At 47.4% G+C, this 72,089-nt stretch overlaps 1 protein-coding gene across 3 annotated transcripts; it reads right to left on the reverse strand.

Annotated features, from left to right (window-relative positions):
• Window positions 1-7,423: 7,423 nt before the first annotated feature.
• On the reverse strand, window positions 7,424-45,395 carry OCRL (OCRL inositol polyphosphate-5-phosphatase). 3 transcript variants are annotated; one of them, XM_069985700.1, is made up of 24 exons: window positions 45,223-45,395; window positions 42,932-43,013; window positions 42,242-42,321; window positions 39,249-39,287; window positions 32,201-32,314; window positions 30,467-30,583; window positions 29,305-29,425; window positions 26,486-26,647; window positions 26,062-26,163; window positions 22,706-22,820; window positions 22,478-22,594; window positions 21,962-22,149; window positions 21,276-21,387; window positions 20,980-21,089; window positions 20,264-20,399; window positions 19,115-19,225; window positions 18,800-18,965; window positions 18,468-18,703; window positions 18,189-18,212; window positions 14,701-14,817; window positions 13,857-13,941; window positions 11,219-11,346; window positions 11,020-11,131; window positions 7,424-10,440 (listed from the first exon to the last, which is right to left on the reverse strand). In XM_069985700.1, the coding sequence occupies exons 1-24, from the start codon at window positions 45,254-45,256 to the stop codon at window positions 10,316-10,318; spliced, it is 2,733 nt and encodes a 910-aa protein (XP_069841801.1). In that variant the 5' UTR covers window positions 45,257-45,395; the 3' UTR covers window positions 7,424-10,315. The 3 variants fall into 3 exon arrangements, with proteins under 3 accessions (XP_069841801.1, XP_069841803.1, XP_069841802.1); XM_069985702.1 differs by lacking the exon at window positions 39,249-39,287; XM_069985701.1 differs by lacking the exon at window positions 18,189-18,212 and having other exon boundaries at window positions 45,223-45,394.
• Window positions 45,396-72,089: the final 26,694 nt, after the last annotated feature.

A 72,089-nucleotide genomic window follows, 5' to 3' on the forward strand; every position in this document is an offset into this window, starting at 1 on the left:
AGATGGGAGGTCACTCATATAGTGTAATAATGTCTCACAGTCTCTATGGAGGTATACAGCAGGACACTCATATACTGATAATGTCTCACAGTCTCTATGATGTAGATGTAAGGCCACTCATATACTGATAGTAATGTCACAGTCTCTATGATGTAGATGGGAGGACACTAATATACTGATAGTAATAAGGTCACAGTCTCTATAGAGGTATACAGCAGGACACTCATATACTGTAATAATGTCACAGTCTCTATGATGTATACAGTAGGACACTCATATACTGTAATAATGTCACAGTCTCTATGATGTAGATGGGAGGACACTCATATACTGTAATAATGTCACAGTCTCTATGATGTATACAGTAGGACACTCATATACTGATAGTAATAATGCCTCACAGTCTCTATGACATAGACAGCCGGTTGTGGGATCTGTCGCCATCTCTTCCGCTGCGTCTGATGTTGGACGGATCCGGCCCAAGTTACAAGTTTCCAGCCTCGGTCTCTACTAAAAGGGGAAACAACAAGAAATTATATAATGCGACATCACCGCAGACTGAAACTACTAGAAAACCTCTCTCCTATTTACTATATACATCTAAAAACGTGTTTGATCCCCTAGAATAAACGCTGGAGTTTGGTCCCGACCTCTTCCGTCCTCCCCATACACAAGGCCGAGCATTCCTGGGTTCTCTGTGGGGAGAGGAGGGGTAGACAGTTCTGGCTGCAGCTTATCTCTCTGAGAACAAAAGGGGTGGGGCAGTGATGTTCCATCACCTCAAACCCCTATATCCACCAACATTATCTGTCAGGAGAGACCCATATACTCCATACTGACACAAAAGAGAGATTTAAGCGACAGACGTACAGTACATGGGGTCTTTTACATCTTCTGATCACTTTTGGCAGATAGCAATGAGAAGATACAAGAAATGTGATTTCCAGGCTGAAGCTACAAAACTACAAGTCTCATCATCCCCTGAGAGCTGAAGGTCAATCTGCAACTCTCTGGCTAATCAACAGATGGAGACAGATAAAAATGTAAGTCTCCAGAGTACCCCTTTAAGTCTCCAGCACCTGAATAAACACAAAGGGCCATCTATATTATATTATATTATATATATATATATATATATATATATATATATATACCCCCCTCATCCTCCACTTACTAATAATCTCTGACTAAGGATGAACAATAAACGACAGGACACCCACCTGTATGATGGCGACGGCCCATAGGGATACTGTCTGTCAATGGGCAAAAAGAGCCGCTGGTAAGAGGAGACCCGGCGGAGACTCATAATCCCGGTAATAATCCACCAAAATCCTGTGCAGAGAAATTATATCTATACATGATATAAGCGACAGGGAATGTAACAGAAAGGTGAGAAAACTCTCACTACATTACAAGGAGGAGGTAGGAATGTGTACAGGGACATACTCCCATCATCTTACATCATAATGTCTACATAATATATATAACTACTACAATACTGCTCCTATATACAGGGATATAACTACTATAATACTGCTCCTATATACAGGAATATAACTACTATAATACTGCCCCTATATACAAGGATATAACTACTATAATACTGCTCCTATATACAGGGATATAACTACTATAATACTGCCCCTATATACAGGAATATAACTACTATAATACTGCCCCTATATACAGGAATATAACTACTATAATACTGCCTCTATATACAGGAATATAACTACTATAATACTGCCCCCTATATACAGGAATATAACTACTATAATACTGCTCCTATATACAGGAATATAACTACTATAATACTGCCCCTATATACAAGGATATAACTACTATAATACTGCTCCTATATACAGGGATATAACTACTATAATACTGCCCCTATATACAGGAATATAACTACTATAATACTGCCCCTATATACAGGAATATAACTACTATAATACTGCCTCTATATACAGGAATATAACTACTATAATACTGCCCCCTATATACAGGAATATAACTACTATAATACTGCTCCTATATACAGGAATATAACTACTATAATACTGCTCCTATATACAGGAATATAACTACTATAATACTGCCCCTATATACAGGAATATAACTACTATAATACTGCTCCTATATACAGGGATATAACTACTATAATACTGCTCCTATATACAGGAATATAACTACAATAATACTGCTCCTATATACAGGGATATAACTACTATAATACTGCTCCTATATACAGGAATATAACTACTATAATACTGCTCCTATATACAGGAATATAACTACTATAATACTGCTCCTATATACAGGAATATAACTACTATAATACTGCCCCTATATACAGGAATATAACTACTATAATACTGCTCCTATATACAGGGATATAACTACTATAATACTGCTCCTATATACAGGGATATACTACTATAATACTGCTCCTATATACAGGAATATAACTACTATAATACTGCTCCTATATACAGGAATATAATTACTATAATACTGCTCCTATATACAGGGATATAACTACTATAATACTGCTCCTATATACAGGAATATAACTACTATAATACTGCTCCTATATACAGGAATATACTACTATAATACTGCTCCTATATACAGGAATATAACTACTATAATACTGCTCCAATATACAGGAATATAACTGCTATAATACTGCTCCATATATAGAGGAATATACTACTATAAAACTGCTCCCTATATACAGGAATATACTACTATAATACTGCTCCTATATACAGGGATATAACTACAATAATACTGCTCCTATATACAGGAATATAACTACTATAATACTGCCCCTATATACAGGAATATAACTACTATAATACTGCTCCCTATATACAGGAATATAACTACTATAATACTGCCCCCTATATACAGGGATATACCTACTATAATCCTGCTCCTATATACAGGAATATAACTACTATAATACTGCTCCTATATACAGGAATATAACTACTATAATACTGCCCCCTATATACAGGAATATAACTACTATAATACTGCTCCTATATACAGGAATATAACTACTATAATACTGCTCCCTAAATACAGGAATATAACTACTATAATACTGCTCCTATATACAGGAATATAACTACTATAATACTGCTCCTATATACAGGAATATAACTACTATAATACTGCTCCTATATACAGGGATATAACTACTATAATACTGCTCCTATATACAGGAATATAACTACTATAATACTGCTCCTATATACAGGAATATAACTACTATAATACTGCTCCAATATACAGGAATATAGCTGCTATAATACTGCTCCCTATATACAGGAATATACTACTATAAAACTGTTCCCTATATACAGGAATATACTACTATAATACTGCTCCTATATACAGGGATATAACTACTATAATACTGCTCCTATATACAGGAATATAACTACTATAATACTGCCCCTATATACAGGAATATAACTACTATAATACTGCTCCCTATATACAGGGATATAACTACTATAATACTGCCTCCTATATACAGGAATATAACTACTATAATACTGCTCCTATATACAGGGATATACTACTATAATACTGCTCCTATATACAGGGATATAACTACTATAATACTGCTCCTATATACAGGAATATAACTACTATAATATGGCTCCTGTATACAGGAATATAACTACTATAATTCTGCTCCTATATACAGGAATATAACTACTATAATCCTGCTCCTATATACAGGGATATAACTACTATAATACTGCTCCTATATACAGGAATATAACTACTATAATACTGCCCCTATATACAGGAATATAACTACTATAATACTGCTCCCTATATACAGGAATATAACTACTATAATACTGCCCCCTATATACAGGGATATAACTACTATAATCCTGCTCCTATATACAGGAATATAACTACTATAATATGGCTCCTGTATACAGGAATATAACTACTATAATTCTGCTCCTATATACAGGAATATAACTACTATAATCCTGCTCCTATATACAGGAATATAACTACTATAATACTGCTCCTATATACAGGAATATAACTACTATAATACTGCCCCCTATATACAGGAATATAACTACTATAATACTGCTCCTATATACAGGAATATAACTACTATAATACTGCCCCCTATATACAGGAATATAACTACTATAATACTGCCCCTATATACAGGAATATAACTACTATAATACTGCTCCTATATACAGGGATATAACTACAATACTGCTCCTACATACAGGAATATAACTACTATAATACTGCCCCTATATACAGGAACACAACTACTATAATACTGCTCCTATATACAGGAATATAACTACTATAATACTGCTCCTATATACAGGAATATAACTACTATAATACTGCTCCTATATACAGGAATATAACTACTATAATACTGCTCCCTATATACAGGGATATAACTACTATAATACTGCCTCCTATATACAGGAATATAACTACTATAATACTGCTCCTATATACAGGAATATACTACTATAATACTGCTCCTATATACAGGGATATAACTACTATAATACTACCCCCTATATACAGGGATATAACTACTATAATACTGCTCCTATATACAGGAATATACCTACTATAATACTGCTCCTATATACAGGAATATAACTACTATAATACTGCTCCTATATACAGGAATATAACTACTATAATACTGCTCCTATATACAAGAATATAACTACTATAATACTGCTCCTATATACAAGAATATAACTACTATAATACTGCTCCTATATACAAGAATATACTACTATAATACTGCTCCTATATACAAGAATATAACTACTATAATACTGTTGAGAATTCATAAATTAATCAGACATCTTGTGACGTAAAATTTCTTTATTCATTGTACAGTGTTGTATTTTTCGCACCAAATAAATTACATATAAAAAATAATCAGTGAGAAGAGAGGGGGGGAGGTTGGGGGTCGGGATAGGTTACTAGTACAGAGAAGAGTCACATGGCGAGAGCGCACCACGGAAGCTTACGTCTAGCTGAGTGCAGGTCGGTTAATCTGTGGCAGAAACAGGTGATCAGGAAGCCATATTGTTCTTAGAGGGGAAGTGAATAGTAACATTGTAGCTTTTACACCCTGGAGGGCAGATACCAGGAAGTGCAGGGATCCTTCGTACTATATCACACCTTGGCTAACTAGAAATAAATCATATATATATATCTCACCACAATCTATGGGGCGCTCTGCATAGGGTTGGTGGGACAAGAAATTTTTGGATTCTTTTTTGGAGTTTATGTTCCGGGTCCCTGGAAGTTTCTGGTGGATTAAGAAAACGTGGCTGCTACTAAAAACAGCGCCACATCCATCCACAGGTTACAAGATGTACTACAGCACATGACGCCACTTAAGTGAATGGGGGCGAGTGGTGCAGTTTTTGGAAGAAAGCGGCCATGTTCATCTCATCCTGCACTTTCCAGGGATCAGCAGTGATAAGGATGAGGGTAGGGAGTTTCTCACCTTAATCTTCGGCGCGGTTTGGGGGATTTTCTAGTTTAATTGATATGCTAATGAGGCAGTTTGGTGCACTGGGGGCGGGACTACCACCCTCAGAGCATCGATCCATCCCAGGTAGTCTGCATTTAGCCCCGCGCCAAACAACCTCATTAGCATAGAGATTAAACTAAAAAGTACACAAACGGTGCTGAGGGTGAAGGGAAGAAACTCTCCACCCTCATCCTCAGCCCCCTGTACCCTATAGGGATATATACTTCACTATAAGGAGATATCAGCAGGTTACACACTTCTATCCTGCTGATAGTTCCCCTCTAAGTCCGCTGTGCTCCCGCTAGAAGATGGAGCCCAAGAAAAGTTGCAGTGTGGAGCATTGTAGACCTCTGCACGGCCGCAAGCCTCAGTGTTGGGGTATGTGCACACTACAGAATTAAGAGAGGATTCCGCTTGAAGTTCCACCTGTCCCATTGACTCCCAGTGTGATTTCTAAGGTGTAATCTGCAATCAGCCCAAAGAACGGACATTAATTCCGTAGTGTGCACCTACCCAAACAACCGGGGCAATTCTCCATACACCCCCCTATATACCTGCTCTCTGTCGCTTCCGCTTCCGGGGAATAACCATTTTTTAAAACCAGAGGAGAAAATTCCAATTCCACTAATTTTTCCTAAAGAGAAAAATACTCAAAAACAGAAACTTTTGGCACATTTTTGGTTTAAAATTTTAAAATGAGCATTGTGATATTTTATCCTCCTTTCTCCGTCCACATCCAGAGCTGCTACAAACATTCTGCCGTTTACCTATGGAAACAGTCAGCAATGAAGCTCAACTTCCCGTCAAACATAACCGCCTGTGCCGCATGCCTCCAGCCCGATGTGAGCCAGGACGTTCTCCTCATGGCAGACACCATGGAGGGACGTCATCAGGGGTCTCAGAGCGCACTTTGTTGTCACGTCTGCTGCCTTGCTGACTGTTTCCGATCTGGACTTGTGAAGCAGTGGAGTCATTGAGGTTTGGCACGGGACGGCACAGTAACATTGTACAACACTTCTGCTTCTCTATTCTCTGTGACATAAAAAGCACAAAAATCCCAAAGTAAATCCAAAGATTCCAATTATTTAATTTTTAAACCTAGAAAAATAAATAAAGATGCAAATAAAAGATTTTAGAGAATCCCGGAAAAAAATCACAACAAACCTGGATGGTTTTCCCCTCCTGAAATGGTTGCGGGACTGAATAGTTTTTTTTTTTTACCGTAAAGCAAGGCTTTGCAGCATTTTAGAGCTGGACGTAATCTTTCTATAACGTTTAGGCTCTCGCTTTCATCATACAACATTGCATTATATTAGGTCCTGTGCTCCAGTCACATCCAGAGCTGCATCCAGAAGTCTCTGCAGGCTCGGAGTCAGTATAGGGAAGACAATGCAGGGGCAGCCGTGTCGCTTAGGATCCAGCCTGATCCCATCTATAAAACATATATACTTACCAAATGCACATGACAAATATACAATATACCAAAAGACGTACAGCTGCCGAACCAGCAAGGGGCGACGAGAGTCAAAATATTCTGTAGAATTATGAATCCATCTTTGGATGTGATCAGAGAATAAGATGCAATATGTAGTGTAGTCATAGATATACTAAATGTGCCTGAACATGCACTGCACCAGCAGGGGGTGACATGGAGATGTGAGGTCAGAACCAAGAACAAGGGACCATACAGAACTGCGAATGAAAAAAGGGGTATTCCACTTTTGATATGTTGCTGCTTCATGGGGAGACTAAGATTTCCTTCTATACTTGTTATCTGTTTAGTCTCCTTCCACCAGTTCTCAGCTGCTGTTTTCTGGTGAAGACACAGAAATCTGTGTGTGAGCCTTTCTCTCCGTCTCCCCCTCCCTTCTGAGACAGCTGATGTAAAAAAAGTCCCTGACTTGCTTTATCTGCAACATTGTAACTGGGAGGGTTATTCTGAGGTCAGGTTGCTAATGAACTCACTGTGATTAACCCTTCCAGCATTACAAAGAAGTCACAATGTTACAGATACAGCCTGCCAGGGACTTCTTTACATCAGCCGTCTCAGAAGGGAGGGGAGAGGAGGAGGACACAGAGAAAAGCTCACACACAGATTTTTGTGTCTTCAGCAGGAAGCAGCAGCTGAGAACTGAGGGAAGGAGACTCAATACATAACAAGTATGGAAGGAATTGTTAGTCTCACCATGGGCAGCAACATATGAAAAGTTATGTTTGAGTGGACTACCCCTTTACCGAGATGTGATGTGCAGTGTGTGTGAGTCACAAATATACAACACTGCACTGTACCAGCAGGGGGTAACAAGATGATTAGGTCAGAACCAAGAAAAAAAAATCATACAGAACTGCAGCTGAAACTGAAGACGACAATGTTATGTGGAGTCACAATAATTCTACCACAAATCCAAAGTAACATGTTCTCTACAGCGGCCGAACCAGCAGGGGCTGCCGAGGAGATGTGACGTTAGGATGGAAAACCAACAGAATTGTGAATGCAGCTTTAGATGTGAGCGGAGAACAAGACGTGATGGCACAAATAAATAAAGCTAAATAATTCCAACAATCCAGGAATTTGGCGACACTTCAGAGATGGGCGCTTGGTAATTTGTTGCATTGCCGGTTCTTCTGTGTGTAGTCTCATCCCGGTGTCATGTAGTGTTTCAGTAAAACATTCAGGAGGTAAGGGGGGCGCTAGAGGTCTGTACCATCTCTGAAAAGGGGGGAAATCTAATGCGTTTTTTGGCTTCTTATTCCAGTTGCGTTACAGCGCTCACGTACCAATACTCTATCCTACTCTACCTATACGGAAGACAATATCACCGTCCTATCACTGGAAATACCTCGCTGGAGCGGTCGCAGGGGAAGGAATGGCGCAGATGGTTTGGTCATATTTGCACCATTTTACACGTTGAGCCTCCAACCTGAAGGGCATTTAGTCTTCAAAATCGTGAAAAATTCCCCAGTAACTGCGGGCCCTGGAGACGCCCCCGTCCGTCAGGTCTATGAGAACGCTGGGTGACTCCATCGATATGGACGCCTCTACATCTCCCATAGGGGTGACCACCCCTCTATAAATATGGCGGCCTCTACATCTCCCATAGGGGTGACCACCCCTCCATAAATATGGCGGTCTCTACATCTCCCATAGGGGTGACCACCCCTCCATAAATATGGCGGTCTCTACATCTCCCATAGGGGTGACCACCCCTCTATAAATATGGCGGCCTCTACATCTCCCATTGGGGTGACCACCCCTCTATAAATATGGCGGTCTATACATTTCCCATAGGGGTGACCACTCTTCTATCACTATGGCAGCCTGGCTCTACATCTCCCATTAAGGTGACCACCCCTCTATAAATATGGCGGCCTCTACATCTCCCATAGGGGTGACCACCCCTCCATAAATATGGCGGTCTCTACATCTCCCATAGGGGTGACCACCCCTCCATAAATATGGCGGTCTCTACATCTCCCATAGGGGTGACCACCCCTCCATAAATATGGCGGTCTCTACATCTCCCATAGGGGTGACCACCCCTCTATAAATATGGCGGCCTCTACATCTCCCATTGGGGTGACCACCCCTCTATAAATATGGCGGTCTATACATTTCCCATAGGGGTGACCACTCTTCTATCACTATGGCAGCCTGGCTCTACATCTCCCATTAAGGTGACCACCCCTCTATAAATATGGCAGTCTCTACATCTCCCATAGGGTTGACCACCCCTCCATAAATATGGCAGCCTCTACATCTCCTATAGGGGTGACCACCCCTCCATAAATAGGGCGGCCTCTACAATCTCCCATTGAAGTGACCAGCCAGCTTTCTCCGACCATGGCAGTGGCAGCCATTTTGGTGGACACCCAGCTTTCCCGGGGAAAGGGATTACCAGTGAGAGGGAGGTGAGGTCATGGATCGAGGGGTATAAATACAATAACAGGAACTTTGTAAGGACTCGGGGGAGGGTGTCTGGGGGGCAGAGCAAGGGCACTTAATATCAGGAACAGGGCACATAACAACATGTACACAGACTATGGCACCAGCGACAATACGGGAAACATCCATGATAACATCCTAAGGCGTGACCTGTGCCCCCCGTCCTGTACAGGTCACATGTCTCCGCTCACACCCTAAGAGGCTCCGGTCTCTGCAATGAGCACATCCAGTCCCTGTACAGAGCGGCGGAGGAGACGTCAGGTCCCTATATACAGAGCTACAGAGGACACGTTCCATCCCATACACAGCCGCAGTGCACATGTTCCATCACTGCAGAGCCACAGAGGACACGTTCCATCCCTGTACAGAGCGGCAGGTCCCTATATACAGCGGCATTGGACACGTTCCATCCCTGTACACAGCTGCAGTGCACGTTCGATCTCTGTACACAGCCGCAGCGCACATGTTCCATCCCTGTACACAGCCGGAGCGCACATGTTCCATCCCCGTACAGAGCCGCAGTGAGCACGTTCCATCCCCGTACAGAGCCGCAGTGAGCACGTTCCATCCCCGTACAGAGCCGCAGTGAGCACGTTCCATCCCTGTACACAGCCGCAGCACACGTTCCCTTCCCTGTACAGAGCCGCAGTGAGCACGTTCCATCCCCGTACAGAGCTGCAGTGAGCACGTTCCATCCCCGTACAGAGCCGCAGTGAGCACGTTCCATCCCCGTACAGGGCCATAGTCCTGTTCCGTATATTTTCCTCCATTACAGAGTCCAGGGGGATGGCCACGGCTCATTCCTCATCAACTGCCAGCAGGAACCCCAGGATAAAGGTGCTGCCCCTCTGACGCTCGCTCGCTGTCTGCTTTCCCGCCAGGTTGGGCGGAGGTCGAAGGAGGAGACTGGTGAACACAGTAGCTGCAAGGAAAATAAAAAATATATACAATTATAATGAGAAACTATCAGTCTAAGGTCTGAATAAATGGGCACACAACCCCCCCCCATCTGGTACACATCACCACTCCAGAAAAACAGCTCATCGGTTATGGCCGCTAGGTGTCTACCTTCCCTGCAACCTGTTTCCCATTGCCTCTTGTTAGGGGAAATCTGTCTCTAGTAACAGAGATGGCAAGACAGAACACATGAGGATTAGTATGTATGATGTTGGGAAAAAGATCGACTGTGGCCTGTGTGCATGCAAGCTGAGGCACAACAAGGTTTCCTTCTCTTCTCAACAGCTGTTCGGTGCTCTATGTAACCCCTTCATTGCTGTGCTGCTGCTCTCAGGGTGGATATCAGGTGCCATAGTGTCTGGCAGTAACACTTTAAGCAGTCTCCCCATCCAGTCTTACACATCTGAGAGTTTGTTACAATGTATTAGCACCCTCCAGCAGCAGCAGCAGCACCACATCCTCCTATCAGGGGCTCCAGGCTACACTGACACATTGTAACAGTCAGCAGCTGTGTAAGACGTCTAGGCTTGTGTGCGATCCTCACCGATCAGGCTGGCATTTAGGTTGTTGTCGCTGGTAAACTTCAGCAGCTCTCGCAGAAATGACATCAAGTATCGGAACACGTTGCGGTGACATCGCGGTAGTTGTGAGATCACCTGCGGAGGAGGGGAGGGGCCGTTATAAGGGAAGGTCTGACATTAGTATCCAATCACAACCACCATTGTCTCTATTGTGCATGGTACCTGGCGGCAGAGCCGCGTGTCGTGCGAGCAGTCGATGCATCTCTGGTAGAGCTCATAGCAGATCACCGGCTCCGGTAACGCCTCCAGGAAGATCAGCAGCGCCTCTGCTACAGAATGGTTGCTTCCAGCTGGGGTCACGTTAAGGAGACGCGTAATAATGTATAACAACCAGCGCTGAATTATCAGATCAACCACGTATTACATCATAGTGAGTGTGCGTACATGTGTTTCTGTATGTGTAGGTATATTTATATAGGTGTACATACGTATTTCTGTGTACAGTGCTATCTTGGTTTACAAGTAACTTGGATTGAGAGCGTTTTGCAAGAAGAGATCACAGTTTTTCAAAATTGTAACTTGGTGTAAGAGCTCCCTGTACTGGGTGGGAGGGGGAGTGGGGGAGGGGCATGGTCTGCATAGCGGGGTCTACAGCCCTGTACTCTGACCCAGGAAGTCTCCCTCACCTTCCAAATCATAGCAGATCCACTTCAGGCTGGGGCTTGCATCAGGGGACAGGACTGTGGAGGTAATCTCTCCATAGCTGAGCCTGTAACCCCTCTCTCCCCTGACAGAATGTGCTGCTATACTGTGCCCACATCTGCCCTGTCCGTGTTTTCCATCCTCTCCATTCCTGCTATAATCTGCCTGCCCTTACACTCAGCTATACACACTGCTGCTATAATGTTCCTGCACTCACACTGCTCTACAGAAAAGTCTCTGTCACTGTCCTCCTGCACAGCTCTGTGATTCTCACTTCCTGATTGGTCCATGCTGAACACACCCCCTTCCCCATTGCTGTTGTGTGCTCCATCCTGTATCTACAACCTGCTGCTGTGTTATCAGGGTTATACAGTTACTATACATTATACACCACATACTGCTATACTGTACAGTAACTTATATATCACATATCCAGCTGCTGTGTTATCAGGGTTATACAGTTACTATACATTATATACCACATGCTGCTATACTGTACAGTAACTTATATATCACATATGCATCTGCTGTGTTATCAGGGTTATACAGTTACTATACATTATACACCACATACTGCTATACTGTACAGTAACTTATATATCACATATCCAGCTGCTGCTGTGTTATCAGGGTTATACAGTTACTATACATTATATACCACATGCTGCTATACTGTACAGTAACTTATATATCACATATCCAGCTGCTGTGTTATCAGGGTTATACAGTTACTATACATTATATACCAGATGCTGATTGCTATACTGTACAGTAACTTATATATCACATATCCAGCTGCTGTGTTATCAGGGTTATACAGTTACTATACATTATATACCACATGCTGCTATACTGTACAGTAACTTATATATCACATATCCAGCTGCTGTGTTATCAGGGTTATACAGTTACTATACATTATATACCACATGCTGCTATACTGTACAGTAACTTATATATCACATATCCAGCTGCTGTGTTATCAGGGTTATACAGTTACTATACATTATATACCACATGCTGCTATACTGTACAGTAACTTATATATCATATATCCAGCTGCTGTGTTATCAGGGTTATACAGTTACTATACATTATATACCACATGCTGCTATACTGTACAGTAACGTATATATCACATATCCAGCTGCTGCTGTGTTATCAGGGTTATACAGTTACTATACATTATACACCACATGCTGCTATACTGTACAGTAACTTATATATCACATATGCAGCTGCTGCTGTGTTATCAGGGTTATACAGTTACTATACATTATATACCACATGCTGATTGCTATACTGTACAGTAACTTATATATCACATATCCAGCTGCTGTGTTATCATGGTTATACAGTTACTATACATTATACACCACATGCTGCTATACTGTACAGTAACTTATATATCACATATCCAGCTGCTGTGTTATCAGGGTTATGCAGATACTATACATTATATACCACATGCTGCTATACTGTACAGTAACTTATATATCACATATCCAGCTGCTGTGTTATCAGGGTTATACAGTTACTATACATTATACACCACAGATCCAGCTGTTTCTCATTGTTTCATCAGTTCTACATGTTATTCAGAATAAAAAAACAATTAATAACTTTGGGGTGTGGAACCAATTGTCTGCAGATCAGTGATTTCTTATGGGAAAATTTGCTTTGGTTTAAGAGTGGATTTGGATTACAAGTGCCGTCCAGGAAAAAATTAATCCAGGGCACCACTGTATTAGCATGCATGTACATGTATTTCTGTGTCTATATGTGTAGGTGTACATGTATCTGTCATTATGTGCACATGTTTGTGAAAATATATTTCTTAGTCTGTATATGTTTGTGTACTTATATATATATATATATATATATGTGTATGTGCATGCGTGGGTGTACATATTTCTGTCTGTACGTGTGAGTGTATAAGTATGTGTACATTTATTTATGGGTATGTGCATGCATGTGTATACGTATATTTGTGTGTATGTGCACATGTATATGTACATATATTTGTCTGTATGTGTGTGTACATGGCTGTGGGTGTGTATAAACACATGGACACACACATTATATATATTTATATATACATATATCTGTATCTCAGTGCATGGCTCCATGGCCAGTCAGCGGTGAGCAGGGAGGATACGGATGTTGTCCGGGATGCTGGTGTCCAGACAGTCGATGATTTGCTGCAGTTCCTCCTGTTTTCCTGGAGTCTGGAACAGATCTTCCTGTAAGAGAACAGACATATCATAAACTCTGAATCAATAAAAGAAAACTGCTCGAGAGACCAATCAGGGGGCACGAGGGGCTAAACCCCGCCCCCTGCACACCATCAACATCCATTGTTTCTTAGAAGTCATGTGACCACCCTATGTTCTGTTAAAAGCCTGAAGGCACTGAAAGGAGCTGGGGTCATGTGACCCATCAGATGGTTGGAGTCACATGATATCTTTTGTTCTTGCATCCTCCTGTTAGTGCGGGAAGGGGGCGGAGCTGTGTGTATTTTTCTCACATGACTTTACAACTGTAAACAGAGGAAGGGCTAGTGTCATGTGAATCATCCCTGAAGGGTGGAGCTAACACGTTCTGCTGAATGGCTGTAAATGCTCTAAACAGGGGAGGTAGATGTTACACATGGGCTAGTGGGAGGAGCTAGTTTCATGTAATACACATGGGCAAGTGGGAGGAGCTAGTGCCATGCAATGTCATGTGACTTTAGCTGTTAACATCTGTAAACAGAGGAGGAACTAGTGTCATGTAACTCCTCCCTGAGGGGTGGGGCCAACATTTTCTGCTGAATTGTTATAAATGCTCTAAGCCGTGGAGGCAGACATTGCACCCCACTTTCCCACCATCTGATTGGCCCCTCTATTGGGCACTCTGCCACACACCCAGTTACACAAGGGCATCTGCGAGATCTGCCCTGGAAAGTACAAGGCTCTCTCCTCCAATCTCATCTATGTGAATGTTCCAAGGTAAGCAGTGACCTGGCGGCAGGCGTTCTTGTACAGGTGATCCACCAGCAGCCAGATCTCCTTGGGGATCTTCAGGGGCTTGTCAGTAGTACCGTCCACCTCCTCAGACATCTGCATCACCGCCTTCTCCTGGAAGAGACATCAGAGGTGAATGGATATAAAAAACCCTGTGACTGCGGAAACATCACACATGCAGAAGGAAGATGCCACCATACACACCAGGATCAGCTGCTGTGCAACTACAAGTCCCAGCAACCCAGGAAGCAGCTACAGGGTGGAAACTATAGAGACCGGAGAGGAGAAGTCACCTCAGGAACCAGATTACCGTCTGCAGGTGAACGTCTCCTATGAACCATCTGGCAACCCACAACGAAATCTGCAAATCATATGGATGGGTGCCAGGCAGATCTGGTCGTGGATTTCAGCAAGTTCACAAAGTTCTTTTAATCTGGCAACAATGGGGCCGGGTGCCGCCGGATTATCAGACGAGTGAGAAGTAGTATCGACGAGCATCGAGTCTAGTTCTGAAGGTGGAGACTGTAGTAATAAGAGCACTCCAGCCGCCAGTACGCAGGGAGCCCTGAAACACTCCAGCCACCAGTACGCAGGGAGCCCTGGAGCACTCCAGACGCCAGTACGCAGGGAGCCCTGGAGCACTCCAGCCGCCAGTACGCAGGGAGCCCTGGAGCACTCCAGCCGCCAGTACGCAGGGAGTCCCGGAGCACTCCAGCCACCAGTACGCAGGGAGTCCCGGATCACTCCAGCCGCCAGTACGCAGGGAGCTCTGGAGCACTCCAGCCGCCAGTACGCAAGGAGCCCTGGAGCACTCCAGCCGCCAGTACGCAGGGAGCCCTGGAGCACTCCAGCCACCAGTACGCAGGGAGCCCTGGAGCACTCCAGCCGGCAGTACGCAGGGAGTCCTGGAGCACTCCAGCCGCCAGTATGCAGGGAGCCCTGGAGCACTCCAGCCACCAGTACGCAGGGAGCCCTGGAGCACTCCAGCCACCAGTACGCAGGGAGCCCTGGAGCACTCCAGCCACCAGTACGCAGGGAGCCCTGGAGCACTCCAGCCACCAGTACGCAGGTAGCCCTGGAGCACTCCAGCCACCAGTACGCAGGGAGCCCTGGAGCACTCCAGCCACCAGTACGCAGGGAGCCCTGGAGCACTCCAGCCGCCAGTACGCAGCGAAGCCCGGAGCACTCCAGCCGCCAGTACGCAGGGAGCCCTGGAGCACTCCAGCCGCCAGTACGCAGGGAGCCCTGGAGCACTCCAGCCACCAGTACGCAGGGAGCCCTGGAGCACTCCAGCCACCAGTACGCAGGGAGCCCTGGAGCACTCCAGCCACCAGTACGCAGGGAGCCCTGGAGCACTCCAGCCGCCAGTACACAGCGAAGCCCGGAGCACTCCAGCCGCCAGTACGCAGGGAGCCCTGGAGCACTCCAGCCGGCAGTACGCAGCGAAGCCCGGAGCATTCCAGCCACCAGTACGCAGGGAGCCCTGGAGCACTCCAGCCGGCAGTACGCAGCGAAGCCCGGAGCATTCCAGCCACCAGTACGCAGGGAGCCCTGGAGCACTCCAGCCGCCAGTACGCAGGGAGCCCTGAAGCACTCCAGCCGGCAGTACGCAGCGAAGCCCAGAGCACTCCAGCCGCCAGTACGCAGGGAGCCCTGAAGCACTCCAGCCGGCAGTACGCAGCGAAGCCCAGAGCACTCCAGCCGCCAGTACGCAGGGAGCCCTGGAGCACTCCAGCCGCCAGTACGCAGGGAGCCCTGGAGCACTCCAGCCGGCAGTGAAGCCTGGAGCATTCCAGCCACAAGTACGCAGGGAGCCCTGGAGCACTCCAGCCGCCAGTACGCAGGGAGCCCTGGATATGCTGATATGTCCCTAATGCACAGGAGACACCGAGGAGAAAGGTATGTCTCCTATAGTATGTCTCCTACCTTCCTCCTCGGTGTCATTCAAGTGCAGTTAGTAGATTGCTCAACGGTCCGATGAGACCATTAGGAGCACTGCCCCCTCACCATAGCGCCAATTCGTTCTCGGCCGGCCCTGTGGTATGGGGGCGTGCAGCGCTTCTAACGATCTCACCGGACCGTGGAGCAAACTACTAACTGCACCGGAACAACACCGAGGAGGAAGGTAGGAGACATACTATGAGAGACATACCACCCTCCTCGGTGTCTCCTGTGCCATAGGGACATATCAGCAGGTAAGATTCCTCTAAACTGCTGATAGCTCCCTTTTAAATGTCAACTATTTAAACAATAAGTATAAAAAATAACAGAAACACCTAAAAAGTAACATACGATGTGTGATCTATTCCAAACGCTGTACTGTATAAGCATCGCACTCGGTCACATGGGCGGCTGCTGCAGACAATGTTCCCATTTCTGCATCAGTAAGAGCATGTGGCGCACACTTTGCCCCTCAGAACCAAACCTCCGGCCTCCGCCATATTTCTGCAGTCTGCGCTCCCAGCTGTAAGATTTGCAGCAAAAGAATAACGTTTTCCCCAGCGATTTGCCGCACGTTACGCATCACGGTCACAGCTTTTGACTGAAGGACATGAGAAACCACTGAGAAACTATAGAATAAAGGTGTAAGGAGTAGCACTGCCCAGATTGGTCCTTATTACGACTAGAAAGATGCTGCTGGCTGGGGTTTTTGCACCTTCATTCCCAATATACGCTCTGCCTGTCTGTCTCTCTATCTCCCCTTCCCTTCTGAGACGGCAGATGTAAACAAGTCCTGACAGGCTTTATCTGTAGCTTTGTAATGCTGGGAGGGATAATCACAGTGAGACAATCAGAAACTTGACCTCAGTATAACCCTTCCAGCATTACAAAGAAGCTGCAATGTTGCAGATACAGCATGCCAGGGACTTGTTTACATCAGCCATCTCAGAATGGAGGGGGAGACAGAGAAAGGCTCACACACAGATTTTTGAGTCTTCAGCAGAAAACAGCAGCTGAGAACTGGGGGAAGGGGACTGAATAGATAATAAACCATGGGCAGCAACATATCAGGAGTTATGTCTGAGTGGACTACCCCTTTAATGCGCCAGATGTCACAAGGATATAAATGGGGACTATAAAGGGCGCCAGTGACAGTGGATTTCACCAGGTTATTGATTTATATTACTGATGCTCCAGTCAAAAGCTACTTTCCTTCCCTCAAAGCAAAAAAATCTAACTCAACCTGTGGCTCTCCAGACGCTGCTGAACTACAACTCCCAGCATTCCCCGGCTGCTTTCAGGGTACACTTGGAGTCGGAGCTTGGCAATAACTGGAAAATCACAGCCAGAGAAATACCAATCTACAGAACAACAGAAGCGAAGACAAAAGAAAGCTACAACTAGTGGAAGACGGAGCGGACGAGGAGCGGGCGAGGAGTGGGCGAGGAGAGGGTGAGGAGTGGGTGAGGAGAGAGCTAGGAGTGGGTGAGGAGAGAGCTAGGAGTGGGTGAGGATAGGGCGAGGAGCAGCTCCTGGGCTGTTACCTTCTCTGAGAAGTTGTCTTCTCCCTACAAGCGGAGGACATGCAGCAGAGGAAGAGAGGAGAAAAAAAAAACAGATCAATGAGAGACGATACTGATGGGAAGAAGGATGAACAGATGACCTGTGGCCACGGAGGTGGCGACAACTCTGGCTTCTTCTTCTTACTGGGAGACATTCAGATCTGGGGTAAGGGTCTATAGCTGCTGGGACCCCCTTATCCCCCAGTAGGGTCACCTCTTAATGATCCGGATATAATAACACAAGAGACAATGGATCCTCACCAGGTCAATGAGTTTTGTGACCGGGATTTCCCGGATCGGCCGCTTCATCCGGCACAGGGCTTCCAGAGACGTCCCGAAGGAGCTGACCAGGTAACTGCCGCTGATGGTGAGGAAGTAGTCCTTACCCCGGTCCAGGTGAAGGACCAGGATATCCTCAATCATGTCCTGACCCGAGTTGAGCAACGTCACTGAGTCCTTACTGACATAAACATCCAGATTGATCTCTACCGACTCATCTGTGATGGGAGAAGAGATAGAAAAGTAGATAGGAGATAGAAAGATAGGAGATAGATAGATAGATAGATAGATAGATAGATGGGGATCCCACTGACTTGGCTCCAGGTATCCCTCGCAGGGCTCTGCTCGCAGCCAGGGTTTGCAGTATTGGGAGTCGTTGAGTTTGGGGATGAAGGAGTAGTGACATGGGACTTGTCCGTCATTCTGGATGATGAATTTCTCCTTATGCAGCTGCCGGAATCGCACTCGCTCAAACTTAAACTAAAGGGGATAGAAAGAAGCAGATGAAAACCACGAGACAGAAATGAGGAGCCAGCGGCACAATGTATGAGAGGTGAACGGTTATCAGAAGCTCCATAGACCGGGCATCCTACAGGGGCGCTACCTGCGGCCAGACAACAGCATCTCACCTCTGTTCTGCTAAGCTTTAGAGAGGGGAGGAAGTCGTTCTCCATCCGGTCCATCATCCGCACAATGTCCTCAAACGCCTTCCTGTATTTCCGTTCATCCACAACCTTCACCTGGAACAGGAAAATCCGATAAGAGAAACAGGAGAAATGAGGGTTCTCTCTACCCATATTACACATGACCGTCCCCCTATAGCCCACACCGTCCAATATACTGTCCTGTAATGCAGACCATCATGTAATAAAGACCGTCCCCATAGCTAACACTGTCCCAAATCCCAGACCCATCCCATGGTCTGTCCCATAGCCCACACTCTCCCATAGAACACACTCTCCCATAGAACACACTCTCCCATAGACTGTCCCAAATCCCAGACCCATCCCATGGTCTGTCCCATAATCCAGACTGCCCAATAGACTGTCCCATAGAACACACTCTCCCATAGACTGTCCCATAGCCCACACTCTCCCATAGACTGTCCCATAGAACACACTCTCCCATAGACTGTCCCATAGAACATACTCTCCCATAGACTGTCCCATAGAACACACTCTCCCATAGACTGTCCCATAGAACATACTCTCCCATAGACTGTCCCATAGAACACACTCTCCCATAGACTGTCCCATAGCCCACACTCTCCCATAGACTGTCCCATAGCCCACACTCTCCCATAGACTGTCCCATAGCCCACACTTTCCCATAGACTGTCCCATAGAACACACTCTCCCATAGACTGTCCCATAGAACACACTCTCCCATAGACTGTCCCATAGAACACACTCTCCCATAGACTGTCCCATAGCCCACACTCTCCCATAGACTGTCCCATAGCCCACACTCTCCCATAGACTGTCCCATAGCCCACACTCTCCCATAGACTGTCCCATAGCCTACAATCTCCCATAGACTGTCCAATAGCCCACACTTTCCCATAGACTGTCCCATAGCCTACAATCTCCCATAGACTGTCCCATAGAACACACTCTCCCATAGACCGTCCCATAGCCCACACTCTCCCATAGACTGTCCCATAGCCCACACTTTCCCATAGACTGTCCCATAGCCCACACTCTCCCATAGCCTACAATCTCCCATAGACTGTCCCATAACCACTCTTACTGATGCCGGAAGGCGGGAATCCTACTTACCCCAATGCTGAAGAGCGAGCTGACCGGCTTGTGGTCGCTGGTTTTCAGCTCCATGTGGCTGCGATACTTGAGCTGCCGGACGCTGCTTCCTCGCCACAAGACGCGGTCACACCAGGCAGGGACCCGACACTTCCCACTTGGCACACAAGAGACAAACGGGTTAAAGGGTCCAGAAACACAGCACAGCAATAGCAGTCACATCCCATAATAAACTGAGAATACCTCTTCCTCTTTATCTGCCTTAAACCAGGTCTTATCAATGGTGGATTATAGGCACAGTGCAGAAACACATCCAGCACTGCTACATCCAGCCTGTGGATGACCATTCAAAACTAACTAAAAGCCTTGAACATGGAAGACCAAAACCATCGGGTCCCCTGTGAGACTAATGCTGGGCCAGTTGGTGGTCACGTCAGGGTGGAGAAGAGTCAGTGTGAATGGAGCCTTGTCTGCTGGAACGTAGTGAACATACAAGCGCGGTAAATTTTAAGACGGAGGTAAGATCGGTCCTGGTCGGGGTGAGGACACATGTGACCCTCCCGAATCACAAACACGGTGGACTGAGAGAGAGTCCATTCACCAGCAGTTGGGCCGGATGAAAACTCCGAACAGCAACCTGACCGCACAAGATGAACGGAGGACTAAACATAGGGGACACTAAGTATGGGGGTCACACAGGACCACATATATTTTATGCTTTAATCTCTAGTGTTTACCTAGAATCCCATCGATCAGTTTTTGGGTCGTATTTATATGTGGGGATAAAAGCGATGGAACCTTCCAGGAAATCAGCAAAGACGTTCTTCAGTTCCCGCTGGATGTTCAGCTACAGGGAACAAGGAGGAGACAAAATGAGAATATGACAGGGGCGGGGCACAAGAAAGGGGGAGGGGCATCCAAAAGCCACACCCCAGGTGAGGTGGTGAAGGGATGCCACTGATCATACACTGGAGGGAGGGGGTTATATAGACAAGTATTTGTGGGGCAGCTCCATTCCCCATCAGCCATTTACCTGATCAAACTTCAGCAGGGTGTTAATGTCGTTCCTGGTGATCAGGCTCTTCACCTCGGTGGCATCGTACTTGCACAGCCGGTAGTTCAGGTCTCCTAACCAAATAACAACGCTGCAAAAGATACAAGACCGTAATGAGACCTCAAATTCCAATAATCTGAGAACGTGCTGGTCTATCAAGGCTGCCTGTAAGAGCCAGAAAGACGAGCCCCCCCGCCCCCAGACATCCCCCTTGCCCAGCCCAAAGAAGAGCCCCCCTGCCCGAGCCACAAGACGAGAGCCCCCCTGCCCGAGCCACAAGACGAGAGCCCCCCTGCCCGAGCCACAAGACGAGAGCCCCCCCTGCCCGAGCCACAAGACGAGAGCCCCCCTGCCCGAGCCACAAGACGAGAGCCCCCCTGCCCGAGCCACAAGACGAGAGCCCCCCTGCCCGAGCCACAAGACGAGAGGCCCTGCCCCTAGACCTCCACCCAATGCCCAAGCCAGAAGACAAGCCCCCCAACCAGAGGACAAGAACCCCCTGCCAGAGCCAGAAGATGAGCCCCCAGGCCCAAGACCTTAGCCCCCTGCCCAAACATTGTGCTTTATATGTAAAAATCACATATATCTGTTATAGGGGGCATTGTTGTACAGAAAAGGCCTGTTACAGGGGGCTCAGAGAAGGTCGCTGCCATGTTTCTACTTACTCATGCTTCATAATATTCAGCGAGGGAATATTCTGCTCCGGGAGATAGAAGTTCAGCCGGGCGCAGATGTCCTTGTAGTCCTGATTCCTTCTCTCGAAGTCCTCCACATGAGCGGCCAAGTGAGAGTTCACAAAACAGAAGGACGTGTTGTGGAAGACGAACCGTACCGCCACTCCGCCCTTGTTACCCTAAAGGGGTGACAGGAATACATATATATCTGGGCACTTCCCACTGTTACATGTCATCCCCGTCTCTGCTTACTGCGAGAAAGTGGACAAGGATGGACGGTTAGGGTGTGCTAAAATTACATCCAGTCTGGGCTATCCTATGGACTGATACATTGTAACAAACAGTACAGAAAGAAGATTTGTGCTGCACCATTCTCCCTCGTCCTGTTTTTTACAATGTGTCAGTGCACGTACTGGATTTCGGGGTGAGCAGCTCTCTGAGGATTGTCTGGACTGGATATAAAGGTCTGGGCTTGGAGCACAGTCACATCTTTATTTGACCATTTACCATTTTCCCCATAATACCGGTCCCCACAGACTCGGCCGCCACCTCCTGGATGTGCCGGTAATGTTCCTTCTTGGCGAAGACCAACATCATCATCCCCACCAGTCTGATGAGACGGATCTGCAGACAAAAAGGAAAGACAGGAGTATAGAGAAAGCCTGCGGGCACCTGACAACGCCGGGGAGCAATATGGAGTAACTGAGGTAATCCCGGCTGTGAAGCTGAGCTCACCTTCTTGTACTTGGCTTTGGGGTGCAGACTCCTCTCCACCGCCTCCAGCCACTCCTGCTCCTTCCCCGAATCAAAGTAGAAGAAAGCCTCAGTGCTGAGATCCAGCTCCTGGAACCTAAGGAACACCACAGAGTAAGAAAAGGCGTGACTGCCCCAAACGTGGCCATCATCTCATAGATCACTGCCCCGACCCGGCCGTCATCTCATAGGTAACTGCCCCGACCCGGCAGTCATCTCATAGGTCACTGCCCCGACCCCGGCCGTCATCTCATAGATCACTGCCCCGACCCCGTCTGTCACCTCATAGGTCACTGCCCCAACCCCAGCCGTCATCTCATAGGTCACTGCCCCGACCCCGGCCGTCATCTCATAGATCACTGCCCCGACCCCGGCCGTCATCTCATAGGTCACTGCCCCGACCCCGGCCGTCATCTCATAGGTCACTGCCCCGACCCGGCCGTCATCTCATAGGTCACTGCCCCGACCCTGGCCGTCATCTCATAGGTCACTGCCCCGACCCGGCCGTCATCTCATAGGTCACTGCCCCGACCCCGGCCGTCATCTCATAGGTCACTGCCCTTCTCCCCCCCTGCTTCTCTCCTGTTCTTCTCTCCCCCCTGCTTCTCTCCCCCATCCCCATGTTTCTCTCCCCCCTGCTTCTCTCCCGTTTCTCCCCCATCCTTCTCTCCCTGTCTCTCCCCCCCTGTTTCTCCCCCATGCTTCTCTCCCCCATGCCCAGGTTTCTCTCCCCCATTGTTTTCTCCTGTTTCTCTCCCCCCCTTCCTCCTCACCTCCTCCCACATGGTCGCCGCTGCTCTCCGTCTCACCTACTGGCCGCCTGTAGGGTCCGGATGTGCTCCTCCAATCAGCGTAGACTGGGAGTGTGGTGCGCCGCAGCGCATCACGCTCCCGGTCTCCGCTGATTAGATAGGAGGAGCACGTCCGGGCGCTACAGACGGCCAGTAGGTGAGGCGGACAGCAGCAGCAGGGCAATCTGCAGGGGCACCATAGTTTGGGGAACTTTCCCCGCGGCACACCCGACCATGTGCCGCGGCACACTGGTTGAAAATCACTGTCATAGATCACTGCCCCGACCATCATCTCATAGATCACTGCCCCGACCATCATCTCATAGATCACTGCCCCGACCATCATCTCATAGATCACTGCCCCGACCATCATCTCATAGATCACTGTCCCGACCATCATCTCATAGATCACTGCCCCGACGCTGGCCGTCATCTCATAGATCCCTGCCCCGACCGTCATCTCATAGATCCCTGCCCCGACCCTGGCCGTCATCTTATAGAGAACTGCCCAATCATCTTATAGAGCACTGCCCCATCATCTTATAGAGCACTGCCCCATCATCTTATAGAGCACTGCCCCATCATCTTATAGAGCACTGCCCCATCATCTTATAGAGCACTGCCCCATCATCTTATAGAGCACTGCCCCATCATCTTATAGAGCACTGCCCCATCATCTTATAGAGCACTGCCCCATCCCCATCCATACATACATAATAGCTAATTACTAACCAACTGTACTAACAGAGAACAACCACTAGTTGGAGCAGTAGAGTAAATTGTCAGCTCATGTTAAGTACGGCGGTCAGCGTCATTGGACTCGTGACCACGGCCGCCTCTGGTGATGTATGTGCATTATACAGCTCTCTATGCAATATCCCAGCAGGGGTGACCAGCTCTGTTATTATCATGCCAGCCGGGCACCATTTCTGAGAGCCGGAACTGCAGATGCCAGAGTTTTTACACAGCTTATGAGAAAAATTGTATGAAAATTCCTTAGAGGAATAACAGAGCAGAACATGCTGGTATCATAACACTGCAACGTCCTGGACGTCACCTCTACTGACCTGTACTCCCTGCAAGGAGCGTAACTGGAGATGTCTACAGAATCTAACATATCCTGTTACCTAACACAGCAACTAGACGTGTCCACAGGATACAGCACACTGACGTAATAAATAGTGACGCCACACTGGGCCCACAGTGCAACTATATACTAGTACATACCAGGCTACAGAACCCAAGGTTATATTCCTGTATATAGGAAGAGAATTATAGTAGTTATATTCCTGTATATAGGGAGCAGTATTATAGTAGTATATTCCTGTATATAGGAGCAGTATTATAGTAGTATATTCCTGTATATAGGAGCAGTATTATAGTAGTATATTCCTGTATATAGGGAGCAGTATTATAGTAGGTATATTCCTGTATATAGGAACAGTATTATAGTAGTATATCCCTGTATATAGGGGGCAGTATTATAGTAGTTATATCCCTGTATATAGGAGCAGTATTATAGTAGTTATATTCCTGTATATAGGAGCAGTATTATAGTAGTTATATTCCTGTATATAGGAGCAGTATTATAGTAGTATATCCCTGTATATAGGAGCAGTATTATAGTAGTTATATCCCTGTATATAGAGGGCAGTATTATAGTAGTTATATCCCTGTATATAGGAGCAGTATTATAGTAGTTATATCCCTGTATATAGGAGCAGTATTATAGTAGTTATATCCTTGTATATAGAGGGCAGTATTATAGTAGATATATTCCTGTATATAGGAGTAGTATTATTAGTAGTTATATTCCTTTATATAGGCGCAGTATTATAGTAGTTATATCCCTGTATATAGGAGCAGTATTATAGTAATTATATCCCTGTATATAGGAGCAGTATTATAGTAGTTATATCCCTGTATATAGGAGCAGTATTATAGTAGTTATATCCCTGTATATAGCAGCAGTATTATAGTAGTTATATCCATGTATATAGGGGGCAGTATTATAGTAGTTATATTCCTGTATATAGGAGCAGTATTATAGTAGTTATATTCCTGTATATAGGGGCAGTATTATAGTAGTTATATCCCTGTATATAGGAGCAGTATTATAGTAGTTATATCCTTGTATATAGAGGGCAGTATTATAGTAGATATATTCCTGTATATAGGGGCAGTATTATTAGTAGTTCTATTCCTTTATATAGCAGCAGTATTAGTTATATTCTTGTATGTAAGGAATGTAGTGATGGCTATGGACACAGGAATGTGCTCGAAGCACTAATAGTTTCCCCTCCTCCGCTCCATAAAGCAGATTACTCAGCAGGCAGTGATATTAAGCACATGACAACCTTCTTCTGTAGATAAATAAGAGGTTATATGACTATTTCACATTGAGGAATGATGGGATAGACACCCTCTATTTGCTATGCTCAGGATGGGTTAATGTCAGGAATCAGCAGCTCGTGCTAAGCTTCTTCCATAACATTCCTGATTTGCTTTACATGTTACATAGACGTGGAGATAACTTCATGTTCTTACCCGATCACATAGACATCCGGGGGGTCTGGATCTGCGTGCAGCCAGGGCTCGAGCCCTCCATCAGGGGACTGGCCATTTACATTCCAGGTTCCTACAAAGAATCTGTAAGATAAGAGGAAATATCCTTTACATTCCTGGCAGGCCTCGGCTCGGATACACAGCTGTGACACTTAGCAGCAGTAACAACTACATAGTAACAAGCTACAAAGTGAGATTCAGCAAGAAAGTAATAGGAACATCCATGGCGTTTATGGGTTAATGAATTTTATTGACAGAGAGAAGATGGGTCATGTCGGGTGACGCCGCCTCTGGACGATGTTACGCATCAGTGTGTGAGCCAAAACAGCTGCGGACCTGCTTCATACTTCACAATTTTGCAGCTTCAGAGCTGAACTCTTCCAGCCCTATAACCAGCAGCACATACCTGTAGTTCTCTATGTTGACGTAGTCGCTCTCTCTCTTGGCCAGTATGTGCTTTATTAACCCTTCCCGCTGCCCAGACTGGCTGGCAGGGACCAGAAGCTTTCTCATGCTGTTGCTCATCTTTGGCCGATTCCATCCGTCAGGTTCCCGGTCCCGAGGTGGTCTGTGGGAGAAAGGACAACATGGTGACCCATGGTGCTCCAATGTGGGGGTTCTCTTCTAAAATAAAGTGAATGGACCTTACAATGTTATATATGAGGTGGTGTGCGCCAAAAACCGAATAAACCGCCAACTTTAGACCGGAGAAGAGAGCGATTCATATGACCATTTTGTTCACACGTACGTTCCGGAAGCTTCCTCTATGTACACTGATAGTAATCACAGAGAGTGAGGAGGGTGTGCTCACACGTAGCGCTTTCTGTGTCACCAATCTCACAATGAGCTCCATTCATTCTACACATCTTTTTTTTTTTACTCTCCAATTCTGTAAATTCTCATCCCCCTCCCCCACCTTCACGCTTCCTTTCATGTCGCTAATAACATTTCGCGTGCAGATGAGCAATGCTGTAAAAACTTTATGGCTCTTGAGACACATGTGATCTCATCTCTATAGCAATGGTAGTACCAGTGATCAGGACCATAGGGGCCCTGCACTGTACAGTCATGTGATCAGGATTACAGGGGGCTCCTGTACTGTACAGTCATGTGATCAGGACTACGGGGGCTCCTGCACTGTACAGTCATGTGATCAGGACTATGGGAGGCTCCTGCATTGTACAGTCATGTGATCAGGACTATGGGAGGCTCCTGCATTGTACAGTCATGTGATCAGGACTATGGGAGGCTCCTGCATTGTACAGTCATGTGATCAGGACTATGGGGGGCTCCTGCACTGTACAGTCATGTGATCAGGACAATGGTGGGGGGGGGCTCCCGGACTGTACAGTCATGTGATCAGGACTACGGGGGGGGCTCCTGTACTGTACAGTCATGTGATCAGGACTATGTGTGTGGGGGGGGTCCCTGCACTGTACAGTCATGTGATCAGGATTACAGGGGGCTCCTGTACTGTACAGTCATGTGATCAGGATTACAGGGGGCTCCTGTACTGTACAGTCATGTGATCAGGACTACGGGGGGCTTCTGCACTGTACAGTCATGTGATCAGGACTATGGGGGGCTCCTGCACTGTACAGTCATGTGATCAGGACTATGGGGGGGGGGGGGCTCCTGTACTGTACAGTCATGTGATCAGGACTATGGGGGGGGGTGCTCCTGCACTGTACATTCATGTGATCAGGACTATGGGGGGCTCCTGTACTATACAGTCATGTGATCAGGACTTTGGGGGGGCTCCTGCACTGTACAGTCATGTGATCAGGACTATGGGGGGGCTCCTGCACTGTACAGTCATGTGATCAGGACTATGGGGGGCTCCTGTACTATACAGTCATGTGATCAGGACTATGGGGGGCTCCTGTACTGTACAGTCATGTGATCAGGACTATGGGGGGCTCCTGCACTGTACGGTCATGTGATCAGGACTATGGGGGGCTCCTGTACTGTACAGTCATGTGACCAGGACTATGGGGGGCTCTTGCACTGTACAGTCATGTGACCAGGACTATGGGGGCTCCTGCACTGTACAGTCATAAGATCAGGACCATGGGGGGCTCTTGCACTGTAAAGTCATGTGATCAGGACTATAGGAGCTCCTGCACTGTACAGTCATGTGACCAGAACCATGAGGGGTCTCCTGCACTGTACAGTCATGTGATCAGGACCATGGGGGGCTCTTGCACTGTAAAGTCATGTGATCAGGACTATAGGAGCTCCTGCACCGTACAGTCATGTGACCAGAACCATGAGGGGTCTCCTGCACTGTACAGTCATGTGATCAGGACCATGGGGGGCTCTTGCACTGTACAGTCATGTGATCAGGACTATGGGGGCTCCTGCACTGTACAGTGATGTCATCAGGCTTAGTCACTGCACTGAGAGGGTTACAACCCTGGACCAGTCTTTTCTCTTATCCTCTTTTGAAAACAGTAACTATCCAAGGCCATTGATGCACTACTAGATCAGCAGGCCTTGATATCTATACAGCTACATGGGCCTCGGGGGGCATTGGGCAACAGAGAGGAGCTGCAGCCTTAAGGCCCTATTCCACCGGACGATTATCGTTTGCATAATCGTTAATGATTAACAATCTTAAACGACCGCTATTGTGAAAGACCTGAAAATGTACACTCATTTCCATGGAACGATAATCGTTACTTATGATCGTAATTGCGATCGTTTTTCTTCGCTATTTATTCGCTAATGCGTTCGCATCTATTGCGAACGACTGAACAATGTCTTATTCAATGCGAACGATTTGCAAACGTTTTGCGAACGAGCAACGATAAAAATAGGTCCAGGTCTAATAAAGCGATCAACGATTTCTCGTTCGGTCGTTAATCGTTAACTGCATTTCAACCGAACGATTATCGTTTAGATTCGAACGATTTAACGATAATCTGAACGATAATCGTCCGGTGGAATAGGGCCCTTAGAGATTGCAGCTCTGGAGATGACTCCATATAACTGTACAAGAGGAGACAAGTGAAATCCTGGAGAGTTACGCATTGTCCTATGTAGATTATACCTTATAAACTCTGGGATATAATGGTGCTGATCCCAGAATCACAGACTGATCCCCAGCTGGAAGGGTGTGCTGATCTGTTACACTATGTTTGATGCTATGAAAGTAATGTGATTATGGGTGACGTCACAGACTGCAGTGGGTGGACGGTAGAAGTTAAACTCAAGACAACTTACGGTCTCTCCGGGAGGGGCGGGGGAGGTGGCGGTTCTCGCCGGAATCCCTGTTGTTGGTTTTGCAGATTTTTCCTCTTCTCATGATTTAAGTTGCTGAAATTATCGTCAAACCCCATTTGCCCTGAAAAATAGGAGGGGTGGGACGCATCCCAATCAGTACACGTAGGATTGCTTACTAACCCTTAAAGGGACAGTGACATCAGAAAATGACTTATTGGGCAAGTCACAGGTGACAGAGCGCGCTCAGTAATGTCTCACATTCATCTCAAGGACACAGAGTCTGTCTATTGTCGTCTATGTCCATGAGTCTTGCTGCAAAGCATGTGACTAAATGCTGTTAAGAATGGACAAGGCCAAATGGCCGCCGCCATAACAATGTACAAAAAGTGAAGTGTAAAAATAATTACAGTCAGAAAATAGAAACAGATAAAAATAAAAGAGCAAGTTTTAGTATCTGACTCTAATCAGTAAAAGAAAATGTAGGCGACACCTTTCCTTTAAACACTTCACGATGTACTGGATCCCCAATCAACACAGCTGCCGTACTGCACATAGCGCCATCCATGTGGTTGTGGCTGTGTAGAGTAATGCACGTCGATCATATCCAAGTAGAGATGAGCTGCAGTACCTGACACAGCCACATGACAGGAGTGGCGCTGTGTGGAGATCTTTAGTCTAGCTAATCCCTCTGAATGAAGCCAGCAGTGTAAAGTATGGCGGTCAGAGTATATGTGAATACCCCACTCCTCTAGTCTAGGGCAGGGGTGACTCCTGATGGGAAGGATGACTATTAGAAGACAAAGATGACACCTCCATATTTTACACTGCAGGCTGGATACAGTGACCATGTCTGATTAATAGGAAGGCAGCTGATGGAGGGGGGGGGGGGGGGGGGGGGGGAAATCAGCTTGAAGGGATTAACCAGAACATGGCCGCCTTTCTCCAGAAACAGCGCCACTGCTCTCCTCAGGTTGGGTGTAGGTATTGCAGCTCAGAGTTGTAATACATCAAGCAGCCTGAGGGAAGGGGTAGTGCTGTTTGTTAAATAAAGCCGCCATCTTTACGTTATCGTGGATAATCCCTTTATTGTGAGGTTTATGAGAATTTTTGTCCAGTTTTCAAAGTCTTCAGGTCACATGGACGGGTCACAGCGATTCATCACCTGGGGTGGCGGGCTGTGGCGGCAGGCCGGCGGGGGCGCTCTTTATCTTCTCTGCCGGCTGGTACCAATTTGAGGACTCCTTTTTATCTGGTCGAACGGGTTTAGGGCGAACGGTGCCTGAAAGAGATGATAAACAGGAGGATAAAGGGCATACTGGGATATAGCATCAGCACAGCAGAGAGACCACTGTATAGAGATTACCCCTCCCCCATCACTGTATAGAGATTACCCCTCCCCCATCACTGTATAGAGATTACCCCTCCCCCATCACTGTATAGAGATTACCCCTCCCCCATCACTGTATAGAGATTACCCCTCTCCCATTACTGTATAGAGATTACCCCTCTCCATTACCCATCACTGTATAGAGATTACCCCTCTCCATTACCCATCACTGTATAGAGATTACCCCTCCCCCATCACTGTATAGAGATTACCCCTCCCCCATCACTGTATAGAGATTACCCCTCCCCCATCACTGTATAGAGATTACCCCTCCCCCATCACTGTATAGAGATTACCCCTCCCCCATCACTGTATAGAGATTACCCCTCCCCCATCACTGTATAGAGATTACCCCTCTCCCATTACTGTATAGAGATTACCCCTCTCCATTACCCATCACTGTATAGAGATTACCCCTCCCCATCACTGTATAGAGATTACCCCTCCCCCATCACTGTATAGAGATTACCCCTCTCCCATTACTGTATAGAGATTACCCCTCTCCATTACCCATCACTGTATAGAGATTACCCCTCCCCCATCACTGTATAGAGATTACCCCTCCCCCATCACTGTATAGAGATTACCCCTCCCCCATCACTGTAGAGATTACCCCTCCCCCATCACTGTATAGAGATTACCCCTCCCCCTTCACTGTATTGAGATTACCCCTCTCCCATTACTGTATAGAGATTACCCCTCTCCATTACCCATCACTGTATAGAGATTACCCCTCCCCCATCACTGTATAGAGATTACCCCTCCCCCATCACTGTATAGAGATTACCCCTCCCCCATCACTGTATAGAGATTACCCCTCCCCCATCACTGTATAGAGATTACCCCTCCCCCATCACTGTATAGAGATTACCCCTCCCCCATCACTGTATAGAGATTACCCCTCCCCCATCACTGTATAGAGATTACCCCTACCCCTTCACTGTATAGAGATAACCCCTATCCATTACCCATCACTGTATAGAGATTACCCCTCCCCCATCACTGTATAGAGATTACCCCTCCCCCATCACTGTATAGAGATTACCCCTCCCCCATCACTGTATAGAGATTACCCCTCCGACATCACGGTATAGAGATTACACCTCACTGTATAGAGATTACCCCTCTCCATTACCAATCACTGTATAGAGATTACCCCTCCCCCTTCAGTGTATAGAGATTACCCCTCCCCCATCACTGTATAGAGATTACCCCTCCCACATCACTGTATAGAGATTACCCCTCCCTCATCACTGTATAGAGATAACCCCTCACTGTATAGAGATTACCCCTCTCCATTACCCATCACTGTATAGAGATTACCCCTCACTGTATAGAAATTACCCCTCCCCCTTCACTGTATAGAGATTACCCCTCCCCCTTCACTGTATAGAGATTACCCCTCCCACATCACTGTATAGAGATTACCCCTCCCCCTTCACTGTATAGAGATTACCCCTCCCCCTTCACTGTATAGAGATTACCCCTCCCCCATCGGCAGCCCTCTACCTTCTTGGATGAGACTCATTTCGCTCAGCAGCTCTATACAACGCTCCTCATCCGGGATCTCGAATAATCTCTCGGGGGACCAGGGATCGGCCTGGATTCTCACCTTACAGCCACCTGAGAGCAGAGGGTAAGAACAATGAGAACAGGGGGGTAACCGGGCCAGGGGTCTAGTGTTACAAAGGGGGGTCCACTGCCCGGTCACACCGCCCCTGCTGTGTAATTACCATACAGTGCTGAGAAGCTGCTCCCGGTGTCACCGCCCCCGCTGTGTAATTACCATACAGTGCTGAGAAGCTGCTCCTGGTGTCACTGCCCCTGCTGTGTAATTACCATACAGTGCTGAGAAGCTGCTCCCGGTGTCACCGCCCCCGCTGTGCAATTACCGTACAGTGCTGAAAAGCCACTCCTGGTGTAACCGACCCCGCTGTGTAATTACCGTACAGTGCTAAGAAGCCGCACCCTGTGTCACCGCCCCCGCTGTGTAATTACCATACAGTGCTGAGAAGCCGCGCCCTGTGTAACCGCCCCCCTGTGTATTTATCGTACAGTGCTAAGAAGCCGTTCCCGTTGACACCGCCCCCGCTGTGTTATTACCGTACAGTGCTGAGAAGCCGTTCCCGTTGACACCGCCCCCGCTGTGTTATTACCGTACAGTGCTGAGAATCCGCGCCCTGTGTCACCGCCCCCCGCTGTGTAATTATCTTATAGTGCTAAGAAGCCGCACCCAGTGTCACCGCCCCCGCTGTGTTATTACCGTGCGGTGCTGAGAAGCCGTTCCCGTTGACACTGCCCCCGCTGTGTAATTACCGTGCGGTGCTGAGAAGCTGCACCCGGTGTCACCATATACCCGCTGTGTAAATACGGTATGGTGCTGAGAAGCCGCCCTGATGTCACCACACCCACAAGCGGTGAGGCCTTTCACTTCAAGGGATCAGGTCTCACAGATTTACTGCTGTGGATATGATCTTCTCTGGATATGCACAAATCTCGGCTTCACCTGTGGATTTATTGCAGATTCTAACACCATATTAAACACCACAGTAAATTCACAGCATGACGTCATACAGCCCGGGTATACACTGACGTGATGTCATACAGCCCGGGTATACAGTGACGTGATGTCATATAGCCCGGGTATACACTGACGTGATGTCATACAGCCCGGGTATACACTGATGTGAGGTCATATAGCCCGGGTATACACTGACGTGACGTCATACAGCCCGGGTATACAGTGACGTGATGTCATATAGCCCGGGTATACACTGACGTGATGTCATACAGCCCGGGTATACACTGATGTGAGGTCATATAGCCCGGGTATACACTGACGTGACGTCATACAGCCCGGGTATACACTGATGTGATGTCATATAGCCCGGGTATACACTGACGTGATGTCATATAGCCCGGGTATACACTGACGTGATGTCATATAGCAAGGGTATACACTGACGTGATGTCATATAGCCCAGGTATATACTGATGTGATGTGATATATATTGTATTATCAGATCAGGCATCCATCACCTGCCAGGATTTTATCATTTGACTTTTGCCCTCGGAGTGACCTGGGACGTAACATTAAACTCCCGAAAACTGATTTACGCGAGCGGAAACTAAACAAACAGGTTCCCGAGGACAAAGGATTTACCTCCAGCAACTGGATCCCTGACAGATCCACAAATAGAGGCCGCACCCGGGAGCCCGAGCAAAGCCCCACCCATCAGAGGGCGAGAGAGGACGGTGTATGAGGGATATGTGTGTATTATACTAATATATATATACGCATGACTGATCCTGAGCGGTTGCTGGGCGGTCCAGGCGGTCACACCTTATCTGCATCGCACTTTGCTTCCCCGATGATATAAGAGCTCAGTGAAGCTGTTGGGAGCAGCTGCTAAAATCCTCTGTGCTGCTGTGAACCCTCTTACAGAATTTATGGTTAAATAAATGTGTCATAAACCACAAGGAGGGAATAGTGCGGTGCGACCCCCCGAGGGCCAGGACGGATTACGCAGCACGTCTGAAACGTGAAGGTCGGAGGAAGGACGGAGCGGGATTCACATTCCTCAGGACCAGGCCACAGATCATTATTGGAGGGGCTTTCATTCAATAAACTTTGTGTTTTGATTCCTCCACTTGTTCTGGACCTCTGACTATTGCCTAGAGACCCCCTGACAGCAAGCAGTGTTATTACCGGGGAGTGGAGGCTTCTCTCCTGGAGACCCCCCTGACAGCAAGCAGTGCTATTACCGGGGAGTGGAGGCTTTTCTCCTGGAGAGCCCCTGAAAGCAAGCAGTGTTATTACCAGGGAGTGGAGGCTTCTCTCCTGGAGACCCCCTGACAGCGAGCAGTGTTATTCCCGGGGGGTGGGGGCTTGTAGAGACTTCTCTCCTGGAGACCCCCTGACAGCAAGCAGTGTTATTACTGGGGAGTGGAGGCTTCTCTCCTGGAGACCCCCTGACAGCAAGCAGTGTTATTACCAGGGAGTGGAGGCTTCTCTCCTGGAGACCCCCTGACAGCGAGCAGTGTTATTCCCGGGGGGTGGGGGCTTGTAGAGGCTTCTCTCCTGAAGACCCCCTGACTGCGAGCAGGATTATTCCCCAGGGGTGAAGGCTTCTCTCCTGGAGACCCCCTGACAGCAAGCAGTGTTATTACCGGGGAGTGGAGGCTTCTCTCCTGGAAACCCCCTGACAACGAGCAGTGTTATTCCCCGGGGGGTGGGGTGGGGGCTTCTCTCCTGGAGACCCCCTGACAGCAAGCAGTGTTATTCCCGGGGGGTGGAGGCTTCTCTCCTGGAGACCCCCTGACAGCAAGCAGTGTTATTCCCAGGGGGTGGAGGCTTCTCTCCTGGAGACCCCCTGACAGCAAGCAGTGTTATTCCCGGGGGTGGAGGCTTCTCTCCTGGAGACCCCCTGACAGTGCAGGTGATGGGGAGCGGGCAGTGGTCACCGGATACATGAGTGGGCGGTCACTAGGTAACACGCGACACATTGTAGCAGAAGTTTCATCATTTAGAAACGTATTCTGGATCTGTAGCATTTACCATTACAGGCGGAATGGGGAACCTAATAAATCTGTAAGAGTGAGGAGATGCAGCACCGAGGCACCACGGATCAAAGCTTAACGGCCGATCATAAAGAAAACGCTGACGTCACCCAATGCTTCATGGCCCCGGGCTGTGAGACAGACAGTGCTTGTGGATTTAAAGGGGCTGAACACCTAGGAATCTACTGAAGACTTCTGAGATGATGATGCTGAGCCCTGTAGAGACCCCCACAGTAGGGATGCTGAGCCCTGTAGAGACCCCCACAGTGATGCTGAGCCCTCCAGAGACCCCCACAGTGATGCTGAACCCTCCAGAGACCCCCACAGTGATGCTGAACCCTCCAGAGACCCCCAAGGTGATGCTGAACCCTCCAGAGACCCCCAAGGTGGTGCTGAACCCTCCAGAGACCCCCACAGTGATGATGAACCCTCCAGAGACCCCCACAGTGATGCTGAACCCTCCAGAGACCCCCAAGGTGATGCTGAACCCTCCAGAGACCCCCAAGGTGGTGCTGAACCCTCCAGAGACCCCCACAGTGATGCTGAACCCTCCAGAGACCCCCAAGGTGGTGCTGAAGCCTCCAGAGACCCCCACAGTGATGCTGAACCCTCCAGAGACCCCCACGGTGCTGCTGAGCCCTCCAGAGACCCCCACGGTGGTGCTGAGCCCTCCAGAGACCCCCACAGTGATGCTGAACCCTCCAGAGACCCCCACAGTGATGCTGAACCCTCCAGAGACCCCCACGGTGGTGCTGAGCCCTCCAGAGACCCCCACGGTGGTGCTGAGCCCTCCAGAGACCCCCACGGTGGTGCTGATCCCTCCAGAGACCCCCACGGTGGTGCTGAGCCCTCCAGAAACCCCCCACAGTGATGCTGAGCCTTCCAGAGACCCCCCACAGTGATGCTGAGCCCTCCAGAGACCCCCACGGTGGTGCTGAGCCCTCCATAGAGAAACTGTCCAGTTGTGCTGAGACCTCCACAGATACTGACTGTCTCTGAGCGGAGTGCCACCTGTCAATTGTGTGAGATCCCTTTAAATGACACAGGTTAAACCTAATGATGGAAACAGAGAGATAGGAGGTGATAGCCGGAGCTGCGGGGCTGGAAGGTGTGAGTCATCTCAGCCGGCAGCCGCTGGATTATTCCTGACATGGCTCTCTGGTAGTTCCCTGGGACTGGGCAGAGCACGCGCCACCCGGGCAGGCAGAACACGCGCCACCCGGGCAGGCAGAACACGCGCCACCCGGGCCGGCAGAACACGCGCCACCCGGGCCGGCAGAACACGCGCCACCCGGGCCGGCAGAACACGCGCCACCCGGGCAGGCAGAACACGCGCCACCCGGGCAGGCAGAACACGCGCCACCCGGGCAGGCAGAACACGCGCCACCCGGGCAGGCAGAACACGCGCCACCCGGGCAGGCAGAACACGCGCCACCCGGGCAGGCAGAACACGCGCCACCCGGGCAGGCAGAACACGCGCCACCCGGGCGAGGATCAGGATCACGGCTGCTGAATGTTTAGAGGGTCCATTATTATAACACAGGGTGGTCCCAGAACCTGTGCCATAGCCAAAGCTACATGAGCCCGCTCTCTGCCCTTAAAGCGCGCCTATCCATTCTAAAGGTTTTTACTGCTGTTATTAAGCCCTCTCCATGGTGGGCACCCATTTCTTATTCTCTTCATATTACAGGGCAGGACCAGGGTGCAGCCTCTCTCACGTGTCTATTCTAAATTGCTCCATGCTGCATACAAAACGGGCAGGTCCAAGTGCCTACTACTTCCTTTCTCTTACTTCTCTGACCAGTAAAAGCCCAGCACCGATTCCTCTCTACTATACAATGACATAGTGCACTGAAGGTAGCAGAATGTCACCGTGGTGGGGGGGGGGTGACAAAGCGTAACAGAAATCAAAGTATCAATAGTACAAGTGATTTTAAGAAACTGTAAGGCTAAATTCACACATAACATATCCGCTGCGGATACCTCTTGGATTGGCTTTGTACTTATATAATCGCAGCAGGATAACAGTATGTAATCACATTGGTAATGACAGGAGATATGTCAGTGGACATGTTACGTGTGAATCTAGCCCAATAGGTTCTATTAAGCAAAAGAGTTTCCTTCTGTATTTAAAAAAGCAGTTTTCTTACCTCCCCCCTCATTTCAGAAGAAGCAGGATTTCTGTGTCCATTATGCTCTTTGAAGAGGGGAGGGGCCAAGGGGGATGAGTGAGCACAGAGAGGAGATAAGGCAACCCTGCACAGCACATGATCCTGCAATCTTATATCACCAAACTCCCTGCCTGCTCTTCCTGCTCACTTATCCCCCTCGGCCCCTCCATAGGTTATAATGGGACCTTAAACAGTCCACTAATGTGGTGTGTGTGGGGGGTGAGGGGAGAAGGGGTTACTGATGCCCTGGGTTTGCTGGGTGCTATGTGAGCAGAAGGAAAGAAACAGCAGCATCACAGCGAGAAAAGGGTTACTAGGACCCTCAATGATTAGATGTTCATGTCTGGTCTATAAGGAACTGTCTGGGTAGGAGCCATAAGCTTAGGCCACAAGTCACTGAACATTAGGGTGACTCATGTTTCCATAGAATAATGCATTTCCTTCGTTCTTCCTTAAAATAACGTTCAGTATATCAGCTGTTCAGTAGATCACTGTTCGTATCTGAACCCCCAATAATGCTCACATCTGAGGGTTTGTTACAATGTTTTTCTGCAGGCAAGGAACACGCAGTATCAACTTACCCTTCACCCCCTGGCTGATAACTACAGCGATACACTATAACAAGCCCACAGCTGTGCGAGGATGACTAGGTTAGGACCTGAATGTCTGTATTCACTGACAGCAACACAAAGAAGAACCATAATGACTCAGCTTTATACAAACCTGAATGTAACTAAAGGAACACAAAAACCCCCAAAGAGAAACACGAGACGAGCAATGATATCTCACTGTACAGTATATTACAGGACCAGAGAGGAGGAAACCACGAACTTGTAGGAAGTCAGAGTAACACAAGATAAGTGTCAGATCCAGAGCAGTCACCGAAACGGAGGAGCGACAAGAGATCAACCCGCGGTGCAACCAAACCTAAAGCAAGGCTGCCCAATGGAGGTCTATAGGGAGAGCGGCATCTCCTCACCTCCTCCCCGCAGCCTGAACACCTCTGTACATGTTCCCTAATCTCCTCACCTCCTCCCCACAGCCTGGACACCTCTGTACATGTTCCCTAATCTCCTCACCTCCCCGCAGCCTGAACACCTCTGTACATGTTCCCTAATCTCCTCACCTCCTCCCCACAGCCTGGACACCTCTGTACATGTTCCCTAATCTCCTCACCTCCCTGCAGCCTGGATACCTCTGTACATGTTCCCTAATCTCCTTACCTCCCCGCAGCCTGGACACCTCTGTACATGTTCCCTAATCTCCTCACCTCCCCGCAGCCTGGACACCTCTGTACATGTTCACTAATCTCCTCACCTCCCCGCAGCCTGGACACCTCTGTACATGTTCACTAATCTCCCCACCTCCCTGCAGCCTGGACACCTTTGTACATGTTCACTAATCTCCTTACCTCCCTGCAGCCTGGACACCTTTGTACATGTACATGCTCAATCACCACTAACCCATCTAAAGTAATAATGTAAACTTGGGAGGAGGGGGATGCAGCTGCAGTTATCCTACTGCTGTGATAGAGGAGGATGGATGGAGAGAGAATGGACAAGACAGGGGGCAGCTGTAGACAATTGTCCATCTTTATTTATCAAGCAGATCATACATTGCTTTTAACCCTTTATTAGGATGTCAGCTGCCAGGTTGGATACAATCAGTGACAGCACAGCCGTACAGCTGATCACCTGCGGCAGGATCCCACTCGCCCTCCTCTACTTGTTACAGACTCCTCAACCACCAGGCCCTTAAGAATCCTCTCTTCCCCCCTTCCCATCCAGATAAATACAGAAATAAAGCAGAGATCACAGGTAACGTACTGTTAGTAGGAATGTCAATGAGTAGAGTCTCCTCTGCTTCTGGAAGACACAAGAAAGAAGAACTGGTTATGTGAAGAAAGGAAGAAGATGAGGAGATAAAGGGGAAGGGGGGGGAGCAGCAGGGTGTGATGTGTGTGTGGCAGGGTATGATGTAAGCAGCAGGGTATGATGTAAGCAGCAGGGTATGAGGTAAGCAGCAGGGTGTGATATGTGTGTGGCAGGGTATGATGTAAGCAGCAGGGTATGATGTAAGCAGCAGGGTATGATGTAAGCAGCAGGGTGTGATGTAAGCAGCAGGGTGTGATGTGTGTGTGGCAGGGCATGAGGTAAGCAGCAGGGTGTGATGTGTGTGTGGCAGGTTATGATGTAAGCAGCAGGGCGTGATGTAAGCAGCAGGGTGTGATGTGTGTGTGGCAGGGTATGAGGTAAGCAGCAGGCCATGATGTAAGCAGCAGGGTATGATGTAAGCAGCAGGGTATGACGTAAGCAGCAGGGTATGATGTGTGTGTGGCAGGTTATGATGTAAGCAGCAGGGTGTGATGTGTGTGTGGCAGGGTATGATGTAAGCAGCAGGGCGTGATGTAAGCAGCAGGGCGTGATGTGTGTGTGGCAGGGCGTGATGTAAGCAGCAGGGCGTGATGTAAGCAGCAGGGCGTGATGTAAGCAGCAGGGCGTGATGTAAGCAGCAGGGCGTGATGTAAGCAGCAGGGCGTGATGTAAGCAGCAGGGCGTGATGTAAGCAGCAGGGTGTGATGTGTGTGTGGCAGGGTATGATGTAAGCAGCAGGGTATGATGTAAGCAGCAGGGTATGATGTAAGCAGCAGGGTATGATGTGTGTGGCAGGGTTTGATGTAAGCAGCAGGGCGTGATGTAAGCAGCAGGGTGTGATGTGTGTGTGGCAGGGTATGAGGTAAGCAGCAGGGTATGATGTAAGCAGCAGGGTGTGATTTGTGTGTGGCAGGGTATGAGGTAAGCAGCAGGGTGTGATATGTGTGTGGCAGGGTATGATGTAAGCAGCAGGGTATGATGTAAGCAGCAGGGTATGATGTAAGCAGCAGGGTATGATGTAAGCAGCAGGGTGTGATGTGTGTGTGGCAGGGTATGATGTAAGCAGCAGGGTGTGATGTGTGTGTGGCAGGGTATGATGTAAGCAGCAGGGTGTGATGTAAGCAGCAGGGTGTGATGTGTGTGTGGCAGGGTATGATGTAAGCAGCAGGGCATGATGTAAACAGCAGGGTGTGATGTGTGTGTTGCAGGGTATGATGTAAGCAGCAGGGCATGATGTAAGCAGCAGGGTGTGATGTGTTTGTGGCAGGGTATGATGTAAGCAGCAGGGCGTGATGTAAGCAGCAGGGTGTGATGTGTGTGTGGCAGGGTATGATGTAAGCAGCAGGGTGTGATGTGTGTGTGGCAGGGTATGATGTAAGCAGCAGGGTATTGTGTGTGTCATGGTATAATGTAAGCAGTAGGGTACGATTGTGTGCCGGGTATGATGTAAAGGTATGGCGTGAGTGGCAGGGCATGGTGCAAGTAGTAGGGTATGATGAGTGTGTGTCAGGGTATGATGTAAGCAGTGGGGTATGATGTGTGTCGGGGTATGATGTAAGCAGTAGGGTATGATGTGTGTGTCGGGTATGATGTAAGCAGTAGGGTATGATGTGTGTGTCGGGTATGATGTAAGCAGTGGGGTATGATGGAAGCAGTAGGGTATGATGTGTGTGTCGGGTATGATGTAAGCAGTGGGGTATGATGGAAGCAGTAGGGTATGATGTGTGTGTCGGGTATGATGTAAGCAGTGGGGTATGATGTGTGTGTCGGGTATGATGTAAGCAGTGGGGTATGATGTAAGCAGTGGGGTATGATGTGTGTGTCGGGTATGATGTAAGGGTCTATCCAGTTGCTCAGTCCTTCCTCTCTCCATCATAAGGTGGTAAGGATGAAAGTGACAGCACACAAAGAGGACCGTCCGACACAAAGTACCGTTCATTGTTCGGGCAGACAGTGTAATCTCCCTAACCATAGAATGGAGTCTATGGTACAGGCGGAAAGTGAAGCGGGAGTGCGGGGATAAGCAGCAGAATCCACCACGAGTCCTCCGCATGTTTCCCTCAGTGTGCACCCTACGACCTTCTCCTTCCTCCCGCACTCCAAAATGCACCAATATGAGAGCGCTGACAAGGACTGTGTTGGTGCTATATATTCATAGAGGAGTGATAGAAGACAGACAGACGCTTTAAGGAATCCCCCCGGGATGATATTGTCTCATACATCACAGCACAGGTTATCATTGGAGGTTTTAGTGGTCCTGCCCTGGCTGTCTGCCATCTTGATTCCTGTTTCCCCAGTGATATGGTTTCTAATTGCAGTCTAAAATTTCCCATGATGCCTCAGCAGATCAGCAACTGGAATCACCTACTACTGTATAATCACTGCTCTCCTGGTCCCACAGAGACGGGATTCTATGAATGGAGGCAGCTACAGACAGAGCTGGGAGGGAGCAGACAGGGAATAATATCATCCAGTAACTCACAGGATTCGGATGACACAGGAGGGATCATAGAGCCCGGTGGTTTCCTGGTGGTCACATGACCCAGCTGCAGTAATGAGATGTATAGATGCAGCTGAGCTGGGATGCAACAGGAGACACTGCAGGAATACTGAATGTAAAAAACCTGGAGGCCTTCTCTAATCTGACATCAACAGAACAGGTGCCGGATTATCAGACTGTGAAAGGGTGACAAGATCCAATAAAACAGCAGGAAATCCGCCAAAAGACTGTAATGCCCCTCAGAGGGTAAACAGAGAAAGAGAACCTGCCCCACAGGCTAAAGAACCTAGAGGATGTGACCTCTAATCACACATCACAGACGGAGGAGAATCTCCGCTTACCACCATCATGTGTGAATAGACCTGTAGGCTATGTTCACACAAGGTACGTAAGGATGAGGGAGAAGATGAGGATGAGGGAGAAGATGAGGATGAAGGCTTTTTACCTTGGACACATTTGAAGCCGCTTGTTATGGGGAAGATTTCTTCGTTGGTCGCAGCTTTCTCAGCAGTGCGGACGGTCAACCTGACAGAAGAGAGAAGGTGGTGTAATGTCCAGAGCCCATCAATGCCACCGCACAGGATATAGGGGGTCCCATCTATGTATACATCATTACAGCTTACAGGGTAGCAGGACATCCACAACACAGTTTTATTGTTCCAATGAATCATTCTGTATAAACAGCCGCTATGCAGAACTGTGCGTCTCCATGGTTACAGACTGCAAACAAATCATCTGTGATCTGTACTACATTACTCATCCTGGATTATACCCCAGAGCTGCACTCACTATTCTGCTGGTGGGGTCACTGTGTACATACATTACATAACTGATCCTGAGTTACATCCTGTATTATACCCCAGAGCTGCACTCACTATTCTGCTGGTGGGGGTCACTGTGTACATACATTACATTACTGATCCTGAGTTACATCCTGTATTATACCCCAGAGCTGCAATCACTATTCTGCTGGTGAGGTCTCTGTGTACATACATTACATTACTGATCCTGAGTTGCATCCTGTATTATACTCCAGAGCTGCACTCACTATTCTGCTGGTGGGGTCACTGTGTACATACATGATCCTGAGTTGCACACAGATGTAGCAGCGCTGGGTGTGACACTTGGTACTTACACGTAGTGGCCGTCGCGCTGGTTCAGGATCAGCATACACGGCACCTTCCTCCCCTGTGTGATCTCGTTGCCCTCCACCATATGTGTAATCAGTCAAGGAAATCATCACATCTTCTTAAAGGGGCAGTAGCACAGGAGGGATGTCAGGCAGGGTAGAGGGCCCTCTGCACACACAGCTCCCAGCATGCATCTGGCCTCAGGTATCACATCACATGGAGATACTACTGTGCACAGACTCACATCATATCCAGAGCTGCATCCAAACTTCTGCTGATGGACAGTCAGAAAACTGGACCCAACAGTGTCTCAGCACCCACAATGCACTGCTCCCCGATAAACTGCTCCGTCCTAAAAATGGCCGTATGTGTGACTGGAGAAGATGTTACATAAATCATAGGTCCTGTCCTGTGTGTGTACATGTATGATGTATAGGTCCTGTGTGTGTACATGTATGATGTATAGGTCCTGTGTGTGTACATGTATGATGTATAGGTCCTGTGTACATGTATGATGTATAGGTCCTGTGTGTACATGTATGATGTATAGGTCCTGTGTGTGTACATGTATGATGTATAGGTCCTGTGTGTGTACATGTATGATGTATAGGTCCTGTGTACATGTATGATGTATAGGTCCTGTGTACATGTATGATGTATGGGTCCTGTGTACATGTATGATGTATAGGTCCTGTGTACATGTATGATGTATAGGTCCTGTGTGTGTACATGTATGATGTATAGGTCCTGTGTGTACATGTATGATGTATAGGTCCTGTGTGTACATGTATGATGTATAGGTCCTGTGTGTGTACATGTATGATGTATAGGTCCTGTGTGTACATGTATGATGTATAGGTCCTGTGTGTACATGTATGATGTATAGGTCCTGTGTGTGTACATGTATGATGTATAGGTCCTGTCCTGTGTGTGTACATGTATGATGTATAGGTCCTGTGTACATGTATGATGTATAGGTCCTGTGTGTGTACATGTATGATGTATAGGTCCTGTCCTGTGTGTGTACATGTATGATGTATAGGTCCTGTGTGTGTACATGTATGATGTATAGGTCCTGTGTGTGTACATGTATGATGTATAGGTCCTGTGTGTGTACATGTATGATGTATAGGTCCTGTGTGTGTACATGTATGATGTATAGGTCCTGTGTGTGTACATGTATGATGTATAGGTCCTGTGTGTGTACATGTATGATGTATAGGTCCTGTGTGTGTACATGTATGATGTATGGGTCCTGTCCTGTGTGTGTACATGTATGATGTATGGGTCCTGTGTACATGTATGATGTATAGGTCCTGTGTACATGTATGATGTATAGGTCCTGTGTACATGTATGATGTATAGGTCCTGTGTACATGTATGATGTATGGGTCCTGTGTACATGTATGATGTATAGGTCCTGTGTGTGTACATGTATGATGTATAGGTCCTGTGTACATGTATGATGTATAGGTCCTGTGTGTGTACATGTATGATGTATAGGTCCTGTGTACATGTATGATGTATAGGTCCTGTGTGTGTACATGTATGATGTATAGGTCCTGTGTACATGTATGATGTATAGGTCCTGTGTACATGTATGATGTATAGGTCCTGTGTACATGTATGATGTATAGGTCCTGTCCTGTGTGTGTACATGTATGATGTATAGGTCCTGTGTACATGTATGATGTATAGGTCCTGTGTGTGTACATGTATGATGTATAGGTCCTGTGTGTGTACATGTATGATGTATAGGTCCTGTCCTGTGTGTGTACATGTATGATGTATAGGTCCTGTGTACATGTATGATGTATAGGTCCTGTGTGTGTACATGTATGATGTATAGGTCCTGTGTGTGTACATGTATGATGTATAGGTCCTGTCCTGTGTGTGTACATGTATGATGTATAGGTCCTGTGTGTGTACATGTATGATGTATAGGTCCTGTGTACATGTATGATGTATAGGTCCTGTGTGTACATGTATGATGTATAGGTCCTGTGTGTGTACATGTATGATGTATAGGTCCTGTGTGTGTACATGTATGATGTATAGGTCCTGTGTGTGTACATGTATGATGTATAGGTCCTGTGTGTGTACATGTATGATGTATAGGTCCTGTGTACATGTATGATGTATAGGTCCTGTGTGTGTACATGTATGATGTATGGGTCCTGTGTACATGTATGATGTATAGGTCCTGTGTGTGTACATGTATGATGTATAGGTCCTGTCATGTATACCCCGCAGCCCCGGTCCCGTGCACATGTACGACCTCCGGTGAAGGATACAGGGTCCCCCCCGGGCGGGGGCCGCGGCCGCTCCATGTCTCCGGTCACACAGGCCTCCCTCCGTGTCCACCGCTCCCTGTCAGGGCTTCACTCCCGGCCTCTCAGCCCCGCCTCCTGTTCATGACGTCATGACGTCCGCCCCGTCCGTTGTTGCAGCTTCCTCCACCAAGTGGTCAGAAGCGATTACTGCAGCTTTCCCGGCTTTCAGCGGTCATGTGACCCTGCACGTGTCACATGGTTATGTCTCCTTTAGTCACATGACCCCCGGCTTTCCAGTCACGTGGTTTTGGCCTGGTTGCTGCGGTGATTTCCTGCCAACAACATGGCGGCCGCCGCTGTCTTTGAGCTACTAGAGCGGCGTCCCGACTACAACCCCCAGCATGCTCCGACAGCTCCTCATTGTGTGGGGACATAGAGGACAGTAACATTCTTATAAGCTCACGGAATGGTGTGTATATGGCTGTGCAGGTGATATAGCGTCTTCTCAGGGTATATGGCGCAGTCTCAGGGTATGTTGGCGCACTTATCTTTAACCCTTTGAGGACAGGCCCGAAATGACCCAGTGGACCGCGCAAATTTTGATCTTTGTGTTTTTGTTTTTCCCTCCTCCCCTTCTAAGAGCTCTAGCACTCTCAGTTTTCTATCTACACGGCCATGTTGTTGTTGTTTGTTACAGGAATAGTTGTACTGTGTAATGGCGTCTTTCATTTTACCATAACATGTATGATGGAACCCCAAATATATCATTTATGATGGAACCCCAAATATATTATTTATGACGGAACCCCAAATATATTATTTATGATGGAACCCCAAAAATATTATTTATGACGGAACCCCAAATATATTATTTATGACGGAACCCCAAATATATTATTTATGATGGAACCCCAAATATATTATTTATATGACGGAATCCCAAATATATTATTTATGATGGAACCCCAAATATATTATTTATATGATGGAACCCCAAATATATTATTTATATGACGGAATCCCAAATATATTATTTATGAGGGAACCCCAAATATATTATTTATATGACGGAATCCCAAATATATTATTTATGACGGAATCCCAAATATATTATTTATGACGGAACCCCAAATATATTATTTATATGATGGAATCCCAAATTATTATTTATGACGGAACCCCAAATATATTATTTATATGACGGAACCCCAAATATATTATTTATATGACGGAATCCCAAATATATTATTTATGACGGAACCCCAAATATATTATTTATATGACGGAACCCCAAATATATTATTTATGACGGAATCCCAAATTATTATTTATGACGGAATCCCAAATATATTATTTATGATGGAACCCCAAATATATTATTTATGACGGAATCCCAAATATATTATTTATATGACGGAATCCCAAATATATTATTTATGACGGAACCCCAAATATATTATTTATGACGGAACCCCAAATATATTATTTATATGACGGAACCCCAAATATATTATTTATATGACGGAATCCCAAATTATTATTTATATGACGGAATCCCAAATTATTATTTATATGACGGAATCCCAAATTATTATTTATGACGGAACCCCAAATATATTATTTATGACGGAACCCCAAATATATTATTTATGACGGAATCCCAAATTATTATTTATGACGGAACCCCAAATATATTATTTATGACGGAACCCCAAATATATTATTTATGACGGAATCCCAAATTATTATTTATGACGGAACCCCAAATATATTATTTATGATAGAACCCCAAATATATTATTTATGACGGAATCCCAAATATATTATTTATGATGGAATCCCAAATTATTATTTATGATGGAATCCCAAATTATTATTTATATGACGAAACCCCAAATATATTATTTATGATGGAATCCCAAATATATTATTTATATGACGGAATCCCAAATATATTATTTATGACTGAATCCCAAATATATTATTTATGAAGATATAAATAGGTGAAATCGTAAATAAGAATGCAATATGGTAACGTTTGGGGGGTTCCTGTGTCTACGTAATGCACTATATGGTAACAGCGACACAAGGTCAGTCTGAACACAACCATATGCAGGTTACACAGATTCTCTATTGTTATAGATTTTTTTTTTTTATGAAATCCTTTTTTTCCCCCAATTAATTATTAATAAAACTGTCCTATTGTGACGCTTATAACGGTTTTATTTTCTTACCTACGGGGCTGTATGGGGTGTCATTTTCTCCGCCATGATCTCTAGTTTTTATTAATACCTTATTTGTGAAGATCGAACATTTTGATCTATTTTTAATACATTTTTCATATATATAATGTAACAAAAATCGGTAATCCGCGCACTTTCTTCCCTCTTCGTTTACGCCGTTCACTGTTAGTGACAGCAATTTTAATAGATCGGACAATTACACACGTTACGGTATATTATATATTTATCTATTTTTATATGTTTTATTTATATAATTGGAAAGGGGGGGATTTTTTTTTTTTTACACATTCTAAGTCCCCCTGCAGGTCTAATCATTAGATTGCATACACTGATCATTGCTAGGCCATAGGCCATAGGCGGAGCACTGATCAGTGTTATAGGCGCTATGCTGCTTGAGCCTGCCTGTGGACTGTGGCCGACTCAATGAGCAGAAAGCCGATCGGACTGCACGGAGGAAGGTAAGAGACCTCCAGCGGTCCGATACAGCAAGTCACAGTGCGGGGGTCCCGATCAGTAAGTGACAGGGGACTGCTCCTGTCGCTTACACTTTAACTCCGCGGGTCGTTTAAGGGGTTAGTGACACGCTGCAGCGCGATCGCCTGTCATTAATGATGAGAGCCGGGCTGCTCACTGCGACCACCCCACACCTCCTATGAAGCGCGCTCCGCTCTGGAGCGCGCTTCATAGGTCAGGGCGTACTGGTATGCCCAGGGTCGTCTGGGGTCAGTCACCCATGGCGTACCGGTACGCCCTAGGTCGCCTAGGGGCTAAAGGGGTTCTCCGATGAAAGTCTTTTCTTTCAAATCAACTGGTTTCAGAAAGTTATGTAGATTTGTCAGTTACGTCTATGTAAAAATCTCCAGTTTTCCATTACTTATCAGCTGCTGTATGTCCTGCAGGAACTGGTGTATTCTCTCCAGTCTGACACAGTGCTCTCTGTAGCTACCTTTGTCCAGTTCCTCCTATTCTGGACAGTTCCTGACATAGACAGAGGTGGCAGCAGAGGGCACTGTGTCAGACTGGAGAGAATACACCACTTCCTGCAGGACATTCAGCAGCTGCTAAGTACTGGAAGACTGGAGATTTTTAAATAGAAGTAAATTACAAATCTATGTAAGTTTCTGACATGGTTCCTCTGTGATAATAAGATGGATCAGGGGTTCTATATGATCAGGATGCAGTATGGTCGCTGTATTGATCGCGGTTACTATATGATCAGGATGCAGTATGGTCGCTGTATTGATCGCGGTTACTATATGATCAGGATGCAGTATGGTCGCTGTATTGATCGCGGTTACTATATGATCAGTAGGATGCAGTATGGTCGCTGTATTGATCGCGGTTACTGTGTGATCAGTAGGATGCAGTATGGTCGCTATATTGATCGCGGTTACTATGTGATCAGCAGGATGCAGTATGGTCGCTGTATTGATCGCGGTTACTATATGATCAGGATGCAGTATGGTCGCTGTATTGATCGCGGTTACTATATGATCAGTAGGATGCAGTATGGTCGCTGTATTGATCGCGGTTACTATATGATCAGGATGCAGTATGGTCGCTGTATTGATCGCGGTTACTATATAATCAGGATGTAGTATGGTCGCTATATTGATCGCAGTTACTATATGATCAGGATGCAGTATGGTCGCTGTATTGATCCCGGTTACTATATGATCAGGATGCAGTATGGTCGCTGTATTGATCGCGGTTACTATGTGATCAGCAGGATGCAGTATGGTCGCTGTATTGATCGCGGTTACTATATGATCAGGATGCAGTATGGTCTCTGTATTGATCGCGGTTACTATACGATCAGGATGCAGTATGGTCTCTGTATTGATCGCGGTTACTATATGATCAGGATGCAGTATGGTCGCTGTATTGATCGCGGTTACTATATAATCAGGATGCAGTATGGTCGCTGTATTGATCGCGGTTACTATATGATCAGGATGCAGTATGGCCGCTGTATTGATCGCGGTTACTATGTGATCAGCAGGATGCAGTATGGTCACTGTATTGATCAGGGTTACTATACGATCAGGATGCAGTATGGTCTCTGTATTGATCGCGGTTACTATATGATCAGGATGCAGTATGGTCGCTGTATTGATCGCGGTTACTATTTGATCAGCAGGATGCAGTATGGTCGCTGTATTGATCGCGGTTACTATATGATCAGGATGCAGTATGGTCGCTGTATTGATCGCGGTTGTTATATGATCAGGATGCAGTATGGTCGCTGTATTGATCGCGGTTACTATGTGATCAGTAGGATGCAATATGGCCGCTGTATTGATCCCGGTTACTATATGATCAGGATGCAGTATGGTCGCTGTATTGATCGGGGTTACTATGTGATCAGTAGGATGCAATATGGCCGCTGTATTGATCACGGTTACTATATGATCAGGATGCAGTATGATCGCTGAATTGATCCCGGTTACTATGTGATCAGCAGGATGTAGTATGGCCGCTGTATTGATCCCAGTTACTATGTGATCAGGATGCAGTATGGTCGCTGTATTGATCGTGGTTACTATATGATCAGGATGCAGTATGGTCGTTATATTGATCGGGGTTACTATATGATCAGGATGCAGTATGGTCGCTATATTGATCAGGGTTACTGTATAATCATGATGCAGTATGGTCGCTGTATTGATCGCGGTTACTATAAGATCAGGATGCAGTATGGTCGCTGTATTGATCGTGGTTACTATATGATCAGGATGCAGTATGGTCGTTATATTGATCGGGGTTACTATATGATCAGGATGCAGTATGGTCGCTATATTGATCGCGGTTACTATATGATCAGGATGCAGTATGGTCGCTATATTGATCGCGGTTACTATATGAGCAGGATGCAGTATGGTCGCTATATTGATCGCGGTTACTATTTGATCAGCAGGATGCAGTATGGTCGCTGTATTGATCGCGGTTACTATATGATCAGGATGCAGTATGGTCGCTGTATTGATCGCGGTTGCTATATGATCAGGATGCAGTATGGTCGCTGTATTGATCGCGGTTGCTATATGATCAGGATGCAGTATGGTCGCTGTATTGATCGTGGTTACTATGTGATCAGTAGGATGCAATATGGCCGCTGTATTGATCCCGTTTACTATATGATCAGGATGCAGTATGGCCGCTGTATTGATCACGGTTACTATATGATCAGGATGCAGTATGATCGCTGTATTGATCCTGGTTACTATGTGATCAGCAGGATGTAGTATGGCCGCTGTATTGATCCCGGTTACTATGTGATCAGGATGCAGTATGGTCGCTGTATTGATCCCGGTAACTATGTGATCAGCAGGATGCAGTATGGCCGCTGTATTGATCGCGGTTACTATATGATCAGTAGGATGCAGTATGGTCGCTGTATTGATCGCGGTTACTGTGTGATCAGTAGGATGCAGTATGGTCGCTGTATTGATCGCGGTTACTATGTGATCAGCAGGATGCTGTATGGTCGCTTTATTGATCGCGGTTACTATATGATCAGGATGCAGTATGGTCGCTGTATTGATCGCGGTTACTATGTGATCAGTAGGATGCAATATGGCCGCTGTATTGATCCCCTTTACTATATGATCAGGATGCAGTATGGTCTCTGTATTGATCGCGGTAACTATGTGATCAGCAGGATGCAGTGTGGTCACTGTATTGATCGCGGTTACTATATGATCAGGATGCAAAATGGCCGCTGTATTGATCGCGGTTACTATATGATCAGGATGCAGTATGGTCGCTGTATTGATCGCGGTTACTATATGATCAGGATGCAGTATGGTCTCTGTATTGATCGCGGTTACTATATGATCAGGATGCAGTATGGTCTCTGTATTGATCGCGGTTACTATATGATCAGGATGCAGTATGGCCGCTGTATTGATCGCGGTTACTATGTGATCAGCAGGATGCAGTATGGTGGCTGTATTGATCGCGGTTACTGTGTGATCAGTAGGATGCATTATGGTCGCTGTATTGATCCGGGTACTATATGATCAGCAGGATGTAGTATGGCCGCTGTATTGATCGCGGTTACTATGTGATCAGGATGCAGTATGGTCGCTGTATTGATCCCGGTTACTATGTGATCAGCAGAATGCAGTATGGTCGCTTTATTGATCGCGGTTACTATATGATCAGGATGCAGTATGGTCGCTGTATTGATCGCAGTTACTATGTGATCAGTAGGATGCAATATGGTCGCTGTATTGATCCTGGTTACTATATGATCAGGATGCAGTATGGTCTCTGTATTGATCGCGGTTACTATATGATCAGGATGCAGTAGGGTCGCTGTATTGATCCCGGTTACTATATGATCAGGATGCAGTATGGTCGCTGTATTAATCGCGGTTACTATGTGATCAGCAGGATGCAGTATGGTCGCTGTATTGATCGCGGTTACTCTATGATCAGGATGCAGTATGGTCTCTGTATTGATCGCGGTTACTATGTGATCAGCAGGATGCAGTATGGTCGCTGTATTGATCCCGGTTACTATATGATCAGGATGCAGTATGGTCGCTGTATTGATCGCGGTTACTATGTGATCAGCAGGATGCAGTATGGTCACTGTATTGATCGCGCTTACTATATGATCAGGATGCAGTATGGTCGCTGTATTGATCGCGGTTACTATGTGATCAGTAGGATGCAGTATGGTCGCTGTATTGATCGCGGTTACTATATGACCAGGATGCAGTATGGTCTCTGTATTCATCGCGGTTACTACCGTATATGATCAGGATGCAGTATGGTCGCTATATTGATCAGGGTTACTATATGACCAGGATGCATTATGGTCGCTATATTGATCAGAGTTACTTTATGACCAGGATGTAGTATGGTCGCTATATTGATCAGGGTTACTATATGACCAGGATGCAGTATGATCGCTATATTGATCGCGGTTACTATAAGATCAGGATGCAGTATGGTCGCTATATTGATCAGGGTTACTATATGACCAGGATGCAGTATGGTCGCTATATTGATCGCAGTTACTATATGATCAGGACGCAGTATGGTCGCTATATTGATCGCAGTTACTATATGATCAGGATGCAGTATGGTTGCTGTATTGATCGCGGTTACTACCGTATATGGTCAGGATGCAGTATGGTCGCTATATTGATCGCGGTTACTATATGATCAGGATGCAGTATGGTCGCTATATTGATCAGGGTTACTATATGACCAGGATGCAGTATGGTCGCTGTATTGATCAGGGTTACTATATAATCAGGATGCAGTATGGTCGCTATATTGATCAGGGTTACTATATAATCAGGATGCAGTATGGTCGCTATATTGATCAGGGTTACTATATGATCAGGATAAAGGATCAGGATTGGGTATCCCGTGCGCTGAGACTGGTCAGGGATTGGGTGAGTGTCCCCTTCCGATATGGTTAATGTGGTTGATGACTAGGTCCTACAGGTGTAGGAGATCAGTATTGGCAAGCCTTTTTCTCTTCATATAAATTCCTGGGTTTGGGTCCGGTTGACTCCTCCCCTTCCGGCGTCTCGGCCATTTTACAACTCCAGAGCGTGGTATCTGTATACTTGTGAATGAACTAACATTTTTCAGGTGTGTATTTGTATCTATGTGTGTATATATAGCTGTGCTAAATGTATTGAGTCCATTAGCTCCTGATGAAGTGAGCGAAACGTACGTCGGGCTTTTTTGCCAGACGGGGGGTGAGACATCAGCATTGGTCCCGTGGTATGGGTAATTTCTTGTTTGGTCCTATTTTCTCCTCTGGTTTAGTAGGCTGATTATTTCATCTACCTGCTTGTTATATTCACTATTTTTTTTGGGGTTACACACAGTTCCCCTTATACTGCTGATATATACAAATTTTCAGAGGTAGTACACGCTACCATGACTTCTTTGGATTTGTAGTCTCTTTTTTGTGTACAGTATACCTTTCTGACCATTAGATGGTAGTATTTCAATTCACATTATAGTCTCCATCTTTATTTTATTTTTACTATCATGATGCCTTGCTGATGCTTCACTCCCTCTCTGGTTTTGACCTCTGTGTTCCATCCCATATATCATTTTAATCGTCTTTGAATATTAATTATGTGAATATAATAAAGATTTTCTGTATACTCTTTAAACTTTTGTGCAATTTCTTTGGTTTTTGTTCTGGGACTTTGTTGCACTTAGTACTTAGTAGGCAGGACTCTGTAGGTTGTCTGTCTATATGATCAGAATGCAGTATGGTCGCTATATTGATCAGGGTTACTATATGATCAGGATGCAGTATGGTCGCTATATTGATCAGGGTTACTATATGATCACGATGCATTATGGCTGCTGTATCGAACGCGGATACTACCGTATATGGTCAGGATGCAGTATGGCCATTGTTCTATAACAATAAGGTCTGTGGCCGGGTAATAAATGGTCCTCCTAGCGGCTGATCCAGAAGTGGGGGGATAAATCTTTCTGCCTTCCTGCTGAAAAACTACAAGCTCCATCAATCCCTGCAGTTTGGGGAGCAGTGTAGGTGTCCTGTGTCTCCAATGTCCTGTGCCCCACTGTCTGGTGTCCGAGTTGTCTGGTTTTCCTTGTGTCTGGTGTCTTTTGTGTCCCCAGTGTCTTGTTTCCACAGTTTCTTGTCTTCCCGGTGTCTCATGGTGACACCAGGGTGTCTTGTTTCCCCTATGTCTCGCCGCTGCGGTGTCTCGTTTCCCCAGTGTCCTGTGCCCCCAGTGTCGTAGTGTCTGCGTTGTCTTGTTTCCCCCGTGTCCCCAGTATCTTGTTTTCCCGGTGTCTCGTCTTAGCAGTGTCTGGTTTCCCTGGTATCTCATTTCCTGGGTGTCCAGTTTCCCTGTTGCCCTGTGCCCGCAGTGTCTCGTGCCCGGTGTCTCATGTCTGCAGTGTATCGTGTCTTCAGTGTCTCGTGTCCTAGTGTCTTGCTTCCCCGGTGTCTTGTGTCCGCGGTGTCTCGTGTCCTAGTGTCTTGCTCCCCCAGTGTCTCGTGTTCCCGGTGTCTCGTGTCTGTGGTGTCTCATGTCTACAGTGTCTTGTTTTCCCGTTGTCCTGTTCCCGCGGTGTCTCATGTCCGCAGTGTATAATGTCCCTGGTATCTCATGTTCGCGGTGTCTCGTGTCCCTAGTGTCTCGTGTCTGCGGTGTCTCGTTTCTCGGGTGTCTCGTGTTCCCGGTGTCTTGTGTCCGCTGTGTCTTGTGTCCGCGGTGTCCGCGGTGTCTTCTGTCCCTTGTGTCTTGTGTCCGCGGTGTCTTGTGTCCGCGGTGTCTTGTGTCCCTTGTGTCTTGTTTCCCGGGTGTCTCGTGTCTGCAGTGTCTCGTGTCCCCACTGTCTCGTGTCCCTGGTGTCTCATGTCCCTGGTGTCTTGCTTCCCCAGTGTCTCATGTCCCTGGTGTCTCGTTTCCCAGGTTTCTTGTGTCCCTGGTGTCTCATGTCCGCAGTGTCTCGTGTCCCTGGTGTCTCGTTTCCCGGGTGTCTTGCTTCCCCAGTGTCTCCTGTCCCCGGTGTCTCATGTCTGCAGTGCCTCATGTCCCTGGTGTCTCATGTCCGCAGTGTCTCGTGTCCACAGTGTCTTGTTTCCCGGGTGTCTTGCTTCCCCGGTGTCTCGTGTCCGCAGTGTCTCGTGTCAACGGTGTCTTGTGTCCCTGGTGTCTCGTTTCCCGGGTATCTTGCTTCCCAGTGTCTCATGTCCGCAGTGTCTCGCGTGCCTGGTGTTTCATCACAGCGTTGTCTGGTGTCTCGTGCCCTGGTGTCTCGTGTCCCCGGTGTCCTGGTGTTTCGTGTCCTGGTGTCTCGAGTTCCCGGTGTCCTGGTGTCTCGTGTCCCTGGTGTCTTGTTTCCCGGGTGTCTTGCTTCCCCAATGTCCCGTGTCCTGGTGTCTCATGTCTCTGGTGTCTCATCACCCCGGTGTCTTGCTTCCCCAATGTCCCGTGTCCCTGGTGTCTCATCACCCCGGTGTCTTGCTTCCCCAATGTCTAGTGTCCTGGTGTCTCATGTCTCTGGTGTCTCATCACCCCGGTGTCTTGCTTCCCCAATGTCCCGTGTCCTGGTGTCTCATGTCTCTGGTGTCTCATCACCCCGGTGTCTTGCTTCCCCAATGTCCCGTGTCCTGGTGTCTCATGTCTCTGGTGTCTCATCACCCCGGTGTCTTGCTTCCCCAATGTCCCGTGTCCTGGTGTCTCATGTCTCTGGTGTCTCATCACCCCGGTGTCTTGCTTCCCCAATGTCCCGTGTCCTGGTGTCTCATGTCTCTGGTGTCTCATCACCCCGGTGTCTTGCTTCCCCAATGTCCCTTGTCCTGGTGTCTCATGTCTCTGGTGTCTCATCACCCCGGTGTCTTGCTTCCCCAATGTCCCGTGTCCCTGGTGTCTCATCACCCCGGTGTCTTGCTTCCCCAATGTCTAGTGTCCTGGTGTCTCATGTCTCTGGTGTCTCATCACCCCGGTGTCTTGCTTCCCCAATGTCCCGTGTCCTGGTGTCTCATGTCTCTGGTGTCTCATCACCCCGGTGTCTTGCTTCCCCAATGTCCCGTGTCCTGGTGTCTCATGTCTCTGGTGTCTCATCACCCCGGTGTCTTGCTTCCCCAATGTCCCGTGTACTGGTGTCTCATGTCTCTGGTGTCTCATCACCCCGGTGTCTTGCTTCCCCAATGTCCCGTGTCCTGGTGTCTCATGTCTCTGGTGTCTCATCACCCCGGTGTCTTGCTTCCCCAATGTCCCGTGTCCTGGTGTCTCATGTCTCTGGTGTCTCATCACCCTGGTGTCTTGCTTCCTCAGTGTCCCCAGTGTCTCGTGTCCCTGTTGTCTCATGTCCGCAGTGTCTCGTGTCCACGGTGTCTCATTTTCTGGGTGTCTTGCTTCCCCGGTATCTCGTGTCCGCAGTGTCTCGTGTCAACGGTGTCTTGTGTCCCTGGTGTCTCGTTTCCCGGTTATCTTGTTTCCCAGTGTCTCGTGTCCGCAGTGTCTCGCGTACCTGGTGTTTCATCACAGCGTTGTCTCGTGTCTTATGTCCGCGGTGTCTCGCGTACCTGGTGTCTCGTTTTCCGGGTGTCTTACTTCCCCAGGGTCTCGTGTATGAGGGTGTCTTGAGAAAAGAAGTATGATACCTCCTGTAACTGAGAGTCGGGAGATCACGGTGGTGACCCCTAGCTTGGTGGACATGACAGCTTGTCTTACAGATACATTCAATTTCTCTTCCCTTTTATTTGGTGACCGTCAGACATAGCTGCTGCAGTAGAATCGATAGTCATCCTCTGTGAAGGGAGAAGGAGTGACACAGCTAATAAAACAAGGATTTACTTATCCAAACATTGATTCAAGACATGAAGCACAATGCACCGTGGTACCTGAGACACCGTATGGCTGAGAGCCGCCCCAGGGTGAGAAGACAGCGCTCACATACAGACTGCAGATCACTGCTCCGGGGTGAGGAGACAGCGCTCACATACAGACTGCAGATCACCGCCCCGGACTGGGGAGACAGCGCTCACATACAGACTGCAGATCACTGCTCCGGGGTGAGGAGACAGCGCTCACATACAGACTGCAGATCACTGCTCCGGGGTGAGAAGACAGCGCTCACATACAGACTGCAGATCACTGCTCCGGGGTGAGAAGACAGCGCTCACATACAGACTGCAGATCACTGCTCCGGGGTGAGGAGACAGCGCTCACATACAGACTGCAGATCACTGCCCCGGGGTGAGGAGACAGCGCTCACATACAGACTGCAGATTACCGCTCCGGGGTGAGGAGACAGCGCTCACATACAGACTGCAGATCACCGCCCCGGGGTGAGGAGACATCGCTTACATACAGACTGCAGATCACCGCTCCGGGGTGAGGAGACAGCGCTCACATACAGACTTCAGATCACCGGCCCGGGGTGAGGAGACAGCGCTCACATACAGACTGCAGATCACTGCCCCGGGGTGAGAAGACAGCGCTCACATACAGACTTCAGATCACCGGCCCGGGGTGAGGAGACAGCGCCCACATACAGACTGCAGATCACTGCCCCGGGGTGAGGAGACAGCGCTCACATACAGACTGCAGATCACTGCCCCGGGGTGAGGAGACAGCGCTCACATACAGACTGCAGATCACTGCTCCGGGGTGAGGAGACAGCGCTCACATACAGACTGCAGATCACCGCCCCGGGGTGAGGAGACAGCGCTCACATACAGACTTCAGATCACCGGCCCGGGGTGAGGAGACAGCGCTCACATACAGACTGCAGATCACTGCCCGGGGTGAGGAGACAGCGCTCACATACAGACTGCAGATCACTGCTCCGAGTTGAGGAGACAGCACTCACATACAGACTGCAGATCACCGCCCCTGGGTAAGGAGACAGCGCCCACATACAGACTGCAGATCACCGCCCCTGGGTAAGGAGACAGCGCCCACATACAGACTGCAGATCACTGCTCCGAGTTGAGGAGACAGCACTCACATACAGACTGCAGATCACCGCCCCGGGGTGAGGAGACAGCGCTCACATACAGACTGCAGATCACTGCTCCGGGGTGAGGAGACAGCGCTCACATACAGACTGCAGATCACCGCCCCGGACTGGGGAGACAGCGCTCACATACAGACTGCAGATCACTGCTCCGGGGTGAGGAGACAGCGCTCACATACAGACTGCAGATCACCGCCCCGGGGTGAGGAGACAACGCTCACAAACAGACTGCAGATCACCGCCCCGGGGTGAGGAGACAACACTCACATACAGACTGCAGATCACCCTGCAACATCTAAGTGACTGCAGAAGCTGAGCAGATTACATACAGGACTCTATACATACCACGAACTGCAATATACAGGACTCTATACATACCGCTACCACAACATACTGGGCTTTATACATACTGCTTACAGCAACATACTGGACTCTATACATACCGCTATCGCAACATACTGGACTCTATACATACCGCTAACCACAACATACTGGACTCCATGTACCGCTAAACACAACATACTGGACTCTATACATACCGCTAACTGCAACAAACTGGACTCTATACATACCGCTATCACAACATACTGGACTCTATACATACCGCTAACCACAACATACTGGACTCTATACATATCGCTAACCACAATATACTGGACTCTATAAATACCGCTAACTGCAACAAACTGGACTCTATACATACCGCTATTGCAACATACTGGACTCTAAATCCTCTGATAAAAAGCAATAACAGCATCCCGGTGGGGGGCAGACTCTCCCAGTTCTATCATCAATGGGAGAACATAACAAAAAAACCTTTCATTCTGTCATCTCTAGAAAACGGGTTTAAAATAGAATTTTCACACCCCCCTCCTCAAAAATATTGTACCACTTCATTAGGATCAGCCACCTTAAATGAGCGTCTGTGGCAAGGGGTGTCGGAACTTATTACATTAGATGCAATTATCAAGGTACCTCCGGACCAACAAGGTCAGGGCCACTATTCCAGATTGTTTCTGGTCCAGAAACCTAATGGTAACTTTAGAACGATAATAAACCTAAAACCTCTAAACCAGGTAATAGTGTACAAAAGATTTAAAATGGAAACACTCAAAACAGCCATCCCCCTAATTTCTAAAGATGCCTGGTTAGCCACGATAGACCTTAAAGACGCTTATTTTCCATATACCCATGTACGAAAAACATCAGAAATATCTGAGATTCGCAATAGTTCACAACCACATTACTCACCATTTTCAGTTCAAAGCCCTACCATTTGGTATAGCGTCAGCACCTCGCATATTTACAAAAGTTATGGTCGAAGTAGTGGCTTATCTCAGACTACAAAATGTGACAATCATTCCATATCTAGATGACCTACTGTTGGTTGCTCAGTCAAAAAATCTTCTAGAGTCAAATATTGCAATAACCATATCTTGCCTTCAGGAACTAGGATGGATCGTAAACCTTCAAAAATCGGACTTACATCCGTCTCACAGAAAGAAGTTCCTAGGCATGCTTCTAGATACGGAACTTCAGACAACATTTCTTCCCCAAGAAAAGGTAAACACGCTTCTAGAAAAATTCAGGAAGTTCTCCAAGAAAAAAGGGACGACCATACAAGAGGCAATGTCTGTCCTGGGGTCAATGACATCTTGCATCCCGGCAGTACCTTGGTGTTAAAGCCACTCTCGGACATTGCAGTGCCAGATCCTAAAATCATGGAATCGGCTTCAGTCTTCCCTGGATAAGAAAATGACATTATCCAGTTAAGTAAAGTCATCACTAAAATGGTGGGTAAACGAAAAGAACCTAACCAAAGGTGTTCTCTGGTTTGCTCCCCAGGTGGCAGCGTTAACCACAGATGCCAGTCAACAGGGCTGGGGCGCCCACGTAGGAGGCCCGTACCTACAGGGACAATGGTCAGAGAGGATAAGTCTCTGTTCCTCCAATTATCGAGAACTAAGAGCAACATATGAAGCTTTAAGACAAGCAGAACATCAACTCTGCCAACAACACGTCAAAGTGTATTCAGACAATGCGACAACGGTGGCGTTTCTAAACCTTTAGGGAGGGACCCGCCACTCCCTTTTGCAAAGACTATCAGAAAAGATCTTTATCTGGGCGGAACTGCATCTACAGTCCCTAACAGCAGTCCATCTAAAAGTCTCAAGCAACATCGTGGCGGATTACCTCAGTCGCCAACAAATGCTACCAGGGGAATGGAGCCTCAGTCAAGCAGTATTCCTCAACCTCACAGAAAAATGGGGCACCCCAGAGATAGAACTTTTTGCGTCAAAGAGAAACAAAAAGCTAAAAAGATTCTTTTCCTTAAATCCACAGGACAATCCAGAGCGAGTGGATGCTCTAGCCCAGAATTGGGATTTTCACCTGGCCTACGCATTTCCCCCCTTCCCTTTACTGGGGAAGGCCCTTCACAAAATCCTAACAGGCCAAACGCGAGTCATCTTCATAGCCCCAGTTTGGCCGAGACGGAGCTGGTTCTGCCTCCTGAGACGTTTGTGAGTAGAGGATCCCATCATCCTTCCTCAGATACCTGACCTTCTCACCCAAGGCCCTCTACATCATCAGGGATTAGAACAACTCCATCTGGCAGTGTGGCTACTGAAAAGTCCTTCTTAGCCCGCAAAGGTCTCTCCCCTAAAGTCATAGACACTATGCTAAAAAGCAAAAAAGATGTAACCTCCACTATTTATCTTAAATACTGGAAAAAATTCTGTACTTGGTGTGGTGAATCCCTTCCAGATCCTCTTAACCCAAACATTCCCCAAGTACTAGAATTTTTGCAAGATGGCTTGGATAAGGGGCTAGCCCTCAGTACCCTAAAGGTACAGGTATCCGCACTGGGATGTTTTTTCGATTCCCCCATTTCAGAACACAAGTGGATCAATAGATTTTTTCGTGCCATTTCCAGGATGAAGCCAAAAATCACTAATCTTACTCCTCGTTGGGACCTTACTTTGGTCCTTCAAGCCTTAACCCAAAATCCTTTTGAACCCATTGACAAACTATCAATGAGATTTTTGACAGAAGAGTCTGTGAAATCCAGACATTGTCGGTGGAAGACCCTTATCCAACCATCTTAGACAATAAAATCATCCTTAAAGGAGAAGTCCGGCCAAAATAAATTTTTGATATGTTGTTACTTATGAAAAGTTATACAAATTTCTAATGTACATTAATTATGGGAAATGCACATATAGGGCTATTTCCCTTAATTTAGTAGATCAGGAAGTGATCCAGTGACGTCACGACGAAAGGTGTAATTCCTATGGAGTGTCCAGCAGGGGGCGCTCTCTATATAGAAGTCTATGGGACTTTATTGTTTCTATGGATTTCTATGTAATGTAATGTAGTGTAGTGTACAGTGCTTTATTGAATGAATACATTCCTTGCTCCCCAAAGTATTGCATAAATGTATTCATTCAATACATTAGGATATCACAGTAAGCCCGCCGCATTCCCGCCGCCCGACGATCTGCCGCATTCCCACCGCCCGACGATCCGCCGCATTCCCGACGATCCGGACTATATACACCGAACTACAGCTCCCATCATCTGCTTATAGTATGAACAGGTGATGGGAGCTGTAGCTGGGTTATGGCTGACTTGCCTGCGATACCACTGCTTATGCCGCCGGGCGCAGGGGGAAGCCGCTCAGTACACAGGAGCGCTCCCCCCTCCTCCTCCTCCTTCCGGAATACCTTCTCCCTATAGCACTGCTGACTCCCCGCCTGGCCGCCGCTCTCCGCTCTCATATACCGGCTCCCGATGCTTCAGTGCGGACACCAGGATGCATTGGGAGCCGGTATATGAGAGTGGAGAGTGGCAGCCAGGCAATGCTGCAGGATGCTATAGCAGTGCTATAGGGGGAAGGTTCCCGGAAGGAGGAGGAGGGGGGAGTGCTTCTGTGTACTGAGCGGCTCCCCCCCTGCGCCCGGCGGCATAAGCAGTGGCATCACAGGCAAGTGATATCCATTACCCAGCTACAGCTCCCATCACCTGTTCATACTATAAGCAGATGATGGGAGCTGTAGTTCAGTGTATATAGTCCGGATCGGCGGGAATGCGGCGGATCGGCAGGCTTACTGTGATATCCTAATGTATTGAATGAATACATTTATGCAATACTTTGGGGAGCAGGGACACTTGCTCCCCAAAGTATTCAATTCAATAAAGCACTGTACACTACACTACATTACATTACATTACATAGAAATCCATAGAAAAAATAAAGTCCCATAGACTTCTATATAGAGAGCGCCCCCTGCTGGACACTCTATAGGAATTACACCTTTCGTCGTGACGTCACTGGATCTGAGAGAATTCTAACACTTCCTGATCTACTAAATTAAGGGAAATAGCCCTATATGTGTATTTCCCATAATTAATGTACATTAGAAATTTGTATAACTTTTCATAAGTAACAACATATCAAAAATTAATTTTGGCCGGACTTCTCGTGGTAACGAATTTTCACAGATCCCAAGACATCGTGCTACCTTCTTTCGGTGATCCACCAAATAATGACAAAGAAGCTAATTTTCATTTCTTAGACGTCCGTAGGACTGTCATTACTTACCTAGAGGCTACAAGAGAATGGAGGAAGGATTCCAACCTATAATTACAATTCCAAGGGCCTAATAAAGGTAAGAAGGCTTCCAAAGCCTCAATAGCAATGTGGATGAAGTCTGCAATAACAGAAGCCTACAAGTCATCAGGTAAATGGTTCCGGAGAAACTTAGAGCCTATTCCACCAGGGCAGTCTCTGTCTCCTGGGCAGAAAGATCGGCAGCTTCATTAGAGCAGATCTGTAGAGCGGCAAACTGGTCATCACCTCATATGTTCTACAGACATTACAAGCTGAATGTGACAGCGTCTCAGGACATGGCGTTCGGACGCAAAGTGTTACAGGCTGTGGTCCCACCCTAAATGGATTATCTGGTATGTCTCCAGGTGGTGCTTTCATGAGGGACGCTTTAAAAAGCCGGAATTATTACTCACCGATAATTTGTTTTTCCATCATGACAGCACCCATTTATTACCCGCCCGCAATGTATATTTATGTTGTGCTATGTTGGTAGTAATCTGTAAACCACTGAGGAGGTGGAGGGGTGTGCTTCCTGTTTCTATTAGGACCTATGGGGATCAATCTCCAGGTGGTGCTGTCATGATGGACATGATGAAAAACGAATTACACTGGCCAACAGTGAAAATATTTCTGAAATGAAAATAGCTGTTTTGTAATAATTTTAGCATCCTTAAAACGAATATTTTACTTAAAAGTAATTTTTAGCTCTTGTTTCTGAGATACAGGTCATTTATGATTATGCAGGAATTATCAGGGACATTTTTAATTTGTGACCTATTTAGGGATGGAAACTTTGAGATGAGAAATGAGATCCTACAAGGCAATGAGAAGGCGGCATGGCAAGCCTTCAGAGATGTTGTACGTGGCTTCTTGGGAAACAGACGAGTTGATAACTATGTTGATATTGTGAATAACCTTCTTACGAAGTATCATAAATTAGGCTGCGTTCACACTACGTATATTTCAGTCAGTATATTTCAGTCAGTATTGTGGTCCTCATATTGCAACCAAAACCAGGAGTGGATTAAAAACACAGAAAGGCTCTGTCCACACAATGTTGAAATTGAGTGGATGGCCGCCATATAACAATAAATAACGGCCATTATTTCAATATAACGGCCGTTGTTCTAAAATAACAGCAAATATTTGCCATTAAATGGCGGACATCCACTCAATTTCAACATTGTGTGAACAGATCCTTTCTGTGTTTTCAATCCACTCCTGGTTTTGGTTGCAGTATGAGGACCACAATACTGACTGAAATATACTGACTGAAATATACGTAGTGTGAACCCAGCCTAATTAGGCCACTATCTCCACCAATAAACGTATTCTCCCCATTACTTATTTTAGTAATGCTGCAGCCATTCTTCTTCTTCTTCCTGTCACTTATATATCTGAAGAAGGTTTTATTCCCCGCAGTAACAGATTTTGCCATTTCTTCTTCTTTTGAGGCTTTAGCAGCATTTATAATCTGCTTTGCCTCCTTCTGTATACTTTTATACGTCTCTCTGTCAGCCTCATTCCCAGTCTCCTTATACTTCCTATACGCTGCCTTTTTTCCTTTTACAATGGCCTTAACCTCTCTAGTAAACCATAATGGATTCTTCTTCCTTTTACTTTTGCTAACTTCTCGTACATATAGTCTAGTTGCCTTTAATATGGCATTTTTTAATTCTGCCCACTGAGTGCTCGCTCCCGATGTTTTATCCCACCCTCTTAATTCTTTATCTAAATACTCCCCCATTTTATTAAAATCTGTCTTCCTAAAATCCAATACTCTTGTTGTAGTATGGGATTGGACGTAGTCAGTTTGTACGTCACACCATAGAACACTGGTGGTCACTGGAACCTAGATTTTCTTCCACTCTAACTTCAGACACCCGATCCCCATTAGTAAATACTAAATCTAGAATGTTCTCTCCTCTGGTAGGTGACTTCACTAGCTGTTTTAGAGATGTCCCTGTAAGGGCCTCCATTACATTCTTGCTTTTACATGTAAGTGCAAAAGGGTTATTCCAATCCACATCTGCAATCCACAATCTATACATACCTCTAACTGTAATATACTGGACTCTATACAGACCGCTAACTGCAACATACAGGGCTCTATACATACCGCTAATGGCACCATACTGGAATCTATACATACCGCTTACTGGTGCTCCTTCTCCTGACTGGCAGTGTTATTGGTGCTCTTTCTGCTGGACACTGTTATTGGTGCTCCTCCTCCTGCCTGACACTGTCATTAGTGCTCCTCCTGCTGGACACTGTTATTGGTGCTCCTCCTCCTGCCTGACACTGTCATTAGTGCTCCTCCTGCTGGATACTGTTATTGGTGCTCCTCCTCCTGCCTGACACTGTCATTAGTGCTCCTCCTGCTGGATACTGTTATTGGTGCTCCTCCTGCCTGGCAGTGTTATTGGTGCTCCTCCTCCTGCCTGGTAGTGTTATTGGTGCTCCTCCTGCCTGGTAGTGTTATTGGTGCTCCTCCTGCCTGGCAGTCTTATTGGTGCTCCTCCTCCTGCCTGACACTGTTATTGGTGCTCCTCCTCCTGATGGATACTGTTATTGGTGCTCCTCCTCCTGATGGATATTTTTATTGGTACTCTTCCTGCTGGACACTGTTATTAGGGTTCCTCCTGCCTGGCCGTGTTATTGGTACTCCTCCTGGCTGACACTGTTATTGGTGCTCCACCTGCCTGGCAGTTATTGGTACTCCCCCTGCCTGGCAGTTATTGGTACTTCTCCTGCCTGGCACTGTTATTGGTACTTCTCCTGCCTGGCACTGTAATTGGTACTCCTGCCTGGCACTGTTATTGGTGCTCCCCCTGCCTGGCAGTTATTGGTACTCCTCCTGCCTGGCACTGTTATTGGTACTTCTCCTGCCTGGCACTGTTATTGGTACTTCTCCTGGCTGGCACTGTTATTGGTACTTCTCCTGCCTGGCACTGTAATTGCTACTACTGCCTGGCAGTTATTGGTACTCCTGCCTGGCACTGTTATTGGTACTTCTCCTGCCTGGCAGTGTTATTGGTGCTCCTCCTGCCTGCCAGTAACCTGGAGAATAAATACCTGTTATACTTGCGCCATCAGTAACAGTGCCTGCACAGGGATATTGGCGCAGCTCCTATAATGGAGACACAGGCAGTCATATAACAATGTTATATTAGATGATTGTATCAAAGCCGACAACTTTACATTATGGTGACTTGGTGCTGGGGGCGCTGTTGCCTTTCTGTCTGCAGTAATTAGTGTTTGTCAGTAGTGGTGAAACATGGTACTGCAAGTCCAGACAATGTCAAGAAAACTTCTGCAGACCGGGTTCTCCATCCTCTGTAGAGACTGGGTTCTCCATCCTTTGTATGGACTGGCTTCTCCATCCTCCTTTGTACGGACCGGGTTCTCCATTCTCTGTACGGACCGGGTTCTCCATCCACTGCATGGACCTGGTTCTCCATCAACTTCTGCAGACCAGGTTCTCCATCCTCTGCACAGACTGGCTTCTCCATCCTCCTCTGTATGGACCGGGTTATCCATCCTCTGTATAGATGGGGTTCTCCATCCTCCTCTGTACGGACTGGGTCTCCATTCTCTGTATGGACCGGGTTCTCCATCCTCGGCATTGAGCGGATTCTCCATCCTCTGTACGGACGGGGTTCTCCATCCTCTGTATGGACCTCCATCCTCCTCTGCACTGACCGGATTCTCCTTCCTCTGCACGGATGGGGTTCTATCCTCTGCACGGACAGGGTTCTCCATCCTCTGCACGGACCGGGTTTTCCATCATCTGCACGGACCGGGTTCTCCATCCTCTGCACTGACCGGGTACTCCATCCTCTGCACGGACCGGGTTCTCCATCCTCTGCACGGACCGGGTTCTCCATCCTCTTCACGGACCGGGTTCTCCATCCTCTGCACGGACCGGGTTCTCCGTCCTTTGCACGGACCGGGTTCTCCATCCTCTGCACGGACCGGGTTCTCCATCCTCTGCACGGACCGGGTTCTCCGTCCTCTGCACGGACCGGGTTCTCTATCCTCTGCACGGACCGGGTTCTCCATCCTCTGCACGGACCGGGTTCTCCATCCTCTGCACGGACCGGGTTCTCCATCCTCTGCACGGACCGGGTTCTCCATCCTTTGCACGGACTGGGTTCTCCATCCTCTACACGGACCTGGTTCTCCATCTTCCTCTGCACGGACTGGATTCTTCATCCTCTGCACAGACCGAGTTCTCCATCCTCTGTACAGACTGGGATCTCCATCCTCCTCTGTACGGACCGGATTCTTCATTCTCTGCACAGACTGGGATCTCCATCCTCCTCTGCACGGACTGGATTCTTCATCCTCTGCATGGACCGGGTTCTCCATCCTTGGTACAGGCCAGGTTCTCCATTTTCTGCACGGACCGGGTTCTCCATCCTCCTTTGTACTGACCAGATCTTCCATCCTCTGCACGGACCGGGTTCTCCATCCTTGGTACAGGCCAGGTTCTCCATTCTCTGCACGGACCGGGTTTTCCATCCTCCTTTGTAATGACCAGATCTTCCATCCTCTGCACGGACCGGGTTCTCCATTCTCTGTACAGACTGGGATCTCCATCCTCCTCTGTACGGACCGGATTCTTCATTCTCTGTATGGACCGGGTTCTCCATCCTTGGTACAGGCCAGGTTCTCCATCCTTGGTACAGGCCAGGTTCTCCATTCTCTGCACGGACCGGGTTCTCCATCCTCCTTTGTACTGACCAGATCTTCCATCCTCTGCACGGACCAGGTTCTCCATCCTCTGCACAGACTGGGATCTCCATCCTCCTCTGCACGGACTGGATTCTTCCTCCTCTGCATGGACCGGGTTCTCCATCCTTGGTACAGGCCAGGTTCTCCATTCTCTGCACGGACCGGGTTCTCCATCTTCTTTTGTACTGACCAGATCTTCCATCCTCTGCACGGACCGGGTTCTCCATCCTTGGTACAGGCCAGGTTCTCCATCCTCTGCACGGACCGGGTTCTCCATCCTCCTTTGCACGGACCGGGTTCTCCATCCTCTGTACAGACTGGGATCTCCATCCTCCTCTGTACGGACCGGATTCTTCATTCTCTGCATGGAACGGGTTCTCCATCCTTGGTACAGGCCAGGTTCTCCATTCTGTGCACGAACCGGGTTCTCCATCCTCCTTTGTACTGACCAGATCTTCCATCCTCTGTACAGACCGGGTTCTCCACCCTCCTCTGCACGGACCGGGTTCTCCATCCACTTCTGCACGGACCTGGTTCTCCATCCTCCTCTGCACGGACCTGGTTCTCCATCCTCCTCTGCACGGACTGGGTTCTCCATCCTCCTCTGCACGGACCGGGTTCTCCATACTCTGTACAGCCCAGATTATCCACCCTCTGCACGGACCGGGTTCTCCATCCTCCTCTGCACGGACCGGGTTCTCCATCTTCCTCTGCACGGACCAGGTTCTCCATCCTCCTCTGCACGGACCAGATTCTTCATTCTCTGCATGGAATGGGTTCTCCATCCTTGGTACAGGCCAGGTTCTCCATTCTGTGCACGGACCGGGTTCTCCATCCTCCTTTGTACTGACCAGATCTTCCATCCTCTGTACAGACCGGATTCTCCATCCTTTGCACGGACCGGGTTCTCCATCCTCCTCTGCACGGACCGGGTTCTCCATCTTCCTCTGCACGGACCGGGTTCTCCATACTCTGTATAGCCCAGATTCTCCATCCTCTGCACGGACCGGGTTCTGCATCCTCCTCTGCACGGACCGGGTTCTCCATCTTCCTCTGCACGGACCGGGTTCTCCATCCTCTTCTGCACGGACCGGGTTCTCCATCCTCTGTACAGCTCTGCAGAATATGCCGGCCCCATATATATATGTATGAGCAGTGAATAAATAAGGATCCTGAGGATGAATGGTAAAGCTGAGCACTGGCTCTAAAGACGCACATTTATGATGCAAAGGTCACATGACATGAAGATCACAGTGCGCATTTAATGATTGCCTATGTGGCTGCTGTGCAGCTTGAGACATAATGCGACCGTCACCCAGAATGCAGCATTGATGAATATTTGGTATTGTAAGGAATAGCGTAGACTGGTAGAGGGCGCAGGAACCCACCGATGACTGAATCTGGCAGATGGTTCGGTTCTCGTGTGAGATTATAATTTCGTTCTAGCTTTGGGCTCGGCACCAGCTCATCGTACGGCGCAGACAAAGGACCTGATTGGAAATGATCTGATGAATGCATCTTTGGCGCCAATCTTGTGAGGACCAGCTGGGGAAGACAGATTTTGTTAGTGGGAATGAGTGCAAAATTATTTAAGGTTTCTGCAGGAAGGTTCTGCCTGATAGTGACGGGGATCACGGGGGGCGACACATAGACGGGGGACGTCATCAGGTGTCTTGGCGCACAATAAAGTTTACTTACATTATATACAAAATATTTGGAACTTGTTCCTGTAAATCATAGCAAAATCCAAAGTGGCCTCCAGGTGGCGCTGTTCTCATTCTTTACTTGAGTTAGTTCATATCTTATACGGCGGTCACCTCTAGAGCTGCATTCACAGTGTTCCTGGGGTCCTGTGCTCTCAATACATAGCAAAATGCTGCAGATTATTGGCCTGCAGCAATCATGCAACATGTGGCAACACCCTGACTGCTGGCTGCTGACTCACACAGAATCCTGCTGCCTGGTCAGTGCAGCCCTGGGACAATGCATTGTGGGAGACTAAGATCAGGAAAGACACTGAACCAGCAGCAGGGTATAATAGACTGGATGGCTGCAGTGCTTTTACTGAACAGAGGGGGCACTATTATGGCTATAGGTTGTCGCTGATCCCATCACCCCAGCTTCACCCTCCCTGGAGGATATATAGCAGTGCTGGGTGAGCGCCTTATACCTGTGCTGTATAATACACTGCTGCATTAGGAGACATGGCCAGTTAGTCTGTGTATCCTGCAGGTAATGTGCACTGGTGGTACAGGCCTGTCCTAATGGGGGTCCTCATCCTTATTCCTGAGGGTCCTGAAATGGCAACAATGTCTATTATGTAGCATTACTCTTCCTTCCCTTTGGTTATTGTTCTGCTGCTCTATAGTAATGTCATTATATCCCTATAGAAGTATCTCCATAGTAATGTCATTATAGTATAAAAGTATCTCCATAGTAATGTCATTATAATATAGAAGTATCTCTATAGTAGTGCCATTACATTATAGAAGCCTATGGTGGTCTGCTGGAGTGCCCCTGTAAGCCTTTTCCTCCATCTATCTGGCAGCCTATGGGGGTCTGCTGGAGTGCCCCTTTAAGCCTTTTCCTCCATCTATCTGGCAGCCTATGGGGTCTTCTGGAGTGCCCCTTTAATCCTTTTCCTCCCTCTGTCCCTTTAAGTCTTCTCCTCTCTCAGTCCGCCGCCCGGGTCTATGGCTCTGCTGCTCGGCAGCTTTCGGGCTCGGGGCCAGTGAAGAGTAATGTCAGTGTGATCAGTGTCTTCTAACTTCATTCTTTTTCTCATAGTCATCAGAGCAGCTGTAAGTTCAGAAGTGCTGAATGCGCTGACAGGCGGCGGGCGGCAGGCTGCTGTACGGCACTCGGGGGGCCATAAAATAATGCAGCTTTTTGTTTTCAAAAGACAAGGCAGGGACGGCTTCTCCCATAAGGAAAGTGGAGAGGACGCTTTAACATTCACAAGTGCAAAACTTCACATCATACATAATGTAAGGGAGGGCGAGGGGGGCCGCCGCCATGTCAGCGCCGCCGCAGGATGCTAGAAGTATCACAGATCCTTGGGCCGTGTTCACACATGTTCCATTACTGCAGCGTTTTCTCTAAAATGACATAGTACTGTAACAATACCCGGTCTTAGCTGGATGATAGCTCAGTAATTCCCAGTTACCCAGCCTTCCTGCAGGGGGTTATTGGATGGTAAGTATTCAGATTACAGGGTAAGTAACTGCCCCCTATAAAGTTGTATTGCTGTGTTTTCTACTGTTTATTACTGAGTTGTAATCCAAAGAGACTGTAGCCATCAGATCTGTGCACTATTGTAACGTCCCAGAACGGAGGGGCCGTTACTATTTTAGCATAGTCCGGCACTGAAAGAAAAGCCATAGGCTGTGTATTCTGAGGACTGAAGGCTGTAGTACTGCTCTCCCACCACTAGATGTCTCACTATATCTCTACTATTACCAGGCACAGCTGAAGGAAAGGTTTACTAAGGGTTAATTGCCCATGTGACTTGCTGCACATAGTTTCTGGCTACAATGCTGAGATCCAATCCCCGTGGAGGGTGCCTCATGGTAGTCCCTCTGCTACTCCTGTAACCAATCACTAGTTACTGTGTATGTCTCCTGATGAGGTCCCCCAATCAGACAGCTTCCTGAGGGGTATATATGGGGAAGCAGAGCAGGTTTGGGGCAGATTAGTCAGAGTGAGCGAGAGCATTCTCTACTGAAGGACTGTCCAGGGCCTGGCCTGGCGGCCAGCAACCATCTGTGGGGCTTTTGATATTTCTACAGAAGCATTGCAATAGTCTGCAGGAAGTACTACAGAAGCACTGCAATAGTCTGCAGGAGGTACCACAACAGTAAGTCTACTGCCAGGCCCTCAAGGTGGTTAGAGCCCCTCCCCCTTCAGGGGTCTGGACAGGTCCCCCCTTAAGGTAGCCCACTGTCTATGAAGTCTAAGTCATTTCCAGTATATTTCAAGTGACTGTTCAACTACTGTACTGCCCCATAGTGAAGACTGTCATACCGTGTACTGCCCCATAGTGAAGACTGTCATACCGTGTACTGCCCCTATAGTGTAGACTGTCATACCGTGTACTGCCCCTATAGTGTAGACTGTCATACCGTGTACTGCCCCTATAGTGAAGACTGTCATACCGTGTACTGCCCCTATAGTGAAGACTGTCATACCGTGTACTGCCCCTATAGTGAAGACTGTTATACCGTGTACTGCCCCTATAGTGAAGACTGTCATACCGTGTACTGCCCCATAGTGAAGACTGTCATACCGTGTACTGCCCCTATAGTGTAGACTGTCATACCGTGTACTGCCCCTATAGTGAAGACTGTCATACCGTGTACTGCCCCTATAGTGAAGACTGTCATACCGTGTACTGCCCCTATAGTGAAGACTGTTATACCGTGTACTGCCCCTATAGTTAAGACTGTTATACCGTGTACTGTCCCTATAGTGAAGACTGTCATACCGTGTACTGCCCCTATAGTGTAGACTGTCATACCGTGTACTGCCCCTATAGTGAAGACTGTTATACCGTGTACTGCCCCTATAGTTAAGACTGTTATACCGTGTACTGCCCCTATAGTGAAGACTGTCATACCGTGTACTGCCCCTATAGTGAAGACTGTTATACCGTGTACTGCCCCTATAGTTAAGACTGTTATACCGTGTACTGCCCCTATAGTGAAGACTGTCATACTGTGTACTTCCCCTATAGTGAAGACTGTCATACTGTGTACTGCCCCTATAGTGCAGACTGTTATACCGTGTACTGCCCCTATAGTGCAGACTG

The sequence above is a fragment of the Dendropsophus ebraccatus genome, chromosome 10 (genome assembly GCF_027789765.1).
Source record: "Dendropsophus ebraccatus isolate aDenEbr1 chromosome 10, aDenEbr1.pat, whole genome shotgun sequence".
Lineage (NCBI taxonomy): Eukaryota > Metazoa > Chordata > Amphibia > Anura > Hylidae > Dendropsophus > Dendropsophus ebraccatus.

Bases quoted from the DNA above. Each gene is read 5' to 3' on its own strand.
- OCRL (XM_069985700.1), bottom strand. From the start codon at position 45,256: ATGGAGCGGCCGCGGCCCCCGCCCGGGGGGGACC. The intron at 42,322-42,931 runs GTAAGTACCAAG...CTCTTCTGTCAG, and splicing joins CAGCGCGACGGCCACTACGT to GTTGACCGTCCGCACTGCTG. The intron at 21,090-21,275 runs GTAAATGGCTGA...TGTTCCCTGTAG, and splicing joins CCCTGCTGAAGTTTGATCAG to CTGAACATCCAGCGGGAACT.